Genomic DNA, 58,783 nt, shown 5'->3' on the forward strand with positions numbered 1-58,783 from the left:
CTGGCTAGGAAAATGTAGCCCCCCCCCTACTCTTTTGCAACCTGGGAAGACTGTTTGGGGGGTGCTTGGTAAATGAGGAGGGAGGCTGTCAGGAAGTGGGGGCCAAGCTAGTCACATGTGGGGGGGGCACCTTTCTCTGCCTCTGGGGAGGGAGAGGCAGGTGCATCCTGTGAATAGGAGAAGCAGGGCAGAGCTGGATAGCAAGGAGGGTACCAAATTTGAAGAGGGCCCCCCTCTACTGCCCACCCCCCAGATGCTGGGAGCCTCAAATACGCATTTCTGAACTTGCTTGGCAGGGTCCATTTGTCCAGGCAGCCCACCTGCCCAGTCTTTCTTTGCGCTCCTTCCCCAAGGGAGGCCTGCAGAGGGCCGGGGGTCTCAAACCTCACGCTGGTCCGGGGCCTTGATGCGACGGGAGGCCGGGCCCAGCTCCACTTTGCAGACCCGCTGTGCAAACTTGAGGGAGCAAATGGATTCGCCCACATTCTTCTCCAAGGGGGAAATCTGAAGAGTCAAAGGAAGCAGAAGGAGAAAGGGGGAGCTGAAGGCTCTGGAGCCCTTCCCCAAATAAATATATTTTCCACCAGGAAAGCCCTTTTGTGCCCTGCCCCAGGACCGACACTTTTTGCAAGGGCCCCACTAAGCATTCAGGGCTCCAGGCGGAAGGAGGCACTGATGGAGCCTGGGCGACCCAGTGAGCTTCTCCCATCTGTCCTGGCAGCTGGCGCTGGAGTTTGGGCGCCTAGATCCCCCACCTCCGCCCCTGACCCATCCCCTGCCTTCTGCTTTGCAGGTCTTGCAGGAGGGGCTGAGAAGATGGCCCAAACTTTCTTGGTTTCTTTTTCTTCAAAAACGTTTCGCTTCTCGTGTGAGAAGCTTCTTCAGTTCTTGAACAACTGAAGGATTTCTGAAGAACTGAAGAAGCTTCTCGGATGAGAAGAAGCGAAACGTTTTTGAAGAAAAAGAAAGAAAGAAGAAGGTCTACTTGCCTCTTGGAAAAACACCTTTGGGAAAACCGTGACTGAGAATCTCTATAGACACTAAGGAGATGGCACTTCCCACCCCAGGTGCCCACAAGACGTGGGAATCTCCATGGAGTGAAAGGCCGTTTAAGAAGCAGGTGGAAAACACCCAACCAGATGACCCATGGATGTCCTTTGGCCTCTCGTGCCTGGCAACCTACCCCCTTTGGCAATGGGGGATGAGAGAGGGGGTCTCTCCCCACGGAAGGCCAGGGAGCCTGAGGGATCTTGCAGCCCAAAGGCAGAAGTTCTCAGCTGGGGTGCAGTGGTGGCCCCAGACCAGGCCAAGGGGCCCCTGCAGTCCTTGGTGAACTTTCAGCCAAGGGTCTTGGGCCCAGCCCTTTTACCTTTGGGGGGCCCAGCCACGCCACCTCCCCTCACCTGCACCATCATGACGGTCTTGCTGCCCTTGCCCAGGGAGTCTTGCAGCAGGTAGGTGAGTCTGGAGTTGCGGAAGGGCACGTGGGCCTGCTTGGTCCGCAGGGCCTGGATGACCTCTCCGAGGGCCAGCAGGGACCGGTTGATGCTCTGGGCTTCCTTCAGGCGTTCGCCCTGCGCGCCGGACTTCCAAACCCGTTCTGAACCAGCCAGGTCCACCAGATTGAGCTTCCCTGGAAGGACAACGCGGTTGGGGAAGTTCTCCGGGGCAAGAGGGCTTACGGAGCATTTTGTGGTAGGGGTCATTCGGCCTTTCCCCACCCAATGGCGATGGAAGGAGAGGGTAGCACGGAAGGTTGAGGAAAGCTGGAGAGACACCATCACCAAGGAAGGCCGGAGAATGACAGGGTGCAAGCAAGCCAGGATGGAGATGGTGCCACATGCAGTGACCAGGGGAAATGCCAGGCATGCCACCTAAGCAGGAGCCCGGCTCCTTCCCTGACCTGGCAGGGGTAGGGTGGGAGATGCAGGGGGCTTCCACCCAAGAGCAAATCCCTCCTCTGAAGATCATCCTCTTGAGAACTCAAAGCTCTCTCCCAACCGTCAGCTGAAGGTATCTCAGGAACGTCTCGAGATGCCCAGGTCAACCCTTGCCCTGCCCTGCCCTGCCCTGCCCTGCCCTGCCGATCTGAACCTGCCATGTTCCCAGCTCAAGAGCCCCACAGCTACCTGTGACCTTGGTGCCGCTGGTCAGCTCAGTGCCCGTGAGGGTGAGGGTGAGCAGAGCGTGCGAACGGGAGCTGTGCGCATTCATGTGGGTGGAGAAGGTCCTGCGGTTCCGTTTTCCCATCTGGAGAATCTGATACAGACACAGATTAACAGAGTTGGGAAGTAGTGCAGGTGGCCTGGAGGTGGAGCTCTCGCCTCACCATCAGGAGGCTGTGAGTTCGATCCTAGATAGTGGCAGATATTTCTCTCTCTGGGCACAATGAGAATATATCTGCTGAATAAAACTCCGCATTGGTGACAGGAAGGGCATCCGGCCACTAAAACACTCTACTAGGACCATTCAGTTGCCCTGACTCCACCCCGCAAGGGGGTCATTAAATGATGATGATGATGAATTCTACGGGGAGACATAGTTGGCCAGACTCCACCCTGCAAGGGATTATGGGGTTGTTAAACAAAGATGATGATACAGATGAACAGAGTTGGAAGGGACCTTGTAGGTCATCTAGTCCAACCCACCCAGCAGACCTTACACCATTTCTGACAGATGGCAGAAATCTGGGTGCAGCGAAAGGGGAGAATTGTCACGATCATCACTCCTCTTAAGGGGAAGAGAAAATATCCAGGGCCCGGATGCTCCTGGGTGTTTGAAAGGCAAAATTTCACGAAATAAATCCATAATCGATAAAAGGATTTAGCCATCTTTTTTGTGTGTCCCTTCGGGTCAGTATGGACTCCTGGCAACTGCCTGGACTTTTCTTGGCAAGATTTCGGAGGTGGCTTACCTTTGTTTCCTTGCCGGGGCTCAGAGCGGGAGGCTGGCTTAAGTCATCCAGCTCAGGGGTCTCCAACCTTGGTCCCTTTAAGACTTACTTCTGGACTTCAACTCCCAGAATTCCTTAGCCATGGCAACTTGTGGACTTCAATTCCCAGAATCCCCCAAAGTAACTGTCAGACTGATGGACTTCAACTCCCAGAAATCCCCAGACAGCCATGCTCCTTGGAGACTCCTGGGTTACAGCAAACCTAGAGGTGGCTGAGGGATTCTGGGAGGTGAAGTCCACAAGTCTTAAAGTTGCGCGGTTGGAGACCAGCACTAGACCAAAGTGGCTCACCCCTGTTTTCTGGCACAGGTGAGCTTTGGCATTGCCAAGTGAAAGCGCAACCACCTGCCACAACCCAGAACTTCACCTTCCCTGGCCAGCTTGTGCTCACCGTCGGACTGGCAGTGCCCGTCTTACCGAGCTGGCCCCCGAAACCAGATGCAGTCCACCTACCTTCTGAATCTCAGAGAAGTTCTGGACCTCCATGCTGGTGAGGCCCGGGACGTGAAGTTGACCACTCCCGTCCGGGTTCAACTTGATGTCTAATTTCTCCTGAGGGTCCTTGGTCAGTAGATCTCTGGATAGGAGAGAGAAAGGACAAGAGAGCAGATAAGTGTCTTCCAGTAATTGAGGGGCTGCCGTGAAGAGGAGGGGGTCCAGCTATTTTCCAAAGCAGGGGTCTCCAACCTTGGTCCCTTTAAGACTTGTGGACTTCAACTCCCAGAGTTCCTCAGCCAGCTTTGCTGGCTGAGGGACTCTGGGAGTTGAAGTCCACAAGTCTTAAAGGGACCAAGGTTGGAGACCCCTGCTCCAAAGAACCTGAAGGGAGGGAGGACAAGAAACAACGGATGGAAACTGATCAAGGAAAGAAGCAACGTGGAACTAAGGAGACATTTCCTGACAACGAAAACAATTAACCAGTGGAACAACTTGCCACCAGAAATTGTGAATGCTCCAACACTGGAAGTTTTTAAGAAGGGACTGGACAATCGATTGTCTGAAATGGTATTGTTTTTCATGCCGGAGCAGGGGGTTGGACTAGAAGACCTCCAAGTTCCCTTCCAACTCAGTTATTCTGTTATTCCCATTGATAGTGAGAGCAATTAATGGAATGGATTGCTTTCTGGAGTTGGGGGTTAGGCTTCTGCCTTAGGCACGAAAGCCAGCTGGGTGACTTTGGGACAATCACCAGGAGACGGGGAGTTCTAGTCCCGCCTTAACCATGAAAACCGGCTGGGTGACTTTGGGCCAGTCAGTCTCTCCCAACCCACCTCACAGGGTTGTTTTGGGGAAAACAGCAGGAGGAAGGAATAGTAGATACATTCGCTGCCCTGAGTTACTCATAAAGTAATAAAGATGTGGATGAAAATAAATAAATAGTATCTTTCAGGCACTAAACCTCTGTAAGGCATGGAAGAAAAATTAGGCAGATGGGTTGCCTTGAACCTCCATTCTTGCTGCCCTTTGAAGGGAGGGAGGGATCCCCCTCTGCTCACCTGATCACTTCATTGTAGATCTCCACCATCGTAAGCTGGACTGAGAACTTCCATGCCTGCGCCTGCTTGGCCTCCATCTCCTGGTAGAGAGCACGCAGGGCCTGCTGGTTGATCCCCGGATTCCCCGGGACCCCCTGGAAGCAAAGGAGAGTTTGGGAGCCTTCTCCTCCCAGGGAAGCCGGCCCAAAGGGGTGGTGGGTGGTGGGCATTTTTCTTCTGCAACTCCCTTCCTGTCTCTGGTCTCCAGGTTCTCTTCTGCATGGGTGCTCTCTGAGCCTGGATCTTTTCTTGTAGGCCTTTCATGACCCAACTAGGTAGCTTCATCAGTGCTAGAAGAGGAGGGGGCTTTGCAGAAAGGAGGAGGAGGAGGAGGAGCGACTGGCAAATGTTTGGTGCTCTCAGAGCTGGGTGGTTTTCTTGCAGATGTTTCATGACCCAACTAGGTAACTTCATCAGTGCTAGAAGGGTTTGTGGTGAGGAGGAGGAGGAGGAGGAGGAGGAGGAGGAGGAGGAGGAGGCGGTGGCGGCCTGGGGGTCCTTGGTGCTCTTTGAGCTTCTTGGGTCATGAAATATTTCCTACAGATGTTTCATTATCCAACTAGGTAACAGCATCAGTGCTAGAAGGGCGAGGGGTTTGCTTTCTGTTTATATACATTTGACAGGGCAAGGCTTGTGCATAATCAGAGAACAAACCCCACTCCCCTTCTAGCACTGATGATGTTACCTAGTTGGGTCATGAAACGCCTGCAAGAAAACCCCCAGAGCTCCAAGGATCCCCCTCCCCTCCAGTTCAACCCTGAGCTACAATAATTCCCTTTTATTGGAGACCTGCTTTGCTGGCCCAGCCCAGACCCCCTCGAAGGGGGGAGCTTCCCTCCGCCCCGCCCCCTACGCTGGACAAGGCCTTACCTCCATGGTGTAGGTCTTGCCCGAGCCCGTCTGTCCGTAGGCGAAGATGCAAACGTTGTAACCTTGCAGGCAGGACAGGACCACCGGCTCAATCTCCAGGAAGACCTGCCAAGGCACAGAGGGATGGAGGGGGGGGTCACTAAACAATGGCCTTCACTGCCCCCCTCCCCTCAGGCATCGCCAAGGAGGTCAGGAGCTGCGAGGGTGGGGGGAGGTGCAATGGGGAGGCAGGTGAGCTCTGGCTCCATCTGGAGTGGAGGGGCAAGACTTAATTTGCCCCCATGGAGGCTGAAGCAGGAGGGGGGAGGGGTCTAAAAACCGGGAAGGGCATCACCCACTGACCTGCATTAGGACCCCAGATAACCTCCTGCTCCCCCTAAAGTCTCACACCCCCCCAAGGGGAAATGAGAGAGTGGCACCCTGCTTTCCCTAATGGGGAGAGAGGGGGCTTCCAGAATTCCCCAAGGCAGCCCCCCGCCCAGAAAGGGGGCTCTCCAGTTTAAGGCAGGGCATGATGGGACTTTGCCCCCCTTGTATCATTCCCAGAGTTTTCACAGTGATGTGCTGCCCCCCCCCCCCACATTCCGTGCCTCCCCCAGGAACTAGGTTGGTGAAGAAAAGGGAGGGGGGCTGAGTGGAGACCCTGGTGATGGGGAGGGGCTCACCTCCTCCTGAGTGGCAGAGGGCAGGAAGACCTTGTCCAGCTTGAAATGATGCTCCTTCCCCTTGTAGCTGGCGGTCACACAGCCGTCCTCGGCCGGGCTGGCTTCCACCCTGGGACCCCCCGGGACCCCCTGCTGCTGCTCCTCCTCGGTCATTGGCTTCAGGCGACACAGGACCCGGATGTTGCCTGAGAGACAGGGAGTGACGGTCCCACCAAGGCAGAGGGGAGGGTCCTGTTTCAAGCTCCTGGGGGGGGGTGTCTCATCTGGCTCCCCCAGTTAGGATGATTTCTCCCTGCACCCTCAGCTGCCTATCCCCTGCCATTTCCACTGCTTATGCTCAGGTCATCTCGGCTTCTGGAAGCGGAAAGGAGACCACCTGGAGATCTCAGGGCTGCAGGCCAGATTGGGAAGACTCAAAGGGAAACTGCAGGGCCACGTTCAGAGCACCACTGGCTCCATTGCAGGGCGGCCTCCTTTGTTATGCTGCAGGGGGAATTCAGCCTCTGCTTTTCTATCATTTGGGCAAGGAAGGGTGGGGAAGTGAGGCCGTTGTAATTTCAAAACGGTCACTAAATGAACTATTGTAAGCAGATAACTACCTGCATTTTTTAATTTATCATGAGATGGGTGGGTAGATAGATAGACAGATAGATAGACAGACAGACAGACAGACAGACAGATAGATAGACAGACAGGCAGGCAGGCAGGCAGGCAGGCAGGCAGGCAGACAGACAGGCAGGCAGGCAGCAGGCAGGCAGGCAGGCAGGCAGGCAGGCAGGCAGGCAGGCAGGTGGCAGGCAGGCAGGCAGGCAGGCAGGCAGGCAGGCAGGTGGCAGGCAGTGCAGGCAGGCAGACAGGCAGGCAGGTGGGTGGCAGGCAGGCAGTGGGTGGGTGGGGTGGCAGGCAGGCAGGCAGTGCAGGCAGGCAGACAGGCAGGCAGTGGGTGGGTGCAGGCAGGCAGGCAGGCAGGTGGGTGGGTGGGTGCAGGCAGGCAGACAGGCAGGCAGGCAGGCAGACAGACAGACAGACAGGCAGGCAGGTGGGTGGCAGGCAGGCAGATGGGTGGGTGCAGGCAGGCAGATGGGTGGGTGATGGGTGGGTGCAGGCAGGCAGATGGGTGGGGTGGCAGGCAGGCAGGCAGGCAGGTGGGTGGCAGGCAGGCAGCAGGCAGGCAGGCAGTGCAGGCAGGCAGCAGGCAGGCAGCAGGCAGGCAGTGGGTGGGGTGGCAGGCAGGCAGGCAGCAGGCAGGCAGGTGGCAGGCAGGCAGGCAGGTGGGTGGGTGGGGTGGCAGGCAGTGGGTGGGTGCCATGGGTGGGTGGATGATGGGTGGGTGGGTGGATGGGTGGGTGGGTGGGTGTGGGTGGGTGGGTGGATGGGTGGATGGATGGTGGGTGGGTGGGTGGTGGGTGGGTGGGTGGGTGGATGGGTGGGGTGGCAGGCAGACAGGTGGGTGGGGTGGCAGGTGGGTGGGTGGGTGGGTATGGGTGGGTGCAGGTGGGTGGGTGGGTTGGGTGGGTGGGTGGGGTGGCATGGGTGGGGTGGCAGGTGGGTGGATGTGGGTGGGTGCATGGGTGGGGTGGCAGGTGGGTGGGTGGATGGATGGGTGGGTGGGTGGGTGGGTGGGTGGGGTGGCAGGCAGGCAGACAGGTGGGTGGGTGGGTGGGTGGGTGGATGGGTGGATGGGTGGGTAGATGGGTGGGTAGATAGATGAATGGGTGGGTGGGGTGGCAGGTGGGTAGATAGATGAATGGGTGGGTAGGTAGGCAGGCAGGTGGGTGGGTATTTAGGTAGGTAGGTAGGTAGATAGAGATTAGATACATAGAGATTTGATAGAATAGAATAGAAGCTTGAAGGGACCTTGGAGGTCCTCTAGTCCAGCCCCCTGATCAAGCAGGAGAACCTACACTATTTATATAATTTATATAATTTAAAATTTTTTAAAAAATGTTGGATAACCATCTGACTGAGATGGTGTAGGGTTTCCTGCCTGGGCAGGGGGTTGGACTAGAAGGCCTCCAAGGTCCCTTCCAGCTCGGACCTTAGAGGTCTTCTAGTCCAACCCCCTGCCTAGGCAGGAAACCCTACACCATCTCAGTCAGATGGTTATCCAATCTCTTCTTAAAAACTTCCAGTGTTGGAGCATTCACAACTTCTGCAGGCAAGTTCCACTTATTAATTGTTCTAACTGTCAGGAAATTTCTCCTTAGTTCTAGGTTGCTTCTCTCCTTGATTAGTTTCCACCCATTGCTTCTTGTTCTACCCTCAGGTGCTTTGGAGAATAGTTTGACTCCCTCTTCTTTGGGGCAGCCCCTAAGATATTGGAACACAGCTATCATGTCTCCCCTGGTCCTTCTTTTCATTAAACTAGACATACCCAGTTCCTGCAACCGTTCTTCATATGTTTTAGCCTCCAGTCCCCTAATCCTCTTTGTTGTTGTAAGAAGACGCTAGACAGCTAAGTGGCTGCCTAGCATCTTCTTACAAACTTCCAGTGATGGAATCGCCCAGGATTTCTGAAGACAAGCTGTTTATTGATTTAATGTACGTCCCACCGTTATTGTGAAGCAGAAAGCCCCCCGCTCCTCTCGGTCAGCGTTGGGGTTCCCCCCTGCCCTGCCGCTCGCCAAGCTCTCCCCCCTCCCCCACCCCTGTTGGTCTGCCCTCCAACATCCCAGGGGGGGCTTCCGGGCCCCTTCCAGATCTTTGGCAGCCCTCAAAGAAGAGGGGGTCTGACCCCCACTTTGAGCCAGACATTGGGGGGATGGACAGACAGACAGCCACAGGGAAGTGGAAGGAACCCCCCAGACAGACACCCCCAGGCCCAGAGCAGAGACCCAGGGTCTGTGTTGGGATCTCTGCCTTAGAAATCATACAAGCAGCAACGGACGGGGGTGGGGGTGGGGGCATTCCATCCGTGACTTAAGAAACCAAGCCAGGTAAAGCCCCCCCTTCAACCCGCTGCTTCCCGCATGCCCAGGAACCCACCTTTCAGCTCCAACAGCTGGTCGTGGTATTTCTTGCGAAGCTGCACCTCCCGCAGGTAACGCTCCTGCAGACATTGGCTGCTCTGCGCCACTTCCCTGATCACCGAGAACATCTGGAGGGGAGGGGGGAGAATGAAGGGGGAGAACAGCCCCACCCTCAAGAAGCCCCCAATCTGGGGGAGAGCACCCCTTCAAACAGAATAGCAGAAGAATAGACCTGGAGGTCATCTAGTCCAACCCCCTGCTCAAGTAGGAGACACTATCCAATTTGAGAAAGTGGCTATCCAGTCTCTTCTTAAAAACCTCCAGGGATGGGGCACCTACAACTTCTTGTGGCAAGCTGTTCCACTGGTCAGGGATATTTCTCCTTAGTTGTGGGTTGCTTCTCTCCTTGATTAGTTTCCATCTGTTGCTTCTTGTCCTGCCTTCGGGTGCTTTGGAGACTAACAGAGTTGGAAGGGACCTTGGAGGTCTTCTAGTCCAACCCCCTGCTCAAGCAGGAGACCCTGTACCATTCCAGACAAGTGGCTGTCTAGTCTCTTCTTAAAAACCTCCAGTGATGGAGCACCCACAACTTCTGCAGGCAAATTCTTCCACTGATTAATTGTTCTAACTGTCAGGAAATTTCTCCTTAGTTCTAAGTTGCTTCTCTCCTTGATTAGTTTCCACCCATTGCTTCTTGTTCTACCCTCAGGTGCTTTGGAGAATAGTTTGACTCCCTCTTCTTTGTGGGAGCCCCTGAGATATTGGAACACAGCTATCATGTCTCCCCTGGTCCTTCTTTTCATTAAACTAGACATACCCAGTTTCTGCAACCGTTCTTCATCAGTCCAGTTCCCTAATCATCTTGGTTGCTCTTCTCTGCACTCTTTCTAGAGTCACGGCATAATTTTTGTATCATGGTGATTTTTTTTAACATTTCATATTTTTTTTACATTTAAAAAAATTAACGTGTTTCCTCTTCGGTGTTTAAACACCAAAGGAGTATTTGGCGTCCTGCAAGGCAAGTTCACTTTTTGTGGGTTCAGGGGTGTCAATTATGTGGATTTTGTTGCCCCGGTTGGTTTTTGACCCCCACCCACCCCAGACCCCCCTGGTTGGATTTTATCCTTCCTGGCTCTCTTTTCCTCTTTTTTATCCTGCCGCCTCTCTCCTTCCTCTTTCCCTTCTCTATCACGATCCATCTTTCAATCCCTCAAGCACAATGCAGCAACTGCCCCCCTTGCAGAAAACTTGGGGTCCCCCCCACCCCCACCCCCCACCCCCCAGCCATGACACCAGGGCAATCCTTCTCAACCTTGGCATCCTGAAGCTGTGTGGACTTCGACTCCCAGAATCCCCCTGGCTGGGCCTCACCTGCACCCGGGCCTCACCTGCAGCTTGGCTTCCTCGACGGCGGCTTTGTAACAGTGGGCAAAACTCCCCATTTCGCCCTGGATGTTCCGGAAGTCCAACTGCAGCCCCTGGAGGAGGGGGCGGAGGGTGTGCAGATGCTGCTTCATTCCTGGGGGCAGGGGGGGGGAACAAAACGGAATATGGGGGGAGGAGGAGGCCAGGCTGACTTTGCAAGTCTGTAGTTGCCCCAAGGACCAAATAGCTTTCTGCAAACACGGATCCTCTCAAGATGCTCGCAGGAGCTCTCCTTTCCCTGGGGGGAGGAATCTACCCCCTCGACCCTCCCTCTGGTCTCATATCCCCCCCAACTCCCCCCACCCAATACCTGCCAGCTGTTTGCGCAGGGGCTGGGCACGCTCCTCGGAGGTCCGGGAAGCCTCCTGTACTGCCGTCTCCTTCTGCTCCTCCAGCTGCTGGATCTCATGAAGCAGCTCCTGACGCAGCCCCGAGACCTCCTTCTCGTAGGCAGAGATCTGTCAGGCAGAGAGGGCCCTTCAGGAGGGACAGGGGCCACTGCCAGGGGCCAATCGGGCAACTCCCACTTTTAAGACCGCTGCTGAAATACCCCTTCCGTCCAGCGGTGGAATTCAAGGTTTTTTTTACTACCGGTAAAGTTTAGTTTATATATTATATATTGCCTGGCCAACTAGTTAGGCAAATAGCAATTTCCTGACAGGTTCTGTGGGCATGGCTTGGTGGGCATGGCTTGGTGGGTGTGGCAGGGGAAGGATACTGCAAAATCCCCATTCCCATCCCGCTCTGGGGCCAGCCAGAGGTGGTATTTGCCAGTTCTCCAAACTGCTCAAAAATTCCGCTACCGGTTCTCCAGAACCTGTCAGAACCTGCTGGATTTCACCCCAGCTTCCATTAGGTTTTTCCTTTTAAAAGGGGGGTCTCTAAGCTTGGCAACTTTAAGGCTTCTGGACCAACTCCCAGAATTCCTCAGCCATGGCAACTCTAAGACTCGTGGACTTCAACTGGCTGGAGAAATCTGGGAGTTGAAGTCCACGAGTTTTAAAGTTGCCAAGTTTGGAGACCCCTGTTCTAAAATGTCCCCCACCCCCACCCCCGCAGCGAAAACCTGAGATCCCACTCTAAAGTTGTCTTTGCGAACTGTCCAACACATCACTGTGTTAATCTATCACCCCAAACTTCTCTGCTACTGAATTTTCAGAGCTGGCTGACTGCCAGGATATTGTGTGGCCATTCTGCACCCCCTCCAGAATGTAAGGAGATCGCCCGATTGGGACTGGGGGGGGGCAGAAAAAGAACTGGGAATGAACCATCTGGTCCACCCCCCTTGCTCAGGGCAATACAGGTAGTCCTTGACTTAAAGCACCTCCCCGGGAATGGGCTGCCACCTTTCTATTGGAGTCTGTCCAGCCAGGGAAGGAGAGGCCACCAAGGGAGGGGTTTGCAGATGTTCAGGTGAGCCCATCCCCCAGGGAAGAACATTACCCAAGACCCCCAGCATACCTTGTGCCGGAGGGCAGCTGCCACCCCCTCTGAACTCTGCAGCTGCTCTGCCAGCTGTTGGCACCGCTGCGCCTGGGAGGACAGCTGTTGCATCAGGGCCCTGTTCTGCGCCTCTGCGTTGGCCAAAGCCTGCAGCGTCTGGGAGGAATCCACCTGCATCCCCTTGGCCAGGTCCTGGGGTGGGGGGTGGGGGGAAAGGTCAGCACAGAGCGTAAGAAGAGGCTCAAGGGCCCTCAGACCCCCCTCGGTATCTGCAAGGGGGACGCTCTGAGCCCCTCCCCTCCCTTCGCTTCCCACTGGCCCAGCGTGTCAGAATGGGGGCTCCAGGCTGCCCCACTGGTGGGTCCCTGCCTTGTTATTTTCCTTCTCATCCTTCCTATTATCTTTTCCTTTAGCATCAGGTGACTTTCACTTTGTTGGTTGCATCTTATGATTTAGGTTGATTGTATTTTATGATCACTTGTCACTTGTAAGTACACTCACAGCTTAGCACCAGAGACAAATTCCTTGGGGGTTCAATTACACTTGGCCAATAAAGAATATTATGTTCTGTTCTGTTCTGTTCTACTCTATTCATATATTCTCTTCTCTTCTCTTCTCTTCTCTTCTCTTCTCTTCTCTTCATTTTTTCATTCCATTCCACTCTCCACCATTATTTTTCAGTGGGGAGGGCTTTCCATTCCCTGGTGCTCCCCCAGCCAGCTCTGAGCCTGCTCACCTTTCCTGTGATCAATCAGGGGAGCATTTATTTATTTATTTAAAAAACTGATGCAGACACCCAACTCACTCATGGAGACTCTGGGAAGCTGACACCAATAAAACCGAAATACAAAATCCAGTAACACCCCACCCCCGACAACAATCACACCAATCCCTTGATGGATTTGTTGACCTTCTGGTTTCTTAGCCACTGCAAATACAGAGGTCTGAATAACAGAGTTGGAAGGGACCTTGGAGGTCTTCTAGTCCAGCCCTCTGCTCAAGCAGGAGCCCCTATTTTATTTCAGTCTCTTCTTGAAAACCTCCAGTGATGGAACACCTGCAACTTTTGGTGTCAAGCTGTTCCACTGGTTAATTGTCCTCACTGTCAGGAAGTTTTTGGTTCTAGTTTGCTTCTCTCCTTGATTAGTTTCCATCCGTTGTTTCTTGTCCTGCCTTCAGGTGCTTTGGAGAATAGGTTGACCCCCTCTTCTTTGTTGTAGCCCCTCAAATATTGAAAGATGCTATCATCTCCCCTGCTCCTTCTCTTCCCACAATCTTCCCACAATGCATGTTTTGGCTCCGAGTTCAAGGAAACATAACCCAACCCTAACCTTAGCTTTAATTTTCACGCTGAGTGGGATTTTCCTATGCGACATGTCAATGAAGACTCCATTCTCCGAAGGCTTTCAGAGGCTGAAGCTCTGACATCTTCCAAGCTAAGCAATGGCCCCAGAGCCAGTCCTCCACCCCAGGCCCACTTTTCCTGGGGGTACAGCCTGCTGCAATGGGTCTAGGACAGGGGTCTCCAACCTTGGTCCCTTTAAGACTTGTGGACTTCAACTCCCAGAGTCCCTCAGCCAGCTTTGCTTTGAGTTGAAGTCCACAAGTCTTAAAGGGATATCTCACATTGACCAACTGGCGGTGGGACAACTCATTGCAGGACCAGAGTTAGACTAATATCAGAGAAATGGTGGAATAGAATCACTAAGGATGCAAAAGGAGGGACCCGATGAAATGTGAATGAGAAAAATTAAAATAGTTTTTAAAAAAATTATTTTAAATAAATTGTATCTTCCCACTACAAGTTGGCCGTGGTGAGTTGGCCACGACATGTTGTCCCATGTGTTGCAACCGGCCCCCTCCGACGTATTTCCACACAGAGAAGGGGGTTCACGTCTATGGCTGCGAAAGGGCCCCGGCCACACTCACCTGGACCTCAGGAGGGGGGCTCTTCGGACTCTGCAGAGGGAGCCGGAGCCCGCACAGCTGCTCGTCCAGCTGCCGCACCTCTTCCTCCCTGCGCCATTGCAGCTGGTCCATGCGCCCCTCCAGGCGCATCAGTTCGCCCACCTTCTGCTGCAGGCTGGCCTCCAGCTGCAGCACTTTGTGGTGGAGAGCCTCGTTTTCCTGCAAGGGGCACCAAGAATGGTGGCTCAGACTGCTAAGACAGTCTGTTATTAACACAGCTGCTTGCAATTACTTGCAAGTTCAAGTCCCACCAGGCCCAAGGTTGACTCAGCCTCCCATCCTTTATAAGGTAGGTAAAATGAGGACCCAGATTGTTGGGGGCAATAAAAGTTGACTTTGTATATAATATACAAATGGATGAAGACTATTGCTTAACACAGTGTAAGCCGCCCTGAGTCTTCAGAGAAGGGCGGGATAGAAATGCAAATTAAAAAAAATATTCTTTATGTTGCTTAGGGCGAAGATAAGGGGTGAAATGTAAAATTTGTTACTACCGGTTCTGTGGGCGTGGGTTGGTGGGTGGGGGTAATGTGACTGGGTGGGCGTGGCCACCTTTTTTTTTTTTACTTTTAAAAGCATTTTTTTACAACCTCTTCGGCCGTAGAGGTTGTAGAAAAAATGCTTTTAAAAGGGTCTGACGCTCCTAGCTGAGCTGCGCGATCATCAGAGGCTTTTTTTTTTTACTTTTAAAAGCATTTTTTCTTCAGCTGAAGAAAAAATGCTTTTAAAAGTTAAAAAGAAAAAACCTCTGATGATCGTGCGGCTCAGCTGGGCATGTGGGGTGGGGGCAGGGATTTTTGCTACCGGTTCTCCGAACCACCCACCGCCATCGCTACCGGATCGGGCGATCTGGTCTGAACCGGGAGCATTTCACCCCTGGCGAAGATGTGAGAAAGCCCAGCACAAGCCGCAAGAATTAACTGGCGCCTGCATGTGGAATTTGAGCGGGTGGGGGGCAGTTACCAAGACACAATGACCCCCAAACCCAGAGCAGTTTCCAGTCCTTTTAACTCCGGTGCCCATTTTCCTGGCCAAGTCAGCTCATTGGTTTAAGAGCTGTGTTGGTCCAGAGGTTAGAGTGCAGTATTGCAGGCTCTGCCCACTGCCGGCAGTTCGATCCTGACCGGCTCAAGGGTGACTCAGCCTTCTGTCCTTCCAAGGTCGGTAAAATGAGGACCCAGATTGTTGGGGGCAAAAGGATGACTTTGTAAACCACTCAGAGAGGGCTGTAAAAGCACTGGGAAGCAGTATATAAGTTTAAATACTATGCTAGTGCTATTGTTTTATCTGACAGCAGGGCAGAGCGTGTCTGTGACTCTTCACGTGCTCAGAGACTTGCGCTGTGTCAGTGCTGCCTTTGTAACTCACTGTGGCAAGACTGGACATTTCTGCTCTTGTGGAAGGCCCTTTTCCATGGAGCTGACCCGCTTCCCCCAGCCCCACTGAAGCCAACTCGTAACGGGATATGTCCCCCAGGCCAGATTGGGGGCCCTGGGCTGGCCCTTAGAAGGCAGGGGGCAGGGCAGGGGCTCACCATGGCCATCAGAGTGGAGGGCTGGGCAGAGATGGCAGCCGCCTGCTGCAGGAGCCCCTGGGAGAGCTGCAGGCTCTGCTTGAGACCCTCGTTTTCCATCGTCAGGTTGTGGATCCGCTTCTCTGAGTCCGTCACCCCCTGGAGGACAAAGAGGAGTTCAGTCCATCCATCAGGAGACAGCTGGAAGGGACCTTGGAGGTCTTCCAGTCCAACCCTCTGCTCAAGCACGAGAATCTACCATTTCAGACAGCCGTCCGTCTTGTCTCTTTTCAAAAGCCTCCAGTGCTGGAGCACCTATAACTTCCGGAGGCAAGCTGTTCCCCAGATTAATTGATCTGGGATTATCGAATAGCAGAACTGGAAGGGACCTTGGAGGTCTTCTAGTCCAACCCCCTGCTCAAGCAGGACACCCTAGACCATTGCACACAATCTCTTTTTGAAAACCTCCAGGATGAAGCACCCACAACTTCTGGTGGCAAGCTGTTCCACTGATCGATTGTCCTCACCGTTAGGAAGTTTCTCCTTAATTCCAGGTTGCTTCTCTCACACATCCTGAGTTCATGAGTTCCCTTCCTCAGCCTCGGCCTGTTCTTCTTGGGGGAGAAACCCCACAATTCCTCCCCCATTACAGCACCTGCTAGGTGCTGACCAGTGGTGGGATTCAAGTCATTTAACAACCGGTTCTCTGCCCTCATGATTTCTTCCAACAACCAGTTCTTGCCAAACTGCTCAGAAAGTTAACAACCGGTTCTCCCGAAGTGGTGCGAACCGGCTGAATCCCCACCACTGGTGCTGACCCTCCCCAGCCCTCCTGCCCCCCCCCCCCGGTTTCCCTTTCGCCTCTCTGCAAGGAGCGAGGGGCTGCCTTCCTCACCCTGCCCAGGCGCAGCTGCTCACGTTCTTCCTCCTGCGCTTGGATCTGCTGCTTCAGGCCTTGGATCTGCCGGGAAAGAAGACCCCGGACGGTCACCTCTATTCAAGGCCCCCAAATCCTTTAGAGGGCTGGTTTGGGGCCACCGAAGCCCTCCCAGCCCCCCGCTTCTCCATGGCGATGACAACCCCAAGGGCTCCCTTCAAAGATCTTCCCCAACAGATGGGGTGATAGAAAACAGCTCATTTAGTGACCGTTGCAAGTTACAACAGCATTGAAACAAGGGACTTATGACCGTTTTTCACACTTACAACCATGGCATCATCCCCATGGTCACATGATCAGAATCCAGCCGCTTGGCAACTGGCATGTACTTATGACGGTTGCAGAGTCCCCATGGTCATGTGATCGAAATGCAGATGCTTGGCCGTCGACTCATTTTTTATGACGGTCACAGTGTCCTGGGGTCTCGTCATCCCCCTTTTATGACCTTCCCACAAGCAAAGTCAATGCGGAAGCCAGATTCACTTAATGACTGCGTGACTCATTTAACAAGCGCGGTAATTCACTTAGTAACTGCCTGCATTAACATCAGAAATGTTGTGCTCAACGGTCGTAAGTTGAGGACAAGCTGTAAATGAAAGAGTCGGAAGGGACCCTGGAGGTCTCCTAGTCCACCCCCTTGCTCTGCCCCAGCAGCCCTAGAGAGGGCGGAGGTCTCACCTGGTGGTGGAAGCTCCTGGCCAGCTGCTGCTTCTCCCTCTCTCGCTCTTCCACCCGCTGCTGGAGACCCACCACCTCCTCGGCCAGGTGGCTCCGCTCTCCCTGGAGGGCGCTGATGGACTCCACCAACTGGTGCAGGCCCCCGGGGGCCATGGGGCAGAGCAGGCCAGGGGATGGCAGCTTTGAGCCTGGACAGAGGAGAAGGGTGGCAGGGGAGACCCGGGAAGGAGAGGGGTCTCGCCTAGGGGGCCTGAGCTGAACCGCCCAGGATGGACCATGCAATCCCCCCCACTAAAGGCCGCAGGGCTCCTGTCCAGCCATCTCCCCCTCCCTGGGCCAGCCCCTCCTGAGGGCACCTCAGAAAAACAGAAGAAGAGAATAACAGAGTTGGAAGGCACCTTGAAGATCTTGTCCAGGGGTCTCTAACCTTGGTCCCTTTAAGACTTGTGGACTTCAGCTTTGCTGGCTGAGGGACTCTGGGAGTTGAAGTCCACAAGTCTTAAAGGGACCAAGGTTGGAGACCCCTGTTCTAGTCCAACCCCCTGCTCAAGCAGGAAACCCTAAACCAGGTGTCTCCAACCTTGGCAACTTTAAGACATGTAGGCTTCAACTCCCTTCAACTCCCACATTGGCTGGGGAATTCTGGGAGTTGAAGTCCCCAAGTCTTAACGTTGCAAAGGTTGGGGATCCCTGCCCTATACCATTCCAGACAAATGGCTGTCCAGACTCTTCTTGAAAGCCTCCAGCGCTGGAGGGAAGCCGTTCCACTGGTTAACTGTTCTCACTGTCAGGAAATTCCTCCTTAGTTCTAGGTTGCTTCTCTCCTTGATTGGTTCCCATCCGTTGAATATCTAAGGAGATTCTCCGTCATCTGGGTCATGGTTGTCCCAAAGGTTTTTTTTTTTTTCAAGGGGCAACTGGACTTTCTGTTTTTTCTTTGAAGACGTTTCGCTTCTCATCCAAGAAGCTTCTTCAGCTCTGACTGGATGGGGGGGAATGGAAGGATGTAGGTGACCCTAAAGACACAGATGATCCTCCACGTGGCCTGCCTCAAGGGCTCTCTAAAAGGATGCAGATGACCAGCTGTGCAAGGAGTATCAATCCTTCCATTCCCCACCATTCAGTCAGAGCTGAAGAAGCTTCTGGGATGAGAAGCGAAAAGTCTTCCAAGAAAAACCAGAAAGTCCTCCGCCGCCTTCGACAGGACCTGTGTTTAACTCATAGAATCATCTATTGCAATGTCCTTCCTGTTAAAGACTACTTCAGCTTCAGTCACAACAATACAAGAGCAAACAATAGATTTAAACTTAATGTTAACCGCTTCAATCTTGATTGCAGAAAATATGACTTCTGTAATAGAGTTATTAATGCTTGGAATACACTACCTGACTCAATGGTCTCCTCTCCAACTCCTAAAAGCTTTAACCAAAAACTGTCTACCATTGACCTCACCCCATTCCTAAGAGTAAGAGTAAGAGTAAGAGTAAGAATAAGAGTAAGAGTTAGAGTAAGGGGTGTGCACAAGAGCACAAACGTGCCTACCATTCCTGTCCTATTGTTTCCTTTCATTATATCCAATTATAGTTATTACATACTTATGTTTATATATGTGCTTATATATTATATAGTTACTTTCATGCTTATGCTTATATATACTGTTGTGACAAAATAAATAAATAAATAAAATAAATAGATAAATAAAGACTTCTATCATGTCACCCCTAGTCCTTCTTTTCATTAAACTAGAGAGACCTCCCCAATTCCTGCATCCGTTCTTTGTTATGTTTTAGCCTCCAGTCCCATCATCATCTTTGTTGCTCTTCTCTGCACTCTTTCTAAAGTCTCAACATCTTTTTTTATACTGGGGGGACCAAACCTGGATGCAGGATTCTGAGTGTGGCCTCACCAAGGCTTTGTAAAGCGATACTAACACTTCACGTGATCTTGGTTCCATCCCTCTGTTGATGCAACCGAGGAGGGTTGTGTGTTGGCCTTTTTGAATGAATCGTTCCAAAACGGTAGCCCACCTGCCTGCACCTTCTCCAGGAGGCCCTGCTGTTCCAGGATGATGGCTTCCAGGCTCTGGATGACACTGAGCTTATCCTTCACCCGCTGCTGGTAGGCCCTCTTCAGCCCCCGCATCTGCCGGCGCCGACGGCTCTCCTCCCAGTGCAGGCGCGAACGATACTCGCCGGCCTTCTCCTGCAGCTGCTGCAGCTGGGTGTAGCGCTCCAGGAAGGAGAAGAGTTGCAGCATCATTTGCACCAGGGGGGACTCCGGGGGCTGCGTGGGGAGGGGAGATGGGGGGGTCCCGCAGGGAGAGGGCAGCCGGGAGCCCAGAGCGGGTGGGAAGAGAGGAGAGAGCAAGGTCAGCCACAGGGTGGGCAGCACCAGTTCTCCCCAGACTCCCAGCTGGCTTTCATGCCTAAGACGGAACTAGAACTCCCAGTCTCCTGGTGATGGGGCCAAAGTCACCCAGCTGGCTTTTGTGCCTAAGGCAGGACTAGAACCCCTGCCTCTGCCTCAAGTTTGTGTGAATGTGACAGAAAAGGGGGAAAGGAAGGCAGGGGCTCAGCTCTTGTTGCCCCCCCACTGCTATTGCTGAGGCCAAGATGAAGTGTCCCCCTCCCCAGGACTGGCCTCTCTCCCGTCCCTGCAAGACTGGAACCGCCAGGGACCCCAGTCCCTTGCTTCTCCTTCAGCAAAGAGGCATAGCTGGACCAGGGTGGAGGGAGCATTTCCTCCTCCCAGCTAAGGGGGCATTTCAACTCAGGCCCCACTGTTCTTCCCCCCCACACCACAAAACCAGGAGAACGGGAGGGGCAACCTTTCCACACAGCATTTCCCTCTCGGCAATGGCTGCCTCTCGCTTGAGGGCCAGGAACTCCGTGAGTGGGGTGGGGGCTTCCTCCGAGCCCAGATCCTCCTCCTCCTCGGAGGGGCTGCCTCGGTCACTCTCGGAGCTGCCTGCCAAGTCCAAACAGGCTGGTGAGGTTGAGCCACGGCCCCTTGCCGAAAGCCCCCTCCCTATGCCCCAGGCACCCCTCCCACCTCCACGCGCCAGCCGAATTTCCCAGCCTCAGCTTAGCAGAGAAGCTCGCTTGGTAGCAATAACGGAGAACGTAGCTCAGGGTTCAAATGGGGCGGGGGGTCCTTGATGCTCTCTGAGCTTGGTGGTTTTTTTGCAGACGTGTCATAACCCAGCTAGGTAACATCTTCAGTGCAGCAGCATCAGCACTGATGATGTTACTTAGTTGGGTAATGAAATATCTTATATATTTTAAGAAAATATTTGTCTGAAATGGTGTAGGGTTTCCTGCCTGGGCAGGGGGTTGGACTAGAAGACCTCCAAGGTCCCTTCCAACTCTGTTGTTGTTGTTGTTGTTGTTGTTGTTGTTATTATTATTATTATTTGCAAGAAAACCACCAAGCTCAGAGAGCAGGAAGGACCCCTCATGTGCACGGGACTGAACTGCAAAGCACACGGAAAGAAGACCCTCCCCCTCACTTTGCTTCCTAAACCACTTTGGACTCTGCCCCTGCCCTAACCCTGGCATTGCCCCCGGCCAGCATCTGCCACTGGGGGCGGGAAGAGGTGATATAACTGGTCCAACCCCCACCCCTGTGCTGAGCCTGCCCCAGTGTGGTGGGGGGGGGCAGAAGAGAAGAGAAACCTACTGTCCACATCGGTCAGCTGCAACCATCGATGGTTCGGTGACGGAGTCTTGATGGAGTCCTCTGGCAGCTCCTCCGAGAAAGCCCTGCGGCCCTGGGGGGGCAGAGAAACGGGTCAGGCCCCTGGGAGGATCACTGGGAATTCCTCCCACTGGGTTCCTGCTTCAGATTAGATTAGATTAGATTAGATTAGAATAGATTAGAATAGAATAGAATAGAATAGAATAGAATAGAATAGAATAGAATAGAATAGAATAGAACAAAGCTGGAAGGGACCTTGGAGGTCTTCTAGTCCAACCCCCTGCTCAGGCAGGAGACCCTAACATTTCAAGACCTCCAGTGATGAAACACCCAGAACTTCTGGTGGCAAGCTGTTCCACTGGCTAATTGTTCTCACTGTCAGGAAATTTCTCCTTAGTTCCAGATTTGCTTCTCTCCTTGATGAGTTTCTATCCATTGTTTCTTGTCCTGCCCTCTGGTGCTGTGGAAAATAATGTGACCTCCTCTTCTTTGTGGCAGATTAGGAACAGCCAAAGCACAACCTCCTTCCCCAGAGGTCCCAATGGGGCTGGGATTCAACCCGTTTAGGAGATGCCAGCTGGCATAGGCTACAGTGCATATAATGCAAGGGCTGGCATTAAGGCCCAGCAGTCTTATATCCGGCCTTCATAATTTTTACAAATAACTCAAGGAGGCAAGGATACCTAATAGTCCTTCCGTCTCCTGTTTTCCCCACAACAACAACCCTGTAAGGCAGGTTGGGACAAAAGAGAGTAAGTGCCCCAACCGGCTTTCATGGCTAAGGTGGGACTAGAACTCACAGTCACCTAGTGATTGGCCCCAAGTCACCCAGCTGGCTTTTGTACTTAAGGGACTAGAACCCCTGCCTCTGTACCAAGTGTCAACCCCGAAGCTGTATGAATGAGGCATAAAAGGGGGAAAGGAAGGCGGCAGAAGCAGGCCAGCTCTTGTAGCCCCCCCCCTCTCCTTCCCACAGGACTAGAACTCACCGTCTCCTGGTTTTCTAGCCTGGTGCCTTAACCCCTAGACCCACCTGGCTCTTTCAAATACTGGCTTTTCCTTCTCAGCATTTTGGGGGGACTGATCCATGCCTCCCCTGCCCCGTTTTTGGCAAAAGCCATTTTAGCGGCCAGACAGTCAGCTGCATTGGCACCACATGATCCGGTGTGGCACATTGGTACCAGGGCTTGGCTTGGTTCACTGCAACTCTGGCCAGGCTATTTGGCACTCCCAGGGGGTCCAGAAGAGCCAAACTCCCCCTCCCAGAATCTGAGCTCTCTGCCATGCTCACTGTTTGCTCTCCATCATGCACAACCTCGCCTGGAGGCACACAGGTGTGGCCTCCCTTGGGGGGGGGGCTGACCTGGGATAACCCCTCTCCCAGCTGAGTGGTCCCTGAATTGGCAAGGTGCTGTGGCTCTGTTTCCATGGTGGCAGGTGCCATGGAAACCCCATCACTGAAGGTGGGTGCTTTCTCCTCCTCCCGCCAAATTTATAGGCAATGCAAATTTATAGGCTGATGCATCTGCTAGAAGACAGATGTGTAGGGGTGTGTATGTGTGTGTGGGTGATAGATAGAAAGACACCTGGAGCAGAATCACCTGGGAGAATCACAAGCCATGCGACTATCCCAAGAGGAAGAGACACTCTGTACATGCTCTCTTCCAGCACTTCAGCAGCACCTCTGGGAGACGCACCTCCCTACTTATGGAACTCACATCTGATTATGAAATTCTACATTAATTACTAGAGTTATGCATTCATCCTTTCAATGTGAGGAAGCGTGTGAAATCTACGCGGAGCTTTGCACAAGTATGTGTGTGGCTTTGTGGTGCAAAGATCCTGGCTGCTTGCAGCGTCAGAAGTGTGAGACGGAGTCCAGGACCTGCAATGAAGGAGGAACTTATTCCTTGCGAGGCTGAGGGGTCTGGAGGGGAGACCAAGGCAGGCAGGTAGATTTCATCAACTGGAGAAAGGCAGCAATGGCGGCACTAGCCCCTCCACTCTCTACCTCTAAGGAAGCAGAGTGCCCCCCTTCCCTTGCTCCGGCCAGGTCCAAGCCAGGTGCAAAGGGTCGGACTCCCACCTGCCCGCATAATCCTGGGGGGTGCATCACTAGAGGGATGACCAGCTAATTCTGCTGTGTAAAGCTTTAGTAAGGCCCCATTTGGAATACAGGTAGTCCTCGACTTACGACGGATCATTTAGTGATGGTTCAAAGTTACAACAGCCCTGGAAAAAAGAGACCGATGACTGTTTTTCACACCTACAACCCTTGCAGCATTCCACAGTCATGTGATCCAAATTCAGACGCTTTGGCAATTGACTCATATTTATGACGGTTGCAGCGTCAGTGATCCCCTTTTGTGACCGTCCGACGAGCAAAGTCAATGTGGAAGCCGGATTCAATGAGCAATCGTGTGACTAACTTAACAACTGCAGTGATTCACTTAGCAACGGTGGCCAGAAAGGTCAAAAAGCAGCAAAATTCCCTTAATTCACTGTCTCACTTAGCAATAAAAATTTTGGGCTCAACGGTTGTCGTTAAACCGAGGACTCTCTGTAGTGAGTCCAGCTTTGCTTTGCTGGCTGGGGAATTATGGGAGTTGAAGTCCGCCAGGCTTAAAGGGACCAAGGTTGGAGAGCCCTGGTCTAGAAGACGTTATTTTCAATATTAGGCAAAAATCAAGAACACGGGGGCATAATCTCAAACGGACAGGCGGGAAGTTCAAAAGTCACTTTAGAACGGAGGACTTCACAGAAAGAGGAAGAGGAAGCTTGGATCCAACGAAGTGGATCAGTCATCAGTAACTGACTTTAAACACGCTGGGGGACAAACACAGGTCCATTATTCGACAAAAAATATAAATTAAAAAAAATAAAATGAAACAATTGAATATCATAATGACAATAACGATAATAGCAACATCAATATTAATTAAATAATCAAACATCCACACCCGGCTATCCCGAATCCTTGGGAAGGACTTGATGAGCAAAGAAAAATAGCAAATCTAGCCTGAAACTCTGGCCTGACTGTGTGACGAATCAATTGATAAAATAAATTTTTAAAAAATGCAAAACATTAATAATTAAAAATACACAAACAAACAAATAAAGAAGAAAGAAAGAAAAAACTCCAAGAGCAGACTTTTTGGAGGGCTGGGTCTTTTGCTGCTGCCAGTTTTCTTTGCTTCTAGCTTCGTACCCTCGGTGCCAGCTTAGCCTGTGAAGAGGCCTCAGTCCTTGGAAGGAATCCATCCAAGAGAGACACCGCTGGGAAAACTGGATTTTGGGGGGGGGGCAGCACTGAGATAGAGGGTGGTGGTGGGCCGATAGGACCAGCTATTCCTTGTCTTTTCCCACAGCCCCTCAAACCCACCATTTACTCAAGTATAATTATACTTGGTTTCAATATGGGCAAATAAGTGCTAGATGGAAAGAAGATCAAAAATTATAAATTTAAAAAAATAAAACGAAACAATTGAATATCATAATGACAATAACGATAATAGCAACACCAATATTAATTAAATAATCAAACATCCACACCCGGCTATCCCAAATCCTTGGGAAGGACTTGATGAGCAAAGAAAAATAGCAAATCTAGCCTGAAGCTCTGGCCTGACTGTGTGACGAATCAATTGATAAAATAATTTTTTTAAAAATGCAAAACATTAATAATTAAAAATACACAAACAAACAAATAAAGAAGAAAGAAAGAAAAAACTCCAAGAGCAGACTTTTTGGAGGGCTGGGTCTTTTGCTGCTGCCAGTTTTCTTTGCTTCTAGCTTCGTACCCTCGGTGCCAGCTTGGCCTGTAAAGAGGCCTCAGTCCTTGGAAGGAATACATCCAAGAGAGACACTGCTGGGAAAACGGGATTTTGGGGGGGGGGGCAGCACTGAGATAGAGGGTGGTGGTGGGCCGATAGGACCAGCTATTCCTTGTCTTTTCCCACAGCCCCTCAAACCCACCATCTACTCAAGTATAATTATACTTGGTTTCAATATGGGCAAATAAGTGCTAGATGGAAAGAAGATCAAAAAATTGGTATAATGCAAAGGGAGGAAAATTTAATAAAGCAAATTAGAAATCAGACCCAGGAGCATATAAAGAGATTGTATAATGTGTTGCTTGAAATAGATTCAGAAAAGGATTTGGTAAAGGATTGTATGATAAAATGGGCACAGAATATTCAGGAACCAATAATGTTGGAAACATGGGAGAAAATTTGGGTTAGAAATGTTAAGTTTACACAAGCACAGAATTTAAGGGAAAATTTTTATAAGATGTTTTATAGATGGCATTTAGATCCCAAAAAATTATCACGTATGTATCCTAATATCCAAGCGAAATGTTGGAGGTGTGATTGTGATGACGCTACATATTTTCATATTTGGTGGACTTGCAAGAAAATTAAGGTCTTTTGGATAAGAATTTGGTGGATTATTCAAAATGTACTGAAGAAGAAGATAAAGTTCCTGCCACAATTTTTCCTTTTGGGAATTATAACGGATTGTACAGGGATTGAGACTAAATTGATTCTGAATTTAATAACAGCAGCAAGACTGTTGATTGGACAATACTGGAAGAAGAAGAGATACCTACAATAGAAGAATGGATATTGAAAGTTATTAATTTGGCTGAGATGGCTAAAATCTCAGCTTTTTAAAAGACAATACGCAGGAAAGATATTTAATTGAATGGAAAAATGGATTGATTATCTACAAAACAGATATCAGATTAAGAAATATCAGATTGCCTTTGAATAATTAGAAAGTTATTTTATGTAATGGGGAGGGGGTTGGGAGACGAAAAGCTTTGGATGTGGTTAATTGGATTGGAAGGGAAAATTTTATTCTATGTTCGGTTTATGTATAACAATACCTTGTGATTGACCCGGGAAGCCGGGGGGGGGGGGGAGGGAGGGGGGAAGGGTTTTTTTTTGGGTGGGAGGGGGGAAAAAAGGGGGAAAAATGTTTCTGTTTTTTAAAACTCTTTCAATAAAAAAAAACAAAACCCCACCATCTACTCTACTTTTGCATACATTTCACGCCCGCAAGGAAATCCCACCCACGTTGGTGGTTGGCAGCCAACACCGTGCATTTTTTGAAACATTGCATTGCACACACACACACACACACAGAGCACTAAACTGCAATTGTCTGGGTCGCACCACCTAACGCACTACTCCACAGCCTTACTGGGCAGGCTGGGCGAATGCGGCCTCAGGTATTTGGGGAGGGGGGCTGCAAGAAGCAAAGGAAACATCAGCTGGCTTTTCTACAGCAGAGAAACACGCTGGGCCAGCTTTAGGAACTCTGCCAGGGAATTTTAAACAACCTTCCCCTGCTTGTCTGGGGGGTGGGGTGGGGTGTTAACTTTTTTTTTATTCTTTTGTACTGGATTTTTATTGTTTGTAAGTCACTGAGAGTGAGTAGGCACCCACATAAATCTTCTAAATATATAAATAAATAAATGCAGGTAGTCCTCGAATTACAACCTCAATTGAGCCCCCAATTCCTGCTGCTAAGTGAAACATTCGTTAAGTGAATTTTGCCCCATTTTACCACCTTTTTTGCCGCCGTTGTTAAGTGAATCACTGCGGTTGTTGGGTGAGTAGCACCATTGTCAAGTGAATCTGACTTCCCCCGTTGCAAAAGGGGATCACGTGACCTTGGGACGCTGTGACCGTCGTAAATACGAGTCAGTTGCCAAGTCTCTGAATTCTGATCACATGACCATGGGGATGCTGGAATGGTTGTTAAGTGTGAAACATGGTCCTAAGTCGCCTTTTTTCCGTGCCACTGAAACTTTGAACGGTCCCTAAATGAACTGTTATAAGTTGAGGACTACCTGTCACTGCCAGGATGATAAAAAAAAACATGGTTCTCCACACTTCATTGATTTGATAGATTCGATCCTTAAGCCCCATTTCAGTTTTTCAGGAGGAATCCCCAAAAAGCAGCTCGGAAGGGTTCAAACGATGCCAAATGGCAGGAAAACCAGCTTTCCAGCTCTAGAAAAGAGGAAGGAGGGAATCCTTCCAACCCACTGACAGCAATCAATCGCACAGGGGGGTCACGGTACCCTGCTGGGGCTTCTATACAGGGGCTTCTTCCAACAAGAAGGGGTGCAGCTGTGCAACCTATTTTTGAGGATGCATTTGAATAAGGGGAGCGCTTACACGCAGCACTCCTGGTGTGACAGGTGGGCAGGTGGGCTCAGACCCCCCCCCCCAATGCATGTACAGGGAAGGGAAAATTTTATTCTATGTTCGGTTTATGTATAACAATACCTTGTGATTGACCCGGGAAGCCGGGGGGGGGGGGAGGAGGAGACCCCCCCCCCAATGCAGAAAAGGAAGCGACGGCTGGGAGTCCGCGGGCGTTGCACCCCCTCCCCCCCAAAGCGAATTCCGTTGCAAGGATGCTCGCGGGTCTCCGCGGAGCTGGACCAAGCCAGCGGGGAGGGGCGGTCCCCGGCCTCGCTAGCGGCCCCCCCCCAAAGGCCCTGGGAGCTGCCGCGTGGGTGGGAAACGCCCCCTCCCCAAAGGGGGCAAGGATGCTCCAGCCCCGCGCTCGGTCCCGGCCCCCCGCAGCCTTCCCCCTGGGCGACCCCCCACCGCAGCCCCGAGTGGGACGGTGGCTGCAAGAAGGTGGGCGGCCGGCGCACCTGCCCAGCGCTGGAAGAGCAGCCCCCTCCCCTCCCACCCGGCGACCCCCCGCAGCCGCGGCGCATCATCTTACCGGGGCCGGCTGGGCGAGGGGCAGCGCCTCGGGGAGCCTCCGCAGCCGCCGCCCCCGCCGCCCCGGCGCCGCCCCCGCCTGGCCCGCATCGCCCTTCTTGAAGAGCGCGTAGAAGACCAGCACCAGCAGCGAGTAGAAGGCGTACATGGGCGCCCGGGCACCGCGGGAGAAGCCGGCCGTGACGCAGCTTCAGCACCACCAGCAGCTCCAGCAGCAGCAGCGGCGGCGGTACCCGGGCTGAGCGAGCGGGGATGCGCAGCCGGGATGCCGGAGAGGCGGAGGCGCTTCGGGCAGGTGGGCACGCCGAGCCCCGCCCAGCCCCACCGCCGCTGCCCCGAGGGGGGCTCTGGCCGGCCGCCGCTCGGCCTCTCGGGCTGTCCGTGCCGGACAGATGGCCTGCGCGCGCGTCTCTATCTGTGCGTGTGCCTGTATTTGTGCTCCTCTGTGTCTCTGTGCGCGCGCGGGGGTGCGTGTGTGAGACTGCGGGTGTGTCTTTCGGTCCGTCTCTGGCTGCGTGTCTTTGTGTCCGTGTGGGTGTGTAGGCGGTTTGTGCGTCTGTGTCTACCTCCCGTGTGTGTGGTTTTTTTCCTGTCTGCCTCTCTGTGTTTGTGTGTCTGTCTTGCGTATGTGTGGTGTGTGCTTTTCCTGGACTTGTTTTGCCCCGGGCGGCGGCAGCAGCAGCAGCAGCGGCTTAAAGTCCAATACATGGATTGAAAAGCAATTAAACCCCACAACCTCCCAGCTAAATCCCGACACCCTCCCCACACACGAGCAATGCTCATCGGCCTCCAGGAAGGACAGAGGCCTTGCAGGGCTCATGGGACGGACGGACAGACGGACACACACAAGGTCCACTGGTCACAAGGACTCCCAGGAAGGGAATAAGAAATGTGAAAATATGGACAGGATTTTAAGGCTTCCTCAGAAAACACAGCCAAGCAATTTCTTTCCAACTGAAGCCCAGCCAGCATCTTAGGGGGATGCCAAGATCTACTTACCTCCATCAAATGTCAATCTCTCTCTGTGTCAATCTATTTATCTCCATCTATCTAATCTGTCAATCTATTGTCTCTCAATCGTCTGTTGATCTATCAATCTATCATTTGTGTCTGTCTGTCTATCTATCCTGTGTTAATCTATCATCACTCTATCTAACCATCTATATCTATCACTGTCAAACTATCACCTGTCAATCTTTCCTTCCTTCCTTCCTTCCTTCCTTCCTTCCTTCCTTCCCTCCCTCCCTCCCTCCCTCCCTCCCGTAGGGTGCCCAACTCATCTAAAAGCAAGACAAAATTTTTAAAACTAAAGTTTATTAAAATTTTTACGGAGAACATAAAAACAAACACCAAGAAATACGGATTGGAAAGAAAGGGAAAAAAATTCCCAACATGCTAAGAATAAACAAAAAATACAAAGAAACTTCCAATTCCTTTTGCGGCAAATGTAAGTACAATTACAAAAAAAATATTACCCTATGATTATAAAAAGCTCACTTTTTTCTTTTATCTATTGTTTTTTTTCTAATAATGAAAGCCACAAGTTGTAAGTGCATTTTTTCCAGTCTCATGCAAAATGTCTGTAAGGGATTTTCCAGTTGAGCATAAATGGGTTTGGTTTTTTTATCCAACTCTGCAACTTCCATCATCTTTGCCATCCGTTCCTCTGTTGTGGGTGTGTTGGACTTTGGCATTCTTGAACACGTAACAATCTTGTTGCAGTTGTCATATAAAAAAATGAAGTGTCAGGACTTTTTTCTAATCGCCTGTCCTTTAGTCCCCAAAGAGAAATATCTGGATTCAACTGTAATCTTTAAAATGTATATATTTCTTTCCAATTTTAAAAAAAAATTTTTTTTACACGGCCATCAAACATAATCAAATGTTGCTTCATTTCAATTTCTCTGGTAACAAATATCAACAATACATCATTTTATAAAAAATTATCTTTAAGGTTAGAACACAATGTACATTTTAATCTTTTCAACCACATATTTTCCCATTGTTCCCTTTGTATATTGCAACCAAGTTTTTAGTGCATCTTATCATGCATTCTTTTATTAGTTTTTCTTCTGTTTCAAGTTTCAATAAAAGTTTATACATTTTAAAAATAATATACTCATCCTTAGTACATAATTTTGTTTCAAATTTACATTGTTCAAAACCGTAAAATATTTTAGCCACCTTAAGTTTTTCTAACAATTTTACATTAAAAAAAAACTATTGACAAAGATATCCTTCTATTGTTTTAAACTTCTCTACATTTTATTTTACAATCTACTTGAGAAAATTCAAGGACATCAGGATATATTAGTCAATTTATGATTACTTATCATTTCTCTCATCCATAAAATATTTCTCGAATTGAAAGGCACAAAAGGTGTTTTGGGGCAGAATCTCTATTTCTATTTATTCTACACTCTTAAGAATAGCCCACCTGACATAACCATTTTTAAAATCTATGTTAGCTTTGTCATAGCACGAGTTACAGAGATGACCACCCAAATCTCCAATCATGACCTTCTAAATCCAGTAACCTTCTATTTTGTAACACAGGGACAAAAGTAAATTTGATTTGGTATCTCGGTGTAACTCAAACTGATATAACCGATATAAATAACCTTGTCATCTTATTTCTCTTCCTGCCATGTTAAAAAAATGACAATTCAGGAGGAACTTTTAGGAGCACCCAGCCAGCCCAACAAGGTTTCATTATACATCGAATATTGTTAGGACAAGGAAACGTGCGATAATGGATGGTCCCAATTTTTAAAATAGGAAATCCAATTGTTTGTCTGGTTTGTCACCAAATGTTTGCCAAAATGCCCTGGAAGAGACTTTCTACGTTAAATCCGGAATGTCCATCATTTTGACTTTTTTATTCTCGGCCTGCTGCCTTTGAGATTAATTCTAGTAGGAAAAAGAAACTGTAAAGAAATTCTAAAAGGAGGGGAGCTGTGAAAGAGTCCCCTCTTTCTTCCAAGGGGATAAAATAGCGGGTTTGACCCTTGCAGTAAAAGCAACAGGGTCTCACAAGCTTCTTCAAATGCATCTATTTATTATGCATCTGTTGTGGCTCCAGGCCCCCCACCCACCCACCCCGGGCCTGGCCCCCTGCCAGAAAGTGACTTAGAGAGTGAGGGGAAAGGGCCGTTGGGGCTCCCCTCTGCAGGGCCGGCCTCTCTGGCTCAGCTCCAGGAGTCAGAGGCAGGCCAGGTGGAGGAGGTGACAAGGCCTCTGTCTCCTGTATCTCCCCCCGCCAGGCAACGCTTCCAAACCCAGCTGTGGACAATCAGTCCTGGTTAGATCCCCGGTTTCGTAGACAAGAGAGGCGGGAACAACAGAAGAAGGGGTGGAGCAGGCCTAGAGAGTGCTGAGTCACGGAGCCACACCCCTCCAGTATAAAAGCAGGAGGGGCTGCTCTACTACTTCGTGACGGACAAACCAAACTGACTGGAGAAAACTTAAGCTGAACTATTTGACTGAGTATTTGGCCTGGATTGCTGTTTGTTCCTGACTTCCTGGTTGCTCCGGTAACGAGCTTCTGTGACGCCGGCATCAGGGAAGATAAAGAAAACCTTGACAGACCCTTGCTGGTCTGCTGCCAGAGCTGATAGCTGCCGTGGACTAAATTGCTGGCTAATTGAGTCAGTTCACATGTCTCCCGGACTGAGGTGGGGGGGACAGAACATCATCACCTTAATGGGGCCAGAGACTCCCAGAGTTTTATCCAAAAATAGATTATCCAGAGGTCTTCAAACTTGGCAGCTTTAAGACTCGCGGACTTCAACTCCCAGAATTCTCCAGCCAGCATAGCCACAAGTCTTAAGAGCTGCCAAATTTGAAGACCTCTGGATTATGCAGAAAGCGCCCTGTCGTTTAAATAGGTGAAGAGAAAGAGAACTATGTAAAAATACCCTCCAGACCCCTCCTTTTAACTCTCTTCCCAAAACAAAGGGGGGGGAAACATAGAAAGGATCTTTTTAAGGAAATTTTCCATCTGTCTGATCCGGATGACTGGAAGGCAATGAAAATGCACAACATGAAACATGGTTGCAGTATTGAAATGTGACCATTCGCTCCCCTCTAGCCCTGATGATGTTACCTAGTTAGGTAATGAAATGCCTGCAGGAAAACTACCAAACTTGGGATAGCCCCCTTCCTCCTCCTCCTCCTCTCCACAACTCACCCTCCCTTCTAGCACTGATGAGGTTACCCAGTTGGGTCATGAAACATCTGTGAGAAAACAACCCAGCTCAGAGAGCACCAAGGATCCCACGGTCCTCCTCCTCCTCTCTGCAAACCCCACTCCCTTCTAGCACTGATAATGTTATGTAGTTGGGTAACAGAACGCCTGCAAGCAAAGCACCCAGCTCAGAGAGCACCACAGTTCAAGCCTGAGCTACAAATGTATGCACTTTTATCAGGTACCAGGTAAAAAAATCCAACAGGAAACAAAACCCTAATTCTATGAACTACCAAGGAGAAAGCCACATCCCCATCAACACTCTCCAGGAATTCTACTTATGTATAAAGGGAGCAACCTAACCCCCTTCCTTCTAGCACTGATGAGGTTACCCAGTTGGGTCATGAAACATCTGCAAAAAACCCCACCAAGCTCAGAGAGCAACAAGGACCCCACGGTCCAACCCACAGCTACAAATATACTCTTCTATTGAACCGTGGTTAAATTGTAAGGTGGTATCAACCTTTTGGCCGATTTTGCTCAGCAGAAAGACGCCGATTCTGATCGATGCGATGCTCGTATCAACAGTTGTGTGTGTGTGTGTGTGTTGAAGGACAGCAGAGGCCTTTCCTGGCACCCGACGAGGCCTCCGGTGCAAGGCAAAGGGAACTGATGGCGTTACCTAGTTCGGTAATGAAACATCTAACAGGAAAATGACCAAGCTCGGAGAGCACCAAGGGCCCCGCGAGGGACTCGCTCCTTCAAATCCCTGGGGTTGTTTCAGACAACTTTGGCTTCTTCCTGGCAGGTGGACGGGTGGGCGCCTGCGTAGAAGAGGGAGGAGGGGGACGTTAGTGAAACAGGCAAACAACCTGCTTTTATAGGATGTAAGTAACGGGAGAAAAGGAACACAGCCCTTCTGAAGATCCTGGATCCGGGTCTCCACGTTATCAACCTCCGAGCACCCCCAGGGCAGGGCAGGCCCAGTGGCTGAATTCCTTCAGGATGCGACACTTGGTGAGGGTTTACACTGAATGGCAGGGCTGGTGGAATAGACCTGGTAGCCCCTTTTCCTGCAAGGCAGCAGGCAAATCGCTGGGCCTCTGTAGCTCAGACTGCTAAGACAGTCTGTTATTAACAGCAGCTGCCTGCAATTACTGCAGGTTCTAGTCCCACCAGGCCCAAGGTTGACTCAGCCTTCCATCCTTTATAAGGTAGGTAAAATGAGGACCCAGATTGTTGGGGGCAATAAATTGACTTTGTATATAATATACAGATAGGATGAAGACTATTGTTAACATAGTGTAAGCCGCCCTGAGTCTTCGGAGAAGGGCGGGATATAAATGCAAATAAAAAAAAAATTATCCTGCAAAGGCAGTTGGTGGGTTTCAAGCCTTCACCGGCTCTCTAGCTAGTCCCCACGGCTGCAGGGCATCGATCATCGCTCTTTTTTTCTCTTTTCTTTCTATTCTTCCCTTCCTCCCTTTCTCCTATCTCTTTCCGTCCATCAATCCTCTTTTATCTCTTTTCACCTATACATCATTATCTCTATATCTTTCTCTTTCAATCCTTCCCTCCCTCTTCTCCTCTCTCTCTTCTTCCCTCCATCCTCTTTTCTATCCATCCATCCCTTCTTTCTCCTATTCATCCATCCATCCGTCCTCTATCTCTTTCACATCCATTTCTCTTCTCTCTCTCTCTCTCTCCATTTCTCCCTGTCTCCCTCTCATATACACACACAGAATTTTGGGAACCGTCAAGGCCCCCTGGGGCAAAAAGGCAATTCTGTAGACAGCACATCCCTCCCTCCCTCCCATCTGCCCCCCTCCTGCAGCCCTGCCTTCTACCTTCCAACTTCTCTCTCTCTCACTCTCTTTTTGGGGGATGGGTGGGGAGAACATTCTCTCTCTTCTTCTTCTTCCTCACCTTGTTTGGACGTTTCTGGACTGGGAAGAAATCCTTCATAGTTGTGGTTGCCTTCCTTGGTCTTCCCTTCTTGATGGATTCCGGGGCCTCACTGAGCTTCTGGCGGGCATCTCGCCATCTCTTCAGGCGACCTCGAACTCGGCTCTCTCTGCGGAAGAAGGGCTGGGGTGAAGATGGCAAAAGGGAGGGGGGGGAGGCAGGCACAGGGGTGGTTCACCCCCACTTGGCAAGACCCATCTCCAGTGGGCAGCCCTGACGAGGCCTGGGGTGGACGGACACCCCAGTGGGGTGGAGAAGAACAGCTGGGAGATCTCAACCCTGTCTAGGCAGAGATGTCCGGTCAAGGTTCATGGTGAAGGTTTTGCAATAAGATGGGGGACCTGGGGGTGAGTTTTGGCCGGCCAAGCATCTCCAGGGAAAGAGGTCCACGAGAGATGGAGCCGAGGGTCCCTGGAGAAGAGGCGAGTCTGGCGTCCGGCTTCCTCATTCAGAGCAACTGATAGGAGGAGGTGCATTTTCCCCAAATTTCCCCACCCTCCCCAGTCTCTCTTCTTGCCCCCACAACCTCCTGCAACCTTCTCTCCATCTCCCAAGACACCCCGAGCCTTCAGCTGGGCAGCTGGGCCGCCTCCTGGGCCCTCCGCTTGGGCCTGGGTGACTACATCTCCCATTCTACCGATGAAGGAGAAGGCTTGTAGCTCAAGGTTAAAATGAGTCTCCTTGGGGCTTGTTAAAATTAGGGTTTTTTTTCTTGCAGACGTTTCATGACCCAGCTAGGTAATATTATTTATTTATTTATTTAATTTATTATTTGGATTTATATACCGCCCTTCTCCCGAAGGACTCAGGGCGGTTTACAGCCTGATAAAAACAAAAATCACAAAAATTAAAAAACATTATTAAAAGACTAATTCAATTAGGCCCAAAAGACTAAAAACTCTAATAAAACCCCTATTGACACTAAAATTAAGTCAGCCCTGCATGATGAAACAAAAATGTCTTTAGCTCGCGTCGAAAGATCCGCAGGTCAGGGAGTTGTCGTATCCCTGGAGGCAGCTCGTTCCAGAGGGCAGGAGCCCCCACAGAGAAGGCCCTCTCCCTGGGGGTCGCCAGTCGACATTGTTTGACTGATGGCACCTTGAGGAGACCCTCCCTATGGGAGTGCACGGGTCGATGGGAGGCAGTTGGTAGCAGCAGGCGGTCCCGTAAATAACCCGGCCCAATGCCATGGAGCGCTTTAAAGGTAGTAACCAGCACCTTAAATTGCACCCGGAAGACCACCGGAAGCCAGTGCAGCTTGCGCAGGATAAGTGTGATATGGGAGCCTCGAGTTCCTCCCACTATTACCCGCGCAGCCGCATTCTGGACCAGTTGGAGCCTCCGGGTGCTCCTCAAGGGGAGCCCCATGTAGAGAGCATTGCAGTAGTCCAGGCGAGAGGTGACGAGGGCGTGAGTGACTGTGCATAAGGAATCTCGGTCGAAGAAGGGACGCAACTGGCGTATCAGGCGAACCTGATAAAAAGCTCCCCTGGCGACGGCCGTCATATGCTCTTCTAAAGACAGCCGTACATCCAGGAGGACGCCTAAATTGCGAACTCTCTCCATGGGGGCCAGTGACTCGCCCCCAACAGTCAGCGATGGGGTCAGCTGGCTGTACCAGGATGCCGGTATCCACAGCCACTCGGTCTTGGAAGGGTTGAGTCGAAGCCTGTTTTTCCCCATCCAGACCCGCACGGCCTCCAGACACTGGGACATCACTTCAACAGCGTCGTTGGGGTGGTTAGGGGTGGAAATGTACAGCTGTGTATCATCAGCGTACAGATGACATCTCACCCCAAAACCACGGATGATCTCACCTAGCGGCTTCATATAGATGTTGAACAGAAGAGGCGAGAGAACCAACCCCTGTGGAATCCCACACGAGGCGCCTCGCGGTTGATCTCTGCTCTCCTGCCAACCCCGTCTGTGACTGGTCAGAAAGAAACGAGGAGAACCACCGATAAACGGTGCCCCCCACTCCTAACCCCTCCAGCCGTCGCAGCAAGATACCATGGTCGATGGTATCAAAAGCCGCTGAAAGATTTAATAGGACCAGGGCAGAGGAACAACCCCTGTCCCAAGCCCTCCAGAGATCATCTACCAACGCGACCAATGCCGTCTCTGTGCTGTACCCAGGCCGGAAGCCGGACTGGAACGGGTCAAGATAGACAGTTTCATCCAGGTACCGAGAGAGCCGATGCGCTACGACACTCTCAACAATCTTCGCCACAAAACGAAGGTTGGAGACTGGACGATAATTTCCTAAAACAGCTGGATCCAGAGAGGGCTTCTTGAGGAGGGGCCTCACCACCGCTTCTTTCAAGAGGGTGGGGAAGAAACCCTCCGTCAAAGAAGCGTTGACAATTCCCTGAAGCCAGCCTCGTGTAACCTCCCGGGTGGCCAGTACCAGCCAGGAGGGACACGGGTCCAATAAACATGTGGTCGCGTTCAGCCTCCCCAGTATCCTGTCCATGTCCTCGGGAGCAAGAGTATCGAACTCTTCCCAGATAACATCCCTAAGACCCACCTCCGTCATCCCGCCCGAATCTACCCAATCCGAGTCCAGGCCATCCCGAATCTGAGTGATTTTATCATGCAGATATTGCCCAAAATCCTCAGCACGGCCTTGCAAGGGGTCTTCCCATACTCCCTGGTGAAGGAGAGAGCGGGTCACCCTAAACAGGGCGGCTGGGCGGTTATCTGCCGATGCAATAAGAGCGGAAAAATAATCATGTTTTGCCACTCTTATTGCCATTAGGTAAGTCTGAATATGAGACCTTACTAGTGTTCGGTCAAATTCAGAATGACTGGACCTCCAAGCACTCTCTAGGCGTCTTTTCCGGCGTTTCATCTCCCTCAGCTCCTCAGAATACCAAGGAGCCAGTCGAGATCGATGCCGGGTCAGAGGCCGCAAAGGCACGACGCGGTCCAAAGCCCCAGCCGCTGCCCTTTCCCAGGCGGCAACTAGTTCTTCAGTCGAGCCATGAGCTAGATCCTCCGGAAATGGCCCAAGCTCCGTCAGAAACCTCTCCAGGTCCATCAGGCGCCTGGGACGGAACCAACGAATCGGCCCCGTCTCCCTGCGGTGGGGGCTGGCAGTTTGAAAGTCGAGTCGAAGGAGCAAATGATCTGTCCATGACAGGGGTTTAATGACTAAGTCCCCTAATTCTAGATGATTCAACCACTGTCCAGAGACAAAAATCAAATCCAGAGTGTTTCCCCCGATGTGAGTGGGACTATTAACTAACTGGGTCAGGTCCAAGGCCGTCATGGAAGCCATGAACTCCCGAGCCGCCACTGATGTTAGATATTAGAAGTTGCAAACCTCACTTCCTCCCAGCATGGATGCTGTTATCTAGTTGGGTCATGAAACATCTGCAACAAAACAACCCAGCTCGGAGAGTACCAAGGATCGTTCAGTTCCCATCCTGCTGGGGTGGGAGCGAGCCCAGCATCCAGAGAGTCTTCCTGACCGCCTCCTCCCCCAAATTTCCAACCCCAGAGGACTCCTCCCCAGAGCCACAAAGAAGATGCCGACACGCCAAGACCCAGGCTGCGCTCTCTTGGGGGGGGGGCAGTGTTAGGGGGCCCGTCGCGTTCCACTCACTTCATGTGCTTCTCGTGCGTGAGGAAGTTCACCAAGCCCTCCTCGTCCGGCTCCTTCCACTCCAGCACCATCTGGCCTGGATCCGTCACCTCCGGCTGCAGAAAAAGCCGCCGCGTCTCCTCCAGGCACCAGCCGTCTGGCACAGGGTGGCTCTGCAAGGGGAGAGGAGGCCTTGCCGGGTGGGACAGATTCCTCGCAGGGCCTTTTCCAGGCCGGCCCCATGTCGGGACCCTTCACCGGGGAAAGTTCCAATACAGGTAGTCCTTGACTTACAACCGTTTGTTAAGTGACCATGAAGTTATGACGACACTGAAGAAAGTGACTTAGGACTGTTTCTCACACTTATAACCGTTGCAGCCTCCTCATGGTCATGTGATCGAAATCCAGATGCTTGGCAACTGGCATGTACTTACGACAGTTGCAGTGTCCCGGGGTCATGTGTTGGAGGATCTCCAGGGACCCAGAAAACATTCCCTCGTTTCTTAATTCCAAAGAGGGCCAAGCCCTGAGGCCCTCTGTTGCTGCCTGCACCTCGGCCTTGGGTTGGATGAGTTCATGGTACCTGGTGCTCTCTGAGCTTGGTGGCTTTCACCCAGACGTTGCATTACCCAAGTAGGTAAAGTCATCAGGGCTAGAAGGGAGTGGGGTTTGTGGGGAGGAGGAGGAGGAGGAGGAGGAAGACTATGGAGTCCTTGGTGCTCTCTGGGCTTGCTTCTTTTCTTCCAGATGTTTCAGTACCCAAACTAGGTAACATCATCAGTGCTAGGTAACATTACCAGCCAGCACTGAAGATGTCACCTAGCTGGGGTAATGAAATATCTACAAGAAAACCATCCGCCTCACAGAGCACCAAGGACCAAGAGGAGCAAGGACAAACAAGAGGGAGTCAAGATATTCTCCAAAGCACCAGAAGGCAAGACAAAAAACGACGGATGGAAACTAACCAAAGAGAGAAGCAACCTGGAATTAAAGAGAAACTTCCAAACAGTGAGGACAAGTAACCAACATTCTGGTGAGAACTGCTTGCTCCATCACTTGGAGGTTTTTAAGAAGAGACGGGACAGCCACTTGTCTGAGTTGGTATAGGGCCCTGATGGTGAACCTATGCCACGCGTGCCCAGTGGCACGCAAAGTCATGTCTCCTGGCACGCACGGCCTTGCCTGTTTGTCTTCCAGGTTTCTGGCGCGTATGCACACACGGCAATCAGCTGTTCTTTGCGCACGCGGCGGTGTCAAAAACCGGCTTGCTCATGGGTGCTGGCCAGCTGATCGTTGGGCCCGCATGTGTGCTAGAACCCGGAAGTTCGGCTTTTCCAGACCGCGGCCCTGACGAATGTGCGTGTATGCGCATGCGATGTTCCCACGCGACCTTTCCAGCTCTTGGTGCCAAAAAAGTTCGCCGTCCCTGGTCTAGGGTCTCCTGCTTGGGGAAGGGGTTGGACTAGAATACGTCCAAGCTCCCTTCCAGCTCTATTCTGATCCTGACCCCTCATTTCAACCCTGAAGCTACAAATCTTCTCCTTTACTTTGTTCGTGTCCATCTGCAGAGTGACCACACCGGGGTTTGTGGCGAATTTGGATGAGCAGCTGTAAGGCCTGGCTGGGCACGAGAGGCATTTGCAGGAGGGGGAGGGGATACCTCCCCCTCCATGCACCCCCCTCCCCCTCCCTTCCCCCTAGACCTCCCTCTTTCCCCTAATCCCATCAGAGCTTGGCCTTCAGACCGTTCAGGCATCGATGGGCATCCAGAGATAATAAAACCACATTTACAAGCCATTGAAGTGGCTATAAAAACATGAAGGAGGAAGCAAAATAAATGGGATTAGCACTGATAGTGTTACTTTCTCAGGTAATGCAAGGAAATGGCCAAACTCTGAGAGCCCCAAGGCCCTTGTTTCATGGACCCCCTGACCAGATGCTCCCCCCTCCCGGCGAGCTTTGTGGCTTTTCTCAAGGGTCAGAAACACTTTTATTTACAACTAGGAGCACCCACGTTCCCCCAAACCTTAGGAGCATTGTTCTTCAGGAGTCTTGTAAAGTAGGGACCCTACCACCAGCACTTTTGGATCTTTCTCCTCCGAGTCTAGCCATCCTTTCAAGACCACCCATGGCCAGGGGTTTAGGAGACGGGGGGGGGGGGGGGAAGCCAGTGGGGATGCCCGTATTGAGCTGTAGGGCAGCCTTAACATCTCCCCCTAAGGAGAAATTTCCTTGACAGTGAGGACAACTAACCAGTGGAACTGCTTGCCTCCAGAAGTCGTGGGTGCTCCATCACTGAAGGTTTTTAAGAAGAGATTGGAAAAGCCATTTGCCTAAATTGGTGTAGGGTCTCCTGCCTGAGCATGGGTTGGACTAGAAGACCTCTGAGGTCCCTTCCAATTCCGTTCTTCTGTTTACAAGACTTGCCAAGCCTTGGAGGGGCTCCCTTTCACGAGTTATGTGATGTCAAACCTAACAGCTTATGCCAGGCTAGCAAACATCAGTAAGTTTATCTTGTCTAGACAGATACGGGTACCTTTAAAGCAATCACGACTTCTGGATATCGTACAAAAGAGTGTCTGGATATTTTTTGGTGGGGTGGGGGCCATCTTTTCACGTGTGGTTGATCCTTGCCTCCTTCTTCCTAGGGCTGAGAGAAAGGGACTCTGCCAAGTCACCCACATGGCTTCAGGCCTAAGGCAGGACTAGAACTCACGGTCTCCTAGAGACTAGCCCAGTGCCTCTCCCTACTGACACCAGACGGGTTCTCTCTGTTGAAATGGTCCTTTGGCAATACCCTTCCACCTATCCAAAGCATGTAAAGTATCCAATGCCCTTTTACAAAGTCTGTAGAGAAAGCTTCAAATAATAATAATAATAAGTGGTTTGGAGGTTAAATTGTACAATGAGTGGTTGAGGGAACTAGGTATAGTTAGCTTAACAAAGAGAAAGATTAGGGGTAACGTGATGGTAGTGTTTCAATATTTGAGGGGCTGCCCAAAAGAAGAGGGGACCCACCTATTTTCAAAAGCTCCAGAAGGCAGAACAAGAAGCAACGGATGGAAACTAATCAAGGAGAGAAACAACCTGGAACTAAGGAGAAACTTCCTGATAGTGAGGACAATTAACCAGTGGAACAGCTTGCCACCAGAAGTTGTGGGTGCTTCATCACTGGAGGTTTTTAAGAAGAGACTGGACAGGCAATTGTCTGAAATGGTATCCTGCTTGAGCAGGGGGTTGGACTAGAACAGGGGTCTCCAACCTTGGCAACTTTAAGGCTTGTGGACTTCAACTCCCAGAGTTCCTCAGCCAGCGAAGCTGTCTGAGGAACTCTGGGAGTTGAAGTCCACAAGCCTTAAAGTTACTAAGGTTGGAGACCCCTGGACTAGAAGACCTCTGAGGTCCCTTCCAGCTGTATGATTCTTTGATCATGGTTACAGACACAAACGGCATGGCTGAGACTGACCTATTCAAGACCAAGGCCACACGCAAGAACACACAAGGCCACACGCGGCCAGCTTTCCTCGCTGATCCCGCGGCTATGCTTCTAACGGGGCCTTCATAGAAACCTAAATGTCCATGGAGATTCTCCATCATCCGGGTCACGGTTGTCCCAAAGGGGCTTTTATCCAAAAGGTAACTGGTCTTTCTTGGCTTTTCCTTGAAAACGTTTTGCTTCTCATCCAAGAAGCTTCTTCAGTTCTGACTGAATGACTGGGGCTGGTGAATGGAAGTATTCTCAGAGAGGGTACTAACAACCAGATGACTGCAAGGCAGAGAAATCCTCCCATCCACCCACGCCCCATTCAAAACTGAAGAAGCTTCCTGGATGAGAAGCGAAATGTTTTCAAGGAAGAAAAGCAAGAAAGCCCAGTTGCCTTTTGAAGAAAAAGCACCTTTGGGGCTTCCCAGCTGTGTTAGGAACAGCTGGCTCTACCGCCTGGCGACAGCAGCTGGCATTGGGCCAGGGAAGAGGCAGCCTGCCTGCAGAGGGCCGAGGGTGGAATGGTGAGCAGGGGCAAGACCCACCGGTCGGATACCTCACGACTGGTGTTCCGCAGCACCTCCTCAATGCTTCCGTGCAGCTGCAGCAGCTTCAGCGCCTTCTTGGGGCCCAATCCTCGGACTTTGCGGCAATAATCACAGCCCAGCAGAATGCAGAGATCCACAAACTGGATCCGGCCGAGAGAGAGAGAGAGAGAGAGAGAGGGAGAGGGGGAGAGAGAAAGCAGAGAGAGAGAGAGAGTTTTGAAAACCTCCACCCTATTTTTGAAAACCTCCACTCATGGAGCGCTTATGATTCTGGGAGACAAACTAACCCAGTTTAAACTGCAGCCCAGTGTCGAGAGGGGTGGGTGGGTGTTTCTGTCTCTTGGGAACGGCTAAGGAGCCCCAGTTCTGCTCAGCTTCCAAACCCCGACAAGGATGGAGGGCAAATGCTGAAATGCTGCAACCCAATTCAAGGCTGGTTCCCCGAACGTGGCAGTGCCCCATACCTGCTCCTGAGTCATCCCCAGCTTTTGCAGGACGATGGGCAAGGAGATCTCTTCCAGATGGCTGAGAGGCGGGGAAAAAACCAAATGGAGATCAATTAATTAATCTAATTCATTAACTAAAAAAAGCTAATTAAGACTTTCTAGGTTCTATCATATCGCAAGATCTAAAATGGACAGCTAACATCAAAAACATCATCAAAAAAGGACAACAAAGAATGTTCTTTCTGCGCCAACTCAGGAAGCTCAAACTGCCCAAGGAGCTGCTGATTCAGTTCTACAGAGGAATTATTGAGTCTGTCATTTGCACCTCTATAACTGTCTGGTTCGGTTCTGCAACCCAACAAGAAAAACACAGACTTCAGAGGATAATTAGAACTGCAGAAAAAATAATTGCTACCAACCTGCCTTCCATTGAGGACCTGTATACTGCACGAATCAAGAAGAGGGCCGTGAAAATATTTACAGATCCCTCACATCCTGGACATAAACTGTTTCAACTCCTACCCTCAAAACGACGCTATAGAGCACTGCACACCAGAACAACTAGACACAAGAACAGTTTTTTCCCGAAGGCCATCACTCTGCTAAACAAATAATTCCCTCAACACTGTCAAACTATTTACTGAATCTGCACTACTATTAATCTTCTCATAGTTCCCATCACCAATCTCTTTCCACTTATGACTGTATGACTATAACTTGTTGCTGGCAATCCTTATGATTTATATTGATATATTGACCATCATTTGTGTTGTAAATGTTGTACCTTGATGAAGGTATCTTTTCTTTTATGTACACTGAGAGCATATGCACCAAAGACAAATTCCTTGGGTGTCCAATCACACTTGGCCAATAAAGAATTCTATTCTATTCTACTCTACTCTATTCTATTCTATTCTAGAAAACTATAGTTCCATGGTCTTTGTATAGCTATGCCAACCACTGTGAATCGGAGGTGAACAGTGCCCCCTAGAGACAGACTTCACTGGCAGGGGAAAACCCTTCATCTTTTTTTAAAAAAATCAAAAGATTAAGCGTGCAGGTAAATTTGAAACAAAATTTCGTAATTAATTATAAATTAATTATAATTAATTAATTATAGGGGCCGTGGATAGCTCAGGCTGTAAGGAGCCTGTTATTAGAACACAGCAGCCTGCAATTACTGCAGGTTCTAGTCCCACCAGGCCCAAGGTTGACTCAGCCTTCCATCCTTTATAAGGTAGGTAAAATGAGGACCCAGATTGTTGGGGGGGCAATAAGTTGACTTTGTAAATATACAAATAGAATGAGACTATTGCCTTATACACTGTAAGCCGCCCTGAGTCTTCGGAGAAGGGCGGGATATAAATGTAAATTAAAAAAAAAAAAGAATCTCTCCGACCTTTTTGGGTTTTTTTTCTAAAAAGAGATAAACAGTTTTAAAAGTCTGGACACTAGAGGGAGCTAAAGTTTTTAATTAAAACAGAAAAATAAGACAAACGGGATTTAACTGCTGTAGCTGTTCTAACATTGGAAATACCGAGGGATGTTTTTGGAAAATGGAATTTAGTATCAACAATGTCAATAGTGACGCTGGCTTCTATGACAGACTATGTACAAATGTTGTTTTGGAATAAATAATAGGAGAGGAACAAGTTTTATCTGACAAAACACTGCAGAACTGACACCAAAAGTAGATCTACAAATGACAGGCTACCAGAATGACATGTTCCGTTGGACACACAAAAGAGATCAGTTGATGCTTTAAAAATCAAGAGAATTAAGTAATAAACTGAGAGAGCGACCTGGACAATTCTTTTATACTGAATTTACAAAAGCAGTTCATTAAAACTTGGATTAGTCTCGTGAAAAGAAAATTTTTAAAAATCTACATTACTTGACTGGATTAAAAAAATGTATTAAGATTTTTTGGAAGTTAAAGGAAGGAATATAAAGCTGGCTATTTGATCAAAGTTAAAATAGATAACATTGTTATTTCAGGCAACCCTCAAAGGATGTTTGCTGACGCCAGGACTGAAGTGATGGGACTTTATGGATTTGTTTGTACGTAAGAGATGGACTCCAGAGGATGGCAGAGGACAGGAAGGCCTGGAGGAATGTTGTCCATGGGGTTGCGATGGGTCAGACACGACTTCGCAACCAACAACAACAAAGAGATGGACGTGGGATGAAAAAGTAATTGGCTATAGATGTAGGTGTAAAGTTACTAAAATTGTTTGCACTTATTGTCACCTCTCTCTATATATTTCTTTTTATTTACTAAATTCTTACCTTTCTTTTTGTATCTTTCCTCTACCTTTCTTTTCCTTTGAACTCTGGACTCCTCTTTTAGTTTGCATTAATTCTCAGTATTGCCATGATAATCCTTAATAACGTTGTTTTTTAAAAGAGGGGAGGTGTCACATTTTCCCAAAGGGGCAAAACATCTGTTAGGAGCTGCAATTTGGCTCTTGATCAATCCTAGATTGAAGGGCCCAGGCAAGGTTAGAACATGGAATCACAGGGTTGGAAGGGACCTCCGAGGTCTTCTAGTCCAACCCCTTGCTCGAAGCAGATGACTTTTTTGTGCCTAGTCTGTCGCCACGGCTGAGAGACAATTCTGGGAGTTGAAGTCCACCAGCGTCTCAACGTTTAACGAGACTATACTAGTTTACGCTCTGGGGCTAAGCTGACGCCTGTGACACTCACCTCTTCTTCACGCCAAGATGCCGCAGGAGGCGCACGGCCCCAAAGGGCAGGGCATCCATGTCTTCCGTGGCTGCACACCAGGCGTGTCCAGATTTCACTAGGGCGGCACAGGTGGCTTCTGCCTCCGCAGGAGCCTAGGTCACACACCAAGGGGAAGAAGGGAAACTTCCTGTCAGGTGGAGGTTGAAACAATGGCCTCGGATTAAGAAAGTAAGCCTATGGCGTTTCCGGTTTGAGTGCAGACGTTTCATGACCCAACTAGGTAACATCATTTATTTATTTATTTATTTATTATTCGAATTTATATACCGCCCTATCTCCCAAAGGACTCAGGGCGGTTCACAGGCATATAAAACATCAATGTACAAATTAAAATAATCCTTAAAAAACTTATTCTAACGCCCAAATTATTAAAAAATAGAAATATAAATATAAAATATAAATATTAAAATCAATTTAAAACCCCTCTAAATTTAAAATCTAAGCCAGTCCTGCACAGATGAATAAATGTGTCTTGAGCTCGCGACGGAAGGTTCGAAGGTCAGGAAGTTGACGGAGTCCTGGGGGGAGTTCGTTCCAGAGGGTGGGAGCCCCCACAGAGAAGGCCCTTCCCCTGGGTGTCGCCAGACGACACTGCCTCGCTGACGGCACCCTGAGGAGTCCCTCTCTGTGAGAGCGCACGGGTCGGTGAGAGGTATCTGGTCGCAGTAGGCGGTCCCGTAGATAACCCGGCCCTATGCCATGGAGCGCTTTAAAGGTGGTCACCAAAACCTTGAAGCGCACCCGGAAGGCCACAGGTAGCCATTTCACAGGTAGCCATTTCATCAGGGATAGAAGGGGGCAGGATATGCCCTCTTTATATACAGTTGGTGGGAGTGAATCCTGCAAGCCACTTGTGTATATATATATATATATACCAGAGAGCAAACCACTCCTTTGCAGCCCTGATGATGTTACCTAGCTGGGTCATGAAACGTCTATTCCCTTCCCAAATCCCACTCCCTTTTAGCACTGATGATGTTACCTAGTTTGGGTAATGAAATGCAAATACGAGTCAGTCAGCAAGCGTCTTCATTTTTGATCAGGGGACCATGGGGATGCTACAACAATCATGTATGAAAAACGGTCAGGAGTCACTTTTTTTAGTGCCGTGGCAACTTCGAAAAGTCACTAAACGAACAGTTGTAAGTTGAAGACTACCTGTGACCTGCATTGCTCCCTCCCAGTTCAACTCCTTCTCCACTGGACCCCCACCCCACCCCTTTGCTATTGGGCTGAGAGGGAGGGGCCGGCCCAAAGTCCCCCAGGGGTTCTGAGAAGACCTGAAGCTGGGTTTCCCCCTCCTAGCCCAGCCCCTTCCCCACTGCAGCCCTCCCCACCAGGATGGTGAGATGCAGGTGAAACAGGCAAAAACATTCCCAGAAATGCCTGGCTCAACACAGGAGAACAAACCCATCAGGACAAGATTCAGCCGTCCACCTGCAGTTAAAGGACAAAGGCTCCTCTTCTGAAGAGAGCAAAGTCCACATTTTGGACAGAGAGGGTGGCTGGCTTGAAAGAGGGGTCGAAGAGGCCATCCAAACGGAACAGCCCTCCCTAAACAGAGGGGGAGGGATACAACATCATCCATCTCCAGTCTACACCACAAAGTCCTTTCAGCAGCTCCAAGAAGGATCCACACCCATTTGCACCACTCAGGTGACCCTGAGGACACAGACAAACCTCCAGGTGGCCTCAATGACCCTCTAAAAGGATGCAAATAACTAGCTGCCTGCAAGGAATTTAGACCCTTCCATTCCCCACCATCCAGTCAGAACTGAAGAAGCTTCTGGGAGGAGAAGTGAAAGGTCTCTGAAGAAAAGCAAAGAAAATCCAGTTGCCTCTTGAAAAAACAAAAAGCCCCTTTGGACAACCTTGACCTGGAGGGGTGAGAATCTCCAGAGACATTTCCAGAAATGCCACACAGGTGGTTCTTTTTGACTTGCAACAGTTCATTCAGTGACGATTTGAAGGCACTGAAAAAGTTATGCCTGTTTTTCACGAACACTGCAGCATCCCCACGGACACGTGATCAACATCCAGCTTGGCAACCGGCTCATATTTATGACGGCTGCAGAGTCCTAGGATCACGTGATTACAAGTCAATGGGGAATCCAGATTCGCTTAACAACCGGGTTATTAATTGAACAATCGCAGTGATTCACTTAATGACAGGGCTAAAAAGGGTCATAAAATGGTGTGTCTTGCTTAGCAAAGGAAATTTTGGGCTCAATTGCACTCGTCACCACTGCGCTCGAGGGGAGCCCAAAACAGAGGCCCCCACCCCAAGCAAGGCAGTGCTCTCTTAACTGTCTATAAATTTTTTTATTTTTTATTTTATTTGCATTTATATCCCGCCCTTCTCCGAAGACTCAGGGCGGCTTACACTATGTCAGGCAATAGTCTTCATCCATTTGTGTATTATATACAAAGTCAACTTATTGCCCCCCAACAATCTGGGTCCTCATAAATAAGACGTCAGGCTGTTACCTGGATGTAAGGAACTCCCAGGAGGGTCAAAAGAGTCTCCGAGTCTCGTCTTGGGGGCCACGCTGGAGCATCAGGCTCTGGAAGGAAGGAAGGAAGGAAGGAAGGAAGGAAGGAAGGAAGGAAGGAAGGGACAGGTGAGAGCGGGAACCCTGGAGACCCAACATGCCTCAGCAAGAAGGGAACCTGGTCTTTACCTGCGGTGCCCCTCCTGGCTCCAGAGACAGCGGCCCGTTTGGCTAACTGCAAGGGAAAAGCAGGATCCAGTGATTTCCTAATAAAGGTGTTGTGTCTTGCCCGCCCTCAGAGCAGCCGGGGCCTTCTTACCTGCTCCCGAACACTGAGGAATGTATGCCTCCCGGCCCCAGTCCTGGCTCCATGCCCAGACAAGCTGCAGAGGAGGGAGCACCCCCCGGCCCCAGCCCTGACTCAATGCCCAGGCAAACGGAGCAGCTAGACCCCTCCCCCTCCTCCACAGCATGTGAGCCTGAGGAAAGTTTATTTCCAACAGCTGCTGATTGGAGTGACCCTCGCATCAGAAGACTGGATAGGCGGAGGCAACAGAAGGAAGGGAGGGGCAGGCCTTAATGAGTGCTGAGTCATGGAGCCACACCCCATGGCCTATATAAAGGATCTGCTTTCTGGCAGTCTCTGAGTCAGGCAAAGTCGAACTTATCTTGCTGAAGTCACTTACTGGTCTCCTGCCTGCTCTGAGGACTTTGCTAGGACTTTGGGCAGAGCTGCAGAGGCAAGCCTGATTCGGATTTCCCTGACCCGGCCGTCAGTGGAGGAGTGGGACACGACAAAAGGAGAATATTTGTAGCCCAGGGTTCAACTGGGAGATCCTTGGTGCTCTCTGAGCTGGGTGTGGTTTTTTTTGCAGATGTTTCACGACCTAACTACGTAATATCATCTGTGCTAGAAGGGAGAGGGGTTTGGAGGAGGAGGAGGACTGAGGGGTCCTTGGTGCTCTCTGAGCTTGGTTGTTTTCTTGCAGACATTTCATGACCCAACAAGGGAATATCATCAGTGCTAGAAGGGGGTGGGGTTTGCGGAGGGGAGGAGGAGGAGGGTGGCGGTGGTGGTGGTCAAATCCTGAGCTTGGTTCCTTTCTTGCAGACATTTCAGGACCCAAAGTAGGTAACATCACCTGTGGGCGTGACTTCCTTTGCCCGGATTCCTGAACTCGGTCTCTCGGAGGGGGGCTTCGGTGGGCTACTTGGCTTCCCCCAAAGGCCGGGAGATTCCCCAAACAGCTAGCTCTCTTCCCATGGAGTTGATCTGGGCATCCCACCCACCCACTCCCCAAGATTCCTACGCACCACCGGCTGCTTCTGCTCCGGGGGCTTCCCATCAAAGACGAAGAGGGGTTTGAGGCCGTTTTCCAACAGGTGCAGCGTCCGGAAGAAGAGCCCCTGCAAGGAACTGGAAGGGAAGGGGAGGCCGTGAGCAGGAAATGCAGGCAGTCCTCGACTTACGAACACAGCCGAGCCCAAAACTTCTGCTGCTAAGTGAAACATTAGTTAAGTGAGCTTTGCCCCGTTTTACGACCTCACTTGCCACGTTTGTTAAGTGGATCCCTGCAGTTGTTCAGTTAGTCACACGGCTGTTCAGTGAATCTGGATTCCCTGTTTGGCTTTGCTGGTCAGAAGGTCACCAAAGGAGATCACGTGGCCCCCGGACATTACAACCGTCATAAATAGGAGTCTGCATTTCGATCCCGTGACCAAGATGGAGAGGCTGCAACGGTCGTAGGTGTGAAAAATGGTCCCTTTTTCCAGTGGCGTGTTGACTTCAAACCGTCACTAAAACTGTTGTAAGTCAAAGACTAACTGTACATGTATGTGAGCCAGGCCATGAAAGGGTCAGGAAGGGCATCCCAGGATCCCCCACCGCCTCCTTCAGTGGCCACTCATTCCACCTGCTTAGTGGGGGGGGGGGGGAAGGGGAGGAGCCCCCCCCCTTTGCTCACCTGATGTTCTGCCCGTGGCGGTTGATGATCTCCGGCATGGCTGAGCGGAACTGATAAACGGCCATGGAAACGTCCAGAGCGACCACCCGCCCTGAGCCACAGAGGAGGAAGGCAGGCTGAGCAGGCTGGAGGGCCAGGGATCCTTCTGCCCACCCACCCCCTTCACCCGGTCAGCCTCCACTGGCACCAGCGCCCACCAGCCTACTGGCAGAGCCCCCCACCCTCCAAACCATCCTGGTCTCTCGAGGGCACACAAAGCACCTTGGCTGGCTGCCCAAAGAGGCTTACCAGTCCCAGAATGACGCCAGGATTCCCCAGGGCTCCCTTCACACTCTCTGCATGCTCAGGGACTGAGGGCAGGGCCCCCTTTTTTGCATGCTCAGGGAGACCGAGAGAGTAGAAAGGCCACTTTTGCACTCTGTGCATGCTTGGGGGCAAACGGTGGGCGGTTCCTCTATTCACTCCATGCATGCTCGGGGACTGAGGGCAGGTGGGCCTTCTTTGCATGCTCAGGGACAGAGCACTTTTGCACTCTATATGCACGCTCAGGAGGGCGGGGTACACTTTGCACTCCGTGCATGCTCAGGGATTGAGGGCAGCCAGGCCACTTTTGCACTCCGTGCATGCTCAGGGAGCGAGGTCAGGTGTGCTATCTTTGCATGCTCGGGGCCTCTTTGCACTCTGTCCATGCTCAGGGAGCGAGGGGGGCGGAGCGGCGCTCACCGCTGTATTCCTGGAGGCTGGCGGGGCGAACGGCGTCCGGGGCCTCCTCCTTGATCAGCTCGGCCAGCTTGAGGATCCCCATAGCGGCGCGGGAGAAGGGACTCTGCACGGCGGACGATGGCGCCTCTGAGCACGTGCAAAGCGCCTCGGCGGCTCCGTCCCAGCCGGGCTCAGCGGAGGAGCCAAAGGGCCCGAAGGAGGTTTCGGGCAACGGGCGCTGGCTCACTTCCCCGTCCGGGGCGGGACAACCACTCCCATCATCCGCGGCCAGCCGGGGCGTCCGGAAAGAGGCGCGATCCTTCCCGGAGAACACCCGGCATCGGGACAGCCGGAGGGTTGCCGAACTGCGCGTGCGCCGACGGGTCGCTCTTACTCGCTCGCGAGACTCTATGGTTCCGCGCTCTTGGTGCCGTTCTAGCCTAGGAGAACTCTATGCGGGGCGCTCGGCGGACTCTTGGCTTCCCGAGGCGAGTCGGCTGGGTAAGGAGGGCGGGGGGGGGGATGGCGCTGCTTGCCCGGGGGGGCCGCTCCGTTGCTCCGGGGCCCCGGTCGAGGGGGACGCCAATTGCCTTGCAAGGAAGCGGGACCCTCGAGGGAAGGGCGCCCAGAGGCCATCCATCCCACCCCTGCTTAGCGCAGCGTTGCACACAGAGGACTCCGGCTTAGGGCGTCTCTTTGCATTGTCCGGCCGCATCCCACGGAGGGAGGGGGGCCCCTGAAGGAAGGGCCACCCCAGAGGCCATCCATCCCACCCCTGCTTTGCGCAGCGCGGCAGAGGACTCCGGCTGAGCTCACCCAGTGAAGAGGGGCAAAGGTGGGGGGGTCTCTTCCACCGTCCGGAGGAAGGTTTCCCTGCAGCCCCCAACCTCCTCCCACGCCTGCCCGCTGAGCGTGCCCTGCAAGGGGCCTCCGAGGGGGGTGGGTTGCGCGGCCCTGGCTGTCCCTGCTTGGATAGAGGGCAGCTTGGGGGTTGCAGCCTCCCCCTCCCCTTTTCTCTTGCAGAGGCTCCGTCCCAATGCCCAGCTGGTCAGAACAGGACCTGGCCACCTTCCTTGCCAACCTCCTGCTGCCCGCTGCCTGCCTGTATTCGGCCATTCGGACCTTCCAGGTAGGAGAGGGGCTGCCAGCCAGAGGTTTCACAGGCCCTACTGCCAAGACCAGCAGGGGAGTGGGGCAGCCCCCCCCCCCAAGACTAAGCCCCCTTTGCTGCCTCTCTCTTTCTACAGATCAACCGGGGAGCTGCAGCCGGGTTTTTCCTCCAGGCCCTCGGGCCCCTTCTGGAAACCGTCCCCTTTGGGGCCCACTGGCAAGGGGCCCGGCCCCCAGACCACACCTGGCCCTGCACTGTGGTGGGGCTGCCGCTACTGGCCTTTGGCTTCCACTGGCTGAACGGGGACTGCTTCACGGCCAACATCCTCCTGGGAGGTGCCCTGATGCTGGCCGGCGGCTGGGGCTACTTCACTGAAGAAGGCAAGGCCATGGTGGTCCATTCAGTCGTCTCTGTGGTCACCATCACCATCTTCATCGTCTCTGTCTTCACCGGAAGCGCCTATGGGGTTCTGGGCAGCCTCCTGCTGGGGGCGGCCGGCCTGCTGCCAGGAACTGGACTGTGGCCCCCGCTGGCTCCGAAGGAGACGGATGCCCTCCGCTGTCTCATGGCAGCCGCCAACCTGGCCCTGTGCCGGGCTCTCAGAGTGCAGCATCTAGAACTGGACAACAGCTACAGGGAGTGGTTGCCTGTAGTAGCTTCTTGATGGGGAGGCCTGGGGTCCCTGGAGGGGAGGGGGGAATGCCAATCTAAGGGACCGCAAGAGTCCTGTTGGGTCAATAGGAAGTGCAGGGCAGAACTCCAAAGACTCCAGTGCCCGTTTCCAGAATTGGAAGGGATTAACAGAGCTGGAAGGAACCTTGTAGTCTACTCCAACCCTCCGCCCAACCAGGAGACCCTACACCAGGGGTGTCAAACTCAAGGCCTATGGGCTGAATCCGGGCTGCAGGGTGCTTAAATCTGGCCCGCGGGACCGGCCTGGAAATAGCAAAAGACCAGCCCGCAGTGCCTCTGACAGCCAAAACAGGGCGCGTCTTTGGCTGGCAAATGCAGGAGGCATCTGTCCCATTCCCCCCATCCCCCCACCCCACAGGCTGGCCTGCAGAGGAGAACTACAATGCTGATCTGGCCCTCAAAGAAATCCAGTTTGACACCCCCTGACCTACACCCTTTCTGACAGATGGCAGTCCAGTCTTTCCTTGAAAGCTTCCAGGGATGAAGCTCCCACAACTTCCGAAGGCAACTTCTGTTCCGCTGGTTAATTGTTTTCACTGACAGAAAATTCCTCATTTCCAGGTTGATTCTCTCCTTGGTCAGTTTCCATCCATTGTTTCTTGTCTGGCCTTCAGGTGCTTTGGAGAATAGCTTGACCCCCTTCCTCCTCTCTGTGGCAGCCCCTCAAATATTGGAAGATGCTATCCTGTCTCCCCTGGTCCTTCTCTTCACTAAAGTAGACATACCCAGTTCCTGCAACCGTTCTTCATATGTTTTAGCCTCCAGTCCCCTCATCATCTTAGTTGCTCTTCTCTGCACTTTTTCTAGAGTCTCAACATCTTTTTTATAGTGTGGCGACCACAACTGGATGCAGTACTCTAGGTGTGATCTTACTAAGGCTTTGGTATTAGTACTTCCCTTGATCTTGATTGTATCCCTCTGTTAATGCAGTTTAGGATTGTGTTGTTGTTGTTGTTTTTTTGCTGCCACCTCACACAGTTGGCTCATATTTAGCTGGTCGTCCATTACAGGGACGAGCTGAGGATTTTGTACAGTATCTGTCTGATAAAATCGCTCAGGTTCGGGATGGCTTGGACACTGATTAGATAGATCCGGGTGGGATGGCGGGGACAGGTCTTGAGAATGTTATCTGGGCTGAGTTCGATCCTGTGACTCCTGACGACATGGATAGGTTGTTGGGTAGGTTGAATCCCACCACATGTTTATTGGACCCATGTCCCTCCTGGATGGTACTGGCCACCCGGGAGGTCACACGAGGCTGGCTCCTGGGAGTTACCAACGCTTCTTTGTTGGAGGGTGTTTTCGCCTTGAAAGAGGCAGTGGTGAGGCCCCCTTCTTAAGAAGCCCTCCCTGGACCCGGCTGTATTAGCGAACTATCGTCCAGTCTCCAACCTTCGCTTTCTGGCGAAGGTTGTTGAGAGTGTGGTGGCATATCAGCTTCCTCAATACCTGGAGGAAACTGTCTATCTAGACCTGTTCCAGTCCGGTTTCAGACCCGGATACAGCACCGAGACGGCTTTGGTCGCATTGGTGGATGACCTCTAGAGGGCCCGGGACGGGGGTTGTTCCTCTGTCCTGGTGCTATTAGATCTCTCGGCGGCTTTTGATACCATCAACCATGGTATCCTGCTGCGGCGGTTAGGGGGATTGGGGGTGGGAGGCACCGTTTATCGGTGGTTCTCCTCCTATCTCTCTGACCGTTCGCAGACGGTGTTGGCAGGAGGGCAGAGATCGACCCCGAGGCGCCTCACTTGTGGGGTGCCTCAGGGGTCTGTTCTCTCGCCTCTCCTGTTCAACATCTATATGAAGCCGCTGGGTGAGGTTATCCGTGGTTTCGGGGTGGATTATCATCTGTACGCTGATGATACACAGCTGTACATTTCCACCCCGAACCACCCCAACAAAGCCGTTGAGGTGATGGGCCGGTGTCTTGAGGCCGTGCGGGTCTGGATGGGGAGGAACAGGCTCCGACTCAACCCTTCCAAGACAGAGTAGCTGTGGGTTCCAGCGTCCCGATACAGTCAGCTTACACCATCGCTGACTGTGGGGGGGGGGGGAAAGTACTGACCCCAGGGGAGGAGTGCGCAACTTAGGCGTTCTCCTGGACGATCGGCTGTCCTTAGAGGATCATTTGACGGCCGTCGCCAGGGGAGCATTTTATCAGGTCCACCTGATTCGCCAGTTGCGCCCCTTCCTTGACCGGGATGCCTTACGCACGGTCACTCATGCCCTCGTCACTTCTCGCCTGGACTATTGCAATGCTCTCTACATGGGGCTCCCCTTGAAGAGCACGAGGAGCTCGAGGAGCAGGAGGCTCCAGTTAGTCCAGAATGCGGCCGCGCGGGTGATAGAGGGAGCACCGCGTTGCTCCCATATAACACCTATCCTGCGCGGCCTGCACTGGCTGCCGGTAGCCTTCCGGGTGCAATTCAAGGTTCTGGTCACCATCTTTAAAGCGCTCCATGGCTTAGGACCTGGGTATCTACGAGACCGCCTTCTGCCGCCGATAGCCTCCCAACGACCGGTGCACTCCCACAGAGCGGGCCTCCTCAGGGTGCCGTCGACCAAGCAATGTAGGTTGGCGACCCCCAGGGGGAGGGCCTTCTCTGTGGCAGCACCGGCCCTGTGGAATGAGCTTCCTCCAGGGTTACGGCAACTCCCTGACCTCCAGACTTTCAGGTGTGAACTGAAGACTTCATTATTTCAACGAGCTGGACTAGCCTAAGAATAAAATATTTTAGTCAATTTTAATGGGTTTTAACCAGTTTTTTACCGTTTTAGTGATTTGGCGATTATAATATTTTGTTTTAATTGGGTTTTAAATGGCTTATTTATTATTGTTGTATTTTTAATATGCCTGTGAACCGCCCCGAGACCTACGGGAGATGGTGCAGTATAAAAGTATAAAAATAAATAAAATAAATAAATAAGACTCCAGGATCCCTCTCATAGTTACTGCTATTAAGCCAGGTTTCAGCCAGTCTATATGTCAGCTTTGGAAGCCATAGTAGGCCGAAGGCTTCCACGCTGCCACTTTCTCCTGTGTGGGAAAGTGCGGGGGGTGGGGGTTAGTAGAAGAGGCCATTAGACATAATAACATTCTTCCTGCCGGTCAAGGTCAGGCCAGGACTGCATCTGGAGAAGGAGAGGCCGGAGTGATGCCTCGAGATGGGACGGTTGGTGACTGGAGCATGTGATTGGCAGAGGGGTCAAGGGGGTGGTGGTTTTGGAGTTTGTCTTACTGAGGAAAAACCCGGATCCCCAGATTCAGAGTCTATCCAGTTGTGCCAGTTTATCTATCTTAGTAAAAGAACTTTGAAAGATGCTCGCTTCAGAGTCTTTACTTGGAGAGGAGGGGGTTTTCTGGAATGCTGACACTATATGTGTACTTTTGGTTGTTCTTTCCTAAATGTAAGACTTTACTTTTCTCTACATAGAACTTTTACATTGTAATTAGCCACTCCTGGGGGGCGCAGGGGTTGCCTGAACCGCTGCCAGGGGGCACTTCAACAGTGGCAGCCTTGCATCCAGGTCTGCATTTTCCGCCCAGACCTCCAGACCAGGGGTCCCTTTGAAACAGGAAGTGAGCAGCCCAAGGTCTCTCTCTCTCTCTCTGCCCCCTGCTCTGCCCGCCAATGAAAAGCTGCCCCTCACCCCTCTTGCCAAGGGAATCCAATATACCTGGAGTCCAAGGGCAGCTTTTCTCAACCCCAAAATAAGACTGGGCTGTGTTATGGCTCCAGAGCATAACGAACGATGACTAAATATGTACCATAATAGATACCCAGGTGATGTGAAGTTCTGGGGTAGAGAACTCTGTAATTGTCCTCTTTGCTTTCATTCGTGGGCAGAAGCAGGAAATTAGGCTAGGTAGTGGAAGTGGTTGGCATAGAGTTTTAGGTGTTTATCTCCTGCCTTTACTGCTTTTATAATCAATTCAAGGAGGTTGAGCACATCCAACACACTTCCTTCCTCCTATTTTCCCCACAACAACCCTGGGGGGGGGATGGCCCAAAGGCACCCAGCTGGCTTTCAAGGCTAAGGTGGGACTAGAACTCACAGTCACCTGGTGACAGGCCCAAAAGCACCCAGCCTAAAATCACCCAGATAACCATAGATTTCAAAGTGGGTTCATTTCTGTACCACCACAATCAAGACAGACTCTTGCTGGCTTACATAGAACAGATACAAATTAAAACATCTGTGATGGGAATAAAGCAACTGCAAATGCAATAAACAACATGCCACTAAACTCCTTTTTTTACGACCTTGTAATCCCTTCATTCAGGGTAGACTACAAATAAAAAATGAAAGCACTTTTTTTCTTTTTAAAAAGTCCTTTGTGCCAAATGGGAATTTAACACGTTTTCCGCTGTTCCTCATGATTTTTATAAATTTATATAGCCACCCATCTGTTATACATGAGTGGATTACACAGTTAAAAACATTTTCAAAAGTTAAAGTACAGGGTGCTGGAGTTATATGAAGACCCCTCCAATTGAAACAAGGGAAGGAGGGAATCTGAACAAAGGAAAAAGCAGGAAAAGACCTAGATAAATGAGGAAGATGAAAAGATCCGGAAAGCTACCATTTATTTCTCAACTGTGGCAACTTTGGATTTCAACTTGAAGTTCATGTGCTTTAAAGTTGCCAAGGTTGGGAAATCCTAACTTATTAGAGACCAGATATGGCAAGCATTTAGTCATTCCATCACCAGAACCAAACCTAATAGAGGGCCACAAATTATTTTAATTATTACCCTCTCTCGTGGCTGTTTTCAAATCCCTAATCAGGTCATTTCAAGATACTAACTAAGCTATCTTCTGTCTTACCACAATACGCCCATCCTTAAACCAGAATACGCCCATCCTTAAAGTAATCTAGGCCAAGAGATTGTGCAAGACCAACATCCTGTGATGGAAATTTTTTTCAAACCCTTTCTCGCCTCCAATGAAGCACGTGGTGTAAACACAGTCCATGTTTTGGTTTTTATAGGAGGCGGTTTCCTTGTTTATTTTTCTCTGTTTGTTTTTAATCATGTCTGGCTTTGGTCTGGCCTCCCTTAGGAAGATTATAAAAACAAACACAGAAATAATTTGGCCATATCGATCTTCCCAGAAGGATTGTTGTGGGATGTGAAGGAGGATATAAGGCCAAGATTGCAAAACCCATTTCCGTCCACTAGCCTAGAACTTCAGAAAAAGAGGTCTTACAACGAGAATATTTTATGGGCAAAAAACAGAAAGATACACTCATTTCCCCACAATGGAAGAATAGCTAGAAATACTGATGAAGCTAGCAGAGATGAGCAAATTAACTGCTTTAATCACTAGAATGCATCTAATTTCATTTCTACTTGGAAATCGCTTCTAAAGTTTGACCTCGAGACAGAAACAGCTCCCCCCCAAACTTTGACTTTGGGATTTGCTGATTAGATAAGTTTGTAATTACAGAAATAGCTAATACATACTAAGTACAGGTAAATCCTCGACTTACAACCATTCGTTTAGCAACTGAAATTACAACGGCACTGAAAAAAGTGACCGTCGTGGTGTGAAAAAACACGACCGTTGCAGCACCCCCATGGTCAATTGATCAAAATTTGGAGATTTGGCAACTAGCATGTACTTATGACTGTTGCAGTGTCCTAGAGTCATGTGATTACCTTTTGTGACCTTCTGACAAGCCAAGTCAATGGGGAAGCAGATTCACATAATAACTGTGTTACCAACTCAACAACCAGTGATTCACTTAACAACTCTAGCAAAAATGGTTGTAAAATGGGACAAAACTCACATAACTGTCTTGCTTAGCAACAGAAATTCTAAGCTCAGTTGCAGTCGTAAGTTGAGCACTACCTATATGCAAAAGTAAAAAAGTTGAGGCCGTAATGTTATTACTTTTATTTTACTCTGCTGAAAAAGAGATGGAAGTTTAATGCTTTCTTTTTCTTTGATTACCCTTTATCCCACATTTTTCTCTTTCCCCTTTCCCCCTCCCCTACTATCTTTATTTTACTTTATTTCTACTTGTATTTTAAGCTGGGTAAATTTAGTAAAATTATATACAGGGAGACAAAAGGGGCCCTACAGATCAGCAGGTAAAACCAGCTATGCTACTTGAGGTTTACTCACCCTGGCACGGCCGCACCCGCTCGCTCAGGCCTCTCCTGGGAGGCCAAAGCCCTCAAAACATCTGGCTGTTTGCCCAGTTCCACTGCAATCCGGCTGCCTTGTTGTTTTTTTCCTAAGAAACTTGAGAAGCCCAAGAAAAATGTCAAACGCCCTGGAAATAGCTTGTTTCGGTCAGCGTCTCTTTCTTTGAAGTGGAAACTGCCCTCAAGACAGGTGTGGTTGCAGTCGGCCGCTGACCTCAGCAATACCTGTTCCCTTGGCAGGGCTGCGGTTGAAGGAATATAATTCTGGGCTGCTAAGGCAGCTGCCCAGCTTGGTTCCAAAAGATTAAGGGTGGGGGCAAGAAACCTTGAAACCTTCAGTTGTTTTAATTTTACAATTAAGGAGGGGGAGGGGGATTGGCGAAGGAGAAAACAGCAGCCCCTCCTTTCATGAAAAGAAGGGCTAAACAGGCAAAGGGCCAGAAATTTTGGGGCAAGATCAGTTGTGCATGTCTAGCAGGAGGGAAGAGCTGAAAATCGGACAGAAGATGGTTTCTCCATTTAAGGGAGGCATTCAGCAGATGTGTTCCTTGGTCAAAGCCCCCGACTCAGGAAAGGCTCAAGAATTCTGGGAGTTCTGAAGTCCACAGATCCTAAAGTTGTCATAGTTGCCCACCCCTGATCTATGCGTGGGTAATCCTCAACTTATGACCACAACGGAGCCCAACATCTCCACTGCTAAGCAAAACAGTTACAACTTTTTGAGCCACAGTTGTTAAGTGAGATGAATATGAATGAATATGAATGAATGAATATTTTAATTTGTATACCGCCCTTCTCCCGAAGGACTCAGGGCGGTGAACAGGCAGATAAAATACAGATACACACAATAGTTAAAACATCCCTTGAAAAACTAATTTAAATTTGCCCAAATATTAAAATAACATGACTGCCAGTCAGTAATCTGGCTTCCACTCAGTGACTTTGCTTGCCAGAAGGTTGCAAAAGAAGATCGCGTGACACCCTCAGGACACTGCAACCGTCATCAGTTCATGCCAGTTGCCAAATGTGTGAATTTTGATCACGCGATCTTGGGATGCTGCAATGGTGTGAAAAAATAGTCAGTGCTGCTGTAACTTGGAACGGTCACTAAACGAAACGGTTGTAAGTCGAGGAAGACCCGCTAGCAGTCAAAGACAATTTGGTGGCCGTGCATAATCCATTGCCCCCCCCCACCCAATGGAAGATGTTGGGGCACCGCGCAGTCAACCCCTCGGAGCAAACTCTCAGGCCGGCTCCCCCGACCGCCTCTGCTCCCTTTGGGCTCAGTAGCAGGGCGGCC

General features: G+C 50.8%; 3 protein-coding genes across 4 annotated transcripts; 1 reads left to right on the forward strand and 2 right to left on the reverse strand.

The window, feature by feature from the left end:
* Positions 1–378: 378 nt before the first annotated feature.
* Positions 379–27,549, reverse strand: KIFC2 (kinesin family member C2). The gene is made up of 20 exons (XM_058174827.1): positions 27,403–27,549; positions 20,635–20,725; positions 19,784–19,923; positions 18,988–19,239; positions 18,409–18,415; positions 16,957–17,144; positions 16,237–16,302; positions 15,363–15,500; positions 13,790–13,987; positions 11,879–12,052; positions 10,728–10,875; positions 10,381–10,511; positions 9,009–9,120; positions 6,024–6,208; positions 5,359–5,463; positions 4,450–4,583; positions 3,407–3,530; positions 2,130–2,259; positions 1,404–1,633; positions 379–504 (listed from the first exon to the last, which is right to left on the reverse strand). Exons 1-20 carry the CDS (start codon positions 27,547–27,549, stop codon positions 379–381), a joined length of 2,826 nt encoding a protein of 941 aa, XP_058030810.1.
* Positions 27,550–29,246: 1,697 nt separating this feature from the next.
* Positions 29,247–49,885, reverse strand: LOC131194142 (probable flap endonuclease 1 homolog). The gene is made up of 11 exons (XM_058174799.1): positions 49,544–49,885; positions 48,821–48,911; positions 48,171–48,273; positions 47,046–47,091; positions 46,852–46,928; positions 44,323–44,456; positions 41,635–41,695; positions 41,179–41,310; positions 37,160–37,311; positions 33,514–33,661; positions 29,247–32,411 (listed from the first exon to the last, which is right to left on the reverse strand). The coding sequence occupies exons 1-11, from the start codon at positions 49,623–49,625 to the stop codon at positions 32,349–32,351; spliced, it is 1,089 nt and encodes a 362-aa protein (XP_058030782.1). The 5' UTR covers positions 49,626–49,885; the 3' UTR covers positions 29,247–32,348.
* A 38-nt stretch (positions 49,886–49,923) lies between these two features.
* On the forward strand, positions 49,924–54,649 carry TMEM276 (transmembrane protein 276). Of its 2 annotated transcripts, XM_058174801.1 has the most exons (3): positions 49,924–50,023; positions 50,546–50,651; positions 50,770–54,649. In XM_058174801.1, exons 2-3 carry the CDS (start codon positions 50,559–50,561, stop codon positions 51,295–51,297), a joined length of 621 nt encoding a protein of 206 aa, XP_058030784.1. In that variant the 5' UTR covers positions 49,924–50,023; positions 50,546–50,558; the 3' UTR covers positions 51,298–54,649. The 2 variants fall into 2 exon arrangements, with proteins under 2 accessions (XP_058030784.1, XP_058030783.1); XM_058174800.1 differs by lacking the exon at positions 49,924–50,023 and having other exon boundaries at positions 50,067–50,651.
* Positions 54,650–58,783: the final 4,134 nt, after the last annotated feature.

Source organism: Ahaetulla prasina, chromosome 3, assembly GCF_028640845.1.
Source record: "Ahaetulla prasina isolate Xishuangbanna chromosome 3, ASM2864084v1, whole genome shotgun sequence".
Classification (NCBI taxonomy): Eukaryota; Metazoa; Chordata; class Lepidosauria; order Squamata; family Colubridae; genus Ahaetulla; species Ahaetulla prasina.

What these genes read in the sequence shown, in the direction of transcription:
- TMEM276 (XM_058174801.1), top strand. Translation starts at nt 50,559, where the DNA reads ATGCCCAGCTGGTCAGAACAGGACCTGGCCACCTTCCTTGCCAACCTC. An exon ending in CGGCCATTCGGACCTTCCAG is followed by an intron (nt 50,652 to 50,769) that starts GTAGGAGAGGGG and finishes CTCTTTCTACAG; the next exon opens with ATCAACCGGGGAGCTGCAGC.
- LOC131194142 (XM_058174799.1), bottom strand. Translation starts at nt 49,625, where the DNA reads ATGGGGATCCTCAAGCTGGCCGAGCTGATCAAGGAGGAGGCCCCGGAC. An exon ending in CGGAGCAGAAGCAGCCGGTG is followed by an intron (nt 47,092 to 48,170) that starts GTGCGTAGGAAT and finishes TTTCCCTTGCAG; the next exon opens with TTAGCCAAACGGGCCGCTGT. An exon ending in TGGGGATGACTCAGGAGCAG is followed by an intron (nt 41,311 to 41,634) that starts GTATGGGGCACT and finishes GGCCGGATCCAG; the next exon opens with TTTGTGGATCTCTGCATTCT.
- KIFC2 (XM_058174827.1), bottom strand. Translation starts at nt 27,549, where the DNA reads ATGTACGCCTTCTACTCGCTGCTGGTGCTGGTCTTCTACGCGCTCTTC. An exon ending in CCTCCACTCTGATGGCCATG is followed by an intron (nt 13,988 to 15,362) that starts GTGAGCCCCTGC and finishes TGCCCCTTGCAG; the next exon opens with GAAAACGAGGCTCTCCACCA. An exon ending in CCTCTGCCACTCAGGAGGAG is followed by an intron (nt 5,464 to 6,023) that starts GTGAGCCCCTCC and finishes GTGCCTTGGCAG; the next exon opens with GTCTTCCTGGAGATTGAGCC.